This window comes from Lampetra fluviatilis, chromosome 44 (assembly GCF_964198595.1).
Source record: "Lampetra fluviatilis chromosome 44, kcLamFluv1.1, whole genome shotgun sequence".
Taxonomy (NCBI): domain Eukaryota; kingdom Metazoa; phylum Chordata; class Hyperoartia; order Petromyzontiformes; family Petromyzontidae; genus Lampetra; species Lampetra fluviatilis.
Genome location: NC_136318.1, coordinates 3,974,206 through 4,043,160, shown reverse-complemented (window position 1 = coordinate 4,043,160; position 68,955 = coordinate 3,974,206). Strand labels below are relative to the sequence as shown.

The 68,955-nt window shown below is 56.3% G+C and overlaps 5 protein-coding genes and 1 long non-coding RNA gene across 8 annotated transcripts in view; 2 read left to right on the top strand and 4 right to left on the bottom strand.

The window, feature by feature from the left end:
- Positions 1-2,955, top strand: part of LOC144947278 (solute carrier family 41 member 1-like) — an 8,213-nt gene extending 5,258 nt beyond the window's left edge. Inside the window, exons 6-10 of the mRNA XM_078876506.1 lie at positions 161-305; positions 472-551; positions 830-952; positions 2,027-2,172; positions 2,751-2,955. Of these exons, the coding sequence (XP_078732632.1) occupies positions 161-305; positions 472-551; positions 830-952; positions 2,027-2,172; positions 2,751-2,930 (674 nt within the window). The 3' untranslated portion in view covers positions 2,931-2,955. The remainder of the gene's footprint in view (positions 1-160; positions 306-471; positions 552-829; positions 953-2,026; positions 2,173-2,750) is intronic.
- Positions 2,956-5,580: 2,625 nt separating this feature from the next.
- Positions 5,581-7,137, bottom strand: LOC144947282 (uncharacterized). Its single transcript, XR_013640025.1, has 3 exons — positions 6,792-7,137; positions 5,855-6,022; positions 5,581-5,669 (listed from the first exon to the last, which is right to left on the bottom strand). It is a non-coding gene; the product is annotated as an uncharacterized LOC144947282 (long non-coding RNA).
- Positions 7,138-11,275: 4,138 nt separating this feature from the next.
- LOC144947277 (uncharacterized) lies at positions 11,276-27,500 on the bottom strand. Its single transcript, XM_078876505.1, has 4 exons — positions 26,749-27,500; positions 25,785-25,930; positions 21,096-22,337; positions 11,276-13,424 (listed from the first exon to the last, which is right to left on the bottom strand). The coding sequence occupies exons 1-4, from the start codon at positions 27,077-27,079 to the stop codon at positions 13,185-13,187; spliced, it is 1,959 nt and encodes a 652-aa protein (XP_078732631.1). The 5' UTR covers positions 27,080-27,500; the 3' UTR covers positions 11,276-13,184.
- A 699-nt stretch (positions 27,501-28,199) lies between these two features.
- Positions 28,200-39,690, bottom strand: NOL9 (nucleolar protein 9). Of its 2 annotated transcripts, none has more exons than XM_078876497.1 (13): positions 39,412-39,690; positions 38,024-38,696; positions 37,547-37,808; positions 36,934-37,112; positions 36,495-36,627; positions 35,968-36,061; positions 35,378-35,475; positions 34,479-34,646; positions 33,771-34,044; positions 33,248-33,359; positions 32,704-32,902; positions 31,554-31,687; positions 28,200-29,462 (listed from the first exon to the last, which is right to left on the bottom strand). In XM_078876497.1, exons 2-13 carry the CDS (start codon positions 38,624-38,626, stop codon positions 29,343-29,345), a joined length of 2,376 nt encoding a protein of 791 aa, XP_078732623.1. In that variant the 5' UTR covers positions 38,627-38,696; positions 39,412-39,690; the 3' UTR covers positions 28,200-29,342. The 2 variants fall into 2 exon arrangements, with proteins under 2 accessions (XP_078732623.1, XP_078732622.1); XM_078876496.1 differs by having other exon boundaries at positions 37,943-38,696; positions 39,412-39,688.
- Positions 39,691-42,904: 3,214 nt separating this feature from the next.
- MCM2 (minichromosome maintenance complex component 2) lies at positions 42,905-52,723 on the bottom strand. Its single transcript, XM_078876493.1, has 17 exons — positions 52,592-52,723; positions 51,226-51,428; positions 50,409-50,590; positions 49,971-50,053; positions 49,375-49,549; positions 48,880-49,099; positions 48,212-48,419; positions 47,449-47,583; positions 46,374-46,565; positions 46,189-46,282; positions 45,537-45,787; positions 45,172-45,298; positions 44,909-45,021; positions 44,374-44,625; positions 44,024-44,206; positions 43,514-43,687; positions 42,905-43,034 (listed from the first exon to the last, which is right to left on the bottom strand). The coding sequence occupies exons 1-17, from the start codon at positions 52,595-52,597 to the stop codon at positions 42,924-42,926; spliced, it is 2,709 nt and encodes a 902-aa protein (XP_078732619.1). The 5' UTR covers positions 52,598-52,723; the 3' UTR covers positions 42,905-42,923.
- A 210-nt stretch (positions 52,724-52,933) lies between these two features.
- On the top strand, positions 52,934-62,868 carry TPRA1 (transmembrane protein adipocyte associated 1). Of its 2 annotated transcripts, none has more exons than XM_078876494.1 (11): positions 52,934-52,973; positions 53,525-53,694; positions 54,879-55,011; positions 55,735-55,821; positions 56,322-56,394; positions 56,516-56,595; positions 57,291-57,407; positions 58,889-58,949; positions 59,872-59,974; positions 60,555-60,635; positions 61,312-62,868. In XM_078876494.1, exons 2-11 carry the CDS (start codon positions 53,549-53,551, stop codon positions 61,565-61,567), a joined length of 1,137 nt encoding a protein of 378 aa, XP_078732620.1. In that variant the 5' UTR covers positions 52,934-52,973; positions 53,525-53,548; the 3' UTR covers positions 61,568-62,868. The 2 variants fall into 2 exon arrangements, with proteins under 2 accessions (XP_078732620.1, XP_078732621.1); XM_078876495.1 differs by having other exon boundaries at positions 52,947-52,958.
- Positions 62,869-68,955: the final 6,087 nt, after the last annotated feature.

Below are 68,955 nucleotides of genomic sequence, written 5' to 3'. Positions count from 1 at the left end.
TATTGCGTGCAACTGCAGTTGTTTGAGCTCTGTGCCGAACCCCGAGAGCCATCTCACCGTTTACAGCTCCGATTTCCGGAGAACGTTGACACTGGCCTCCTCCTGCTCCCCACCCTCCTCTGCGTGTCTCTCCGGCTGTCCTCGTGGTGGTGGTGGCCAGACGCTGGGCTGCTGCCGGGCGCGGTGTGCCTGGCCGTGGTCCTGTTGACGCCGTTATGGGTGGCGCTGGCCTCGCGCTGTCCCACGACCCACGACGTCCTCTACCACGGCTGGACCCCCGTCGTGGCCGCAGTGGCCATCAGTAGGTACGGGGGGTGGGGGGGGAGGGGGCAGCCGGGCGTGGTGCTGGCCACTCGCCGCTTCGTGTGCCGTGCCGGCCTTCATTGGTGCTGCTCACTAAAAGTTCTCGCCCCAACTGTCTGTTAAGGCTATGGGGGGGGGGGGGGGGGGCTCTTTGTGTTTGTGCTGCAGTGTGGGAGGACTGATTTTAGACAAAACGGTGTCGAACCCGGGATACTCAGGGATGGCCGTCTTCACTCCCATCATCAACGGTGAGGACCCTCACTCCTCACCCCCTAGCCTTTCCATAGTGCGCTCACCCCACGCTCACCTCGACCACATGGCAATCACCTCCTGGGGGGCCCCTACATATCACTCGCTACAACCTCACCCACAATTCTCTCCACCACTGAACACTCACCCCAACCACCCCTGCCCACCCACTCAACACTCACCCACCCAGGATCTTGATATGACACTCACCACAACAATCTCCCCTTGTGGCACTCACCTTCCCCACCTACCCCCACGGCCCCCCCCTCCCCCCCAGGTGTGGGAGGGAACCTGGTGGCCGTGCAAGCGAGTCGCATCTCAACTCACCTGCACCTGGGGCACTCACCTGGACTCCCCGCGGGGACCTGGCCCAGCCTCCGAGCCACCTTCTGCGGCCCAGGTGGGACTCACCTGCTCGCTGCACTCTCATCTGTACGCAGGCGAGACTCACGTGTTCTCCAGTTTCACATCAACCGTGTGCAAGTGTAGCCCTGTCGATGGTATCTTAGGCACAGGAAATTCATGTGCCAAGTCCAGATGTGTGTGTGTATCAGAGGTCGCAATCGGGTACCCGAAACCCGTACCCTACCCGATACCCGGCTACCCGTACGGGTACAGGTACCCGTTTGCGACCCTGGTGCGGCCGGGTACGGGTACGGGTAGGCCGTGAGTCACTGGTGAGTAACCATTTGTCACTCATTTCCCAACGTCTTGTCTCTTCTCACAATTCAAGTTCCTAGAATCAACCCACCCGCGCCTGCAACATGGCTTCATCCCAGGGGTCGCAATCGGGTACCCGTACCCTACCCGATACCCGGCCGGGTACGGGTAGCCGGGTAGCCGGGTATCGGGTAGGGTACGAGTACCCGTTTGTGATCCTGGTGCGGCCGGGTAAGGGTACGGGTAAGGAATCAAAACCCGTTTGCAACCTCTGGTGTGCATATAGGTGTGTGTGTGCACGCGTGTGTGTGTGTGTCCTGGTCCTCCCCTAAGTCTACTCAGCCTGAAATGAGTACCTGGTGCGGTGTGTAAACATCACCCCTTGAGAGATAAAGGCGGTCGGGCGTGGTGCCACCCACCCCCTCGTGTGCCATGACGGCCTTCATAGGTGCTCACTAACAGCACTTGCCCCAACAGTCTGTTAGGCTATACAGGGTGTCTTTGTCTTGTGTGTGTAAGGAGCGGTGGCGTGGTGGTTAATTCAATTCCTGGACACAGCCAATATCGGTGACGATTATCTGAACAGGTCCTGGGCCTCACCAAGGTCGGCTCAGTGTTAAACGAGTACTCAACGCTGGTGCGATGTGTAAACATATCACCACCGGAGAGACAAAGGTGGCTGGGCATGGATTCGGCCACACCACCCCCTCTTGTGCCGCGCCGACCTTCGTAGATGGTGCTCGCCAACGGCACTTGCCCCAGCAGCCCGTGTGGGCTACACGGGGGATATGAGTGTTTTGTCTTTGTGTTGCAGGCGTGAGCTCTTGCTCGGCCCGCGTGCTGCTCTCCCTCGTGGTCCCGGGTCATGTGACCGTCATGGCCACCGTGCGGTTCCTGCAGGGGCCCGGCCCCACCCCCTTGGCCTTCATCCCCCTCTACCTGGGGGCAGCGTTGCTGCAGGTGAGATGCATACAGACCACGATCCCCTCCGTGTAGCTTTTAACAGACTATATTCTTAGGTTTTTTTCTGTAAAGTCACGTAGGTAAAAAAAAATTTCATGAAAGTAAAATAAAAATAAATAAAAAATCACGTTTCGGAGGCAACACAAGCTTCCGTCTACATGTGGAACCGTCACAGCACGCTTGCTGTATCAAGTGATAGAAATTCCAAGAACAGTATTTGTATATATACTGGTTGAGGGTGGGAGGAGCCAAGGTAGGCCCTGAATATTAACAGACTGTCGGGGCAAGTGCTTTGAGCGAGGACCTATGAAAGCGTCACCAAAGCTCTTGTGCCAGGCTCGGTGCACTTTCAGGTCACGGGACAGACCCAGGTGCCACAGGTTGGCTGATTTGAGATGACCGCCAGATGCACCACCTGTGAAGGCCCTTTATTGTTGTGAGCAAAGGGTCAAGGGACTCCGAAAGCACGAAGAATAACCCAGAGACCTGGCAGAGATGTATAAGTTATCGTGATATTCTCTACACCTCTGCTACAGCACCTGCACCCGCTCGCGTGTATGTGTGCACGTGCGCAGGTGTGTGTGCTGCTGTGCGTGGCCGCGTGGCTTGTACCCTGGCTCTGGGCGCGTGGCTCGGACCCCGACAGCTGCTCCATCCCATACTTGACCGCCCTGGGCGACCTCCTGGGCACGGCGCTTCTCGCCGCCACCTTCCACGCGCTCCACAACCTCGGCTGGGGGGCCCCCACGCTCTAGCAGGGCCCCCCCCCAGCCTGGACCCCCTGCTGACCCCTGTGTGACCCCCTCCCCACGCCCCGGGGTTCCGCTCCACGCCCCGCGATGTTGGTTACAACCGGCGGGGAACGTGTCCCGACTGCCGGTCCGCGTGACCACGCGACCGACCCAAAGCTGTCTCCGCGGTGCGTGGGGCAAGCCCACCAATCATCCGGCGCGTGCGGCATGATCTGCATCCGATGGATGTGACTCGTGTGTTCGGCTTTCGCGATTGATATGACAATTAGTAATCTATTTTTGGGTCAGGGAGAGCGGCACAACGGTGCGTTGCACTCCCAAAACACATCGCTGTGTTGCTGGAGCAGTCGTCAATCGGCCACGCTTAGCCGTGTCGGGTGGAGCAGGGTTTTACGACACACATTTTATCTCCGCGATCCGACCCCAAGAAACAGCAGGCATAAATCTTCCCCGTGGGAGGCGAGCGACGCTCGGCGGTGCGGGAGCGGTGGACGGCCGGGAAGCCACGCGCCGGGCGGTGGCGGCGTGTCCGGGTCGCCGCATCTCCCCGTCTCCACACGGAGATGCGGAGATGCGGAGATGGGGGCTCCCGCTTGTCGTTTACACGCTTGCTGAGCACAAGGCCCGTAGCGTCAAAGCGGCCAGTGACAAACAGCACTATTGTCAAAGGAGTGACGGATGACGGTTACCAGCACGCTGCGTGAATGGAGCGACGGTTATTAATTTTGAGAGCTTGGGAGGAAAAGAGACGATGACGATGATTGACCGGAGAGGGGATTTTACAGTGGAGCAGAGCGAGGGGGAAAAAGCGGAGTTGAAGGGAGGTGACCTGCAGTGGCACACCAGTGTGTCGCACTCCCAACACACCGGTGTGCCGGAGAGCGGCACACCGGTGTGTCGCGCTCCCAACAGAGAGAAGCAGAGGAGAGAAGCAGAGGAAAAAAGCGGAGTGAGAAGAGAGCTGATCTTCAGCGTGGTGAGTGGGTGGATGGGTGAGTGCGTTGTTGTGACCTGCAGTGTGGTGAGTGGGTGGATGGGTGTGTGCGTTGTTGTGACCCGCGGTGTGGTGAGTGGGTGGATGGGTGAGTGCGTTGTTGTGACCCGCGGCGTGGTGAGTGGGTGGATGGGTGAGTGCGTTGTTGTGACCTGCAGCCTGGTGAGTGGGTGGATGGGTGAGTGCGTTGTTGTGACCCGCGGCGTGGTGAGTGAGTGGGTGGATGGGTGAGTGCGTTGTTGTGACCCACGGTGTGGTAGGTTGAATGCTGGATGAGACGAAACAATATTTTTAATCCTTCGAGACAGAATTTGGCCCAAATCAAGTGAAACATTCGTTTTACGCGCGAGGTTTTCTGTGCAGCCGTCTGCGACCGGGCTGAGACCAGCAACTTGAGAACCCAGTTTCATCACATAGAAGTGTATTTTAGTTTCTGGGTCTCTGTGTAAGTCTCTGGGTCTCGATGGTATTCGCTGCTGACTGAGCTTAGAGTTAGACCGTCAATTCGTTGCTACACTTGAGACCACAGGCAGGAGCTGGAACCTGGATTCGAACCAGGATCTCGGCTGTCCTCTGGCCTCAGAGGCATTGGTGCTAGTCTCCTGTTTACAGCCGTGGGCCAATGGTGGAAATTCCGCATTACTCTGGCGGGGGTGAACGAGTTTATCTATCAACTGTTGAGTGGTACTCATGTACAAAGTGGTACTAATTTTATCGACCCCAGACGGAGGAATGATAGGGCCGAGTCAAGCCCCTCCTAACCGGGATTCAAACTCTCAACTCTCTGGTTGCGAGCCTGTAACGAAGACACACACACTGACACGTGTACGCACACACACACTGACACGTGTACACGCGCGCGTCACGCCCACAGCAGAGTGCGCTACGTGGCGGTGACGCGGGGGAGTTCTTTGTGACTCGTGTTTGGGCCGCCACGTGCTGTGGGAGTTGGGCGGCCGCGGAGGTCGCGATGGGCCCGGTGACCCCGAGCCCGTCGTGCTGCCGCGTGATTTGAATCCCCCCCCCCCCCCCCCGGGGTGTTTGAAATGGGGACTTTGTTCCGCAAGGCACGCGACAAAAAAACCCAAGCACGACAACAGCCGACGATCACCGCCTCCTGCTCGCGTCTCTGCCCGCGCAAATGCGTCGCCACGGATTCTTGACACATCTCAGCAGCCACACACCCGCGCTTCCTTTCTTGGGAGGGCGACAACCTCGGCGGCACCGAATGGTTCAAGGCGAGCACAATCCTGGAGCGGTTTTGACATTCAGTCTCATCAGGCTCGCTCGAAGCAATGCTGGCGAGCGGCCAGATGTGAGACGTGGGTCCCTGGTTCAAGGCAGAGGTCGCAAACGGGTTTTGATTCCTTACCCGTACCCGGCCGCACCAGGGTCGCAAACGGGTACCCGTACCTGGCCGTACACGTACCCTACCCGTACCCGGCTGGGTACGGGTAGGGTACGGGTATCGGGTACCCGGTTGCGACCTCTGGTTCAAGGCAAACCTCTGCATCACAACGCAGAGCGATCCCTGGCGACGCTGTGGACACAGGGACACGCTGCTGTCTAGGGGACTGGATCTCTCGCGCGTCAATGCCGGCGTCACTGATTTCAAGACCGCGTTCCGCGTTTGTCTTTGAGAGCAGGGGGGGGGGGACCCGAGTGGTGGTCCCTATCTTAGTGGGTTGGGGGGCGGGGGCCCTTGAGGGTGCGAGCCTCGCGTCCTCTGCCTTCCTGTAGAGGTCGCCCTGGGGAGAGGAGGGAAGGGAGGGCACAGGTCACGTGGCCCGTTAACGGGGAGGCGGTGTGTGGGGGGGGGTTATCGCGCCATTTCTTTGGCCAATTACGTGATCACCCCGTTAGCACCCACAGCGAGGGTTGGGGGGAGGGGGCAAACTAAGCCGTGGAGAGATGCGTGACCCCGTGACCTCACCTATCCCCCTGCCTTGGGGGGTGGCCGGGTGGCTCTTCGCCTGTGATTCTGCGCGGGGCGTTGGGGGGGGGGGGGCAGTGGGGGGCTCCTCGTAGAGCTCCCGGAGCCGGGCTGCGGATGCTGCGCGCAGGGCACTCCACACCTCGAGGGCCCCCACCCTGCCGGACCCTGCTGAGTTTTGGGGGGGGGGGGGGCAGAGCAACGCACCCACCATCACTCGCGTGGTGTCGCTGTCGGTCGATCGCAGGGCTCGGCAAACTCGGGGCTACGGTGCCGCGTGCGGCTCTTTAAGGATTGCTTCGTGACGTTTTAAAAAATAAACATATTTCCTGCGGAGGGAGCTGGTAGGAACGTTGGGTTGCTCGGTCAATGGCCTGCAGGGTCAACGGCGGCGTGGTGTATTCCGCAAATATGCCCGACTGTGAGGGCGGGCACAAGCCGGCGTGAGTAGGTGAAACGTTGAGTTTCATAAGGGCACCACGGGGTGACCAGCCCCTCCCCACCCAGCCCCACCCCTCCCACCCCCCACCCAGCCCCACCCTCCCCACCCAGCCCCACCCTCCCCACCCAGCCCCACCCTCCCCACCCAGCCCCTCCCCACCCAGCCCCACCCTCTCCACCCAGTCCCTCCCCACCCTGCCCACCCCACCCAGCCCCTCCCTCCTCACCAAGCCCCTCCCCACCCCTCCCATTTTGGATACACGACGGACGGACGGACACAATAATCCCCTGTGGGCTGGTGGAACCAGGAGGTTTCTACCAGTATAGAGACTACGGTCTCGTATTCACCACGCAGTGCATTGTGGCTCTTGAAATATTGAGGGCCTTTTTTACCGAATTGAAAAAAAATGCCTATTCTTGTTATTTTGGTTAACGACCCCTGGTCTAATTGGATGATTTGCCCCCCAGTGGTGTGGTGACCCCTCCGCTCACTCACGTGACGATGCCCGCGCCTCCTCCATCACTCGCGCCAGGGCGACCCCCCTCCCAGCAGCCCCCCACTCCTCCTCTTCCAGCGGGTTCAGGAACCGCCGCGCGGCAGCCGCCCCCAGAATCCTTTGCGCGCGGACAGCCGCACGGGTCCGTTGCGTGCGTGCAGGTGAGAACGGTCACGTGTGTGGATGCGTGGGGGATGGTGAGGGATGTCACGTGCTCGGGTGAGGGGGGTCTCACCAACGCCGGATTATCCCAGGAGCAAAAGTAGCGACATATGCTACGGGTCCCGCGCTAAATGCGTTCAAGCTATCGATTCCGGCTCAGTGATTTCTGCACTTGCTCTATTACTATAGTACTATACCGCCTTCAACTGTTATGAACGACTGGGTGTTTAAGGTTAGCGATTTGTCGTATTATCTGGCTGTAGGTAGCAAATGAAAAAATACAATTACTTTACTGTGCAAGTAAAACATTTCTGTTTTCATATTTACGTTTTTTATTTTTTTATTCAGGGCCCCTTTATAACATGTGCTACAGGCTCCGCACTCGCTTTAATCCGGCACGGGCTCTCACCTGTGGAGCTGTTGCACGTGCCAGGGCAGGGACGGGTCCGGGTTCGGCTCCGGTTCCTCGGCTCTGACGGCAGAAGAGAGCAGACGCGCCGTGTGTGTGTGAGTGTGAGTACTTGCTGGTGGTGTGTGAGTACTTGCTGGTGGTGTGTGAGTGAGTACTTGCTGGTGGTGTGTGTGTGTGTGAGTACTTGCTGGTGGTGTGTGAGTGTGAGTACTTGCTGGTGGTGTGTGAGTGAGTACTTGCTGGTGGTGTGTGAGTACTTGCTGGTGGTGTGTGAGTACTTGCTGGTGGTGTGTGAGTGAGTACTTGCTGGTGGTGTGTGAGTACTTGCTGGTGGTGTGTGAGTGAGTACTTGCTGGTGGTGTGTGAGTGAGTACTTGCTGGTGGTGTGTGAGTGTGAGTACTTGCTGGTGGTGTGTAAGTGAGTACTTGCTGGTGGTGTGTGAGTGAGTACTTGCTGGTGGTGTGAGTACTTGCTGGTGGTGTGAGTGAGTACTTGCTGGTGGTGTGAGTACTTGCTGGTGGTGTGAGTGAGTACTTGCTGGTGGTGTGTGAGTGAGTACTTGCTGGTGGTGTGTGAGTGAGTACTTGCTGGTGGTGTGTGAGTGAGTATGTGGTGGTGGGGGGGAGTGGTGGTGTCGCGGTTAGCGCTACGCTGCGCTACAAACCTGGCGACCCGGGTTCGATTCCTGCTCACGGCCAACACCAGTGACGATTATCTGAACCGGCCCTGGGCCTCCCCTAGGTCGACTCAGTCTCAAATGAGTACCTGGTGCGATGTGTAAACATCGCCACTAGGGAGACAAAGGTGGCCGGGCGTGGTGTTGGCCACCCACCTCGTGTGCCGTGCCGGCCTTAATAGGTGCTCGCTAACAGCACTTGCCCCTACAGTCTGTTAAGGCTACACGGGGGGATCTTTGTTTTGGTGGTGTGGGAAGGGGGGGTTTATGGTCGATGACAGCCGCTCAATTGCCCCGTCCAGCGATGTCCTCAGGCCTCGCTCTGAGGACATCGCTCCCAGCAGCCCGGCGAGGGTTGCGCCAGGCGGCTCGTTGCCCTAAGAAGTCCCAAACCCCCTGGGCCGCGTTGCTCCACCTTCGTCTTCTCGCCACCGAGTGTCGTGACTCGAGGAAGGTCTTTGTGGTCTCCTGCTTCTGATCGGCGGGCGAGGTCGTCGTCGTCGTCCTCGGCAAAGTTGTTCGCTTTCTGGAGATCAACAGCGGGTCGATTATTGTGAAAATTCGGTCACAGTTCCTATGACCACTGTTTCATTGCTTTTATGGCTTTATTTTGGTGATTTTCGATCAGTTTTTTGGTTTGGCCATGTTTGTTTGTTGTAGTACAGAGTTAGACTGATGGCCTTAGTCTAAGTTGTCTTGTGGTTGTTGTTGTTTGACTTGCATCCCACTGGAATTTTTGCACATTTTTGTGTACGGTGCTTTTTCTGCAATATTTTACTGTCTTTTCTTGGATTTTCTGTTTGCACTCAGTCACATAGTCACTTTAAGATGTTTTCTTGTTCATGTTTTTGCTTTTTGTTTGTTGCGGTTGCACCCGATTCAAGAGCCGAATGGCTCACAGGGCTATACCTAATAAATGAACTTAAACTTTAAGAAGCGGCGGCGGCGGGGGGGGGGGCTTTTTTCTGAAGCCTCTTGCGATGTTGGCCTTGGCAGCTGCCGTCTTGATGATGAGGCCCGAGCAAAAGCGACGGTCTTTGGCCGCGCGTGGGGTCATCGAGCCGACGGATCACTCCGCCGGCCGCGAGTGACCCGTGGCGCCGAGGGGATGCGAGAAGGCAACGCGTAAGGCTCTGTCGAGACCCCTCGACGATTCGCTTCGGTGACGACCCCACCCGCCGTGCCCTCGGTGAGGAGCGCGGCGAGGCGAACGAGATCCAGTTGGCACGCGCATCACGTGTGCGAGGTCTGTGCACACGTGTGTACGAGATGTGTACACCGTGTACACACGTGTGCGAGATCTGTGTACACGTGTGTACGAGATGTGTACACGTGTGTACGAGATGTGTACACCGTGTACACACGTGTGCGAGGTCTGTGTACACGTGTGTACGAGATGTGTACACCGTGTACACACGTGCGAAATCTGTGCACACGTGTGTACGAGATGTGTACACACGTGTGCGAGATCTGTGCACACGTGTGTACGAGATGTGTACACCATGTATACACGTGCGAGATCTGTGCACACGTGTGTACGATCTGTGTACACACGTGTGCGAGATGTGTACACGCGTGTACGATCTCTATTGGTGGGACGCTGTCGAAACGTGGTCCAGAGATGTATCGGATGAATCACTGCCGCTATCAGTCTGTGGGCTAACGTTCGCGACATTCTTCAAGAACTTTGCAGAAGATGCTTCCAGTTCCATCCGATTGTTCACATTTCTTCTGTAACTTAGTTGGCTATATTGCGTAAGGTGCGGTACGGTAGTCGTGGATCTGTCAGAGCAAGCGGCAGTCTCAGCGATCGTGAGGTTTAGAGTTCAAAGCCTGCTTGGGGAGGTGGGGGGGGGAAGGTTGACTCAGCCCATCATCCCTTTCTCGCAGTCCACAAAATAGCCACCACTTTGGAGGAGTCAAGAGCGGCTGTTCTATGTTTAAGACTCGCGCCGTCATAGGAATGTGGAATTTGCACTACTGGCTCTGCTGGATTGTAAACAGTAGATGGCTCATCTGAGCTGCAGACCACGATGATTGATTGTACGAATGATCGTGATATCGCGAGATTCTGAGCGTACACGTGTGAGTGTGTACGTGTGAGTGTGCACGCGTGTGAGTGTGCACGTGTGAGTGTGTACGTGTGAGTGTGTACGTGTGTGAGTGTGCACGTGTGAGTGTGTACGTGTGTGAGTGTGCACGTGTGAGTGTGCACGTGTGAGTGTGTACACACGTGCACGTGAGTGTGCACGTGTTAGTGTGTACGTGTGTGAGTGTGCACGTGTGAGTGTGCACGTGTGAGTGTGTACGTGTGTGAGTGTGCACGTGTGTGTGTGTGCCTCACTCACCGCTGCCCTGGTCTCTCCACACTCTCATCTGTCGCCATCGCTGTATACTTGACCCCCTCTGCACACCGGGGACCCCCTTCTGCACACCGGGACCCCCTTCTGCACACCGGGGACCCCCTTCTGCACACCGGGACCCCCTTCTGCACACCGGGACCCCCTTCTGCACACCGGGACCCCCTTCTGCACACCGGGACCCCCTTCTGCACACTGCCTCTTACACCACGGGGACCCACGCACACGCGGGTCTCCGCCTCTCCCGGGAAATCAATAACGAGGAGGAGGAGTAGGAGGAGGATGCGGTGACTGCCTCTCATCATTAAAAGCCAAGACGAAGATTCCCCGTATAGCCTTTAGCTGGATGTGGGGACAAGTGCTGTTAGGGACCGAGGAAGGTTGCCACGACACACCAGGGGATGGGTGGCGAGCACCACGCCCGGCCACCTACAGTGGCGATGTTTACAAATTGCATCAGGTGCTTATTTGAGGCTGAGTCGACCTAGGGGAGGCCCAAGACCGGTTCAGATAATCGTCACCGGTGTTGGCCGTGAGCGGGAATCGAACCTTGGTCACCGGGTTCGTAGCGCAGCGCGCTAACCAGAGGTGGGACAAAGTCATTGTTATGCAAGTCCAAGTCGAGTCGCAAGTCATCAAATTCATGACTCGAGTCTGACTCGAGTCCAAGTCACATGACTCTAGTCCACATCTCATAGGTGGGACAAAGTCATTGTTATGCAAGTCCAAGTCGAGTCGCAAGTCATCAAATTCATGACTCGAGTCTGACTCGAGTCCAAGTCACATGACTCGAGTCCACACCTCTGGCGCTAACCGCTGCACACACACACACATCCACACACAAAGATCCCAAATAGAGCCATCACAGACTGTTGGGGGCAAATGTTTTTTGTTTGTTATCGAGCACCTACTAAGAGCAGCACGGCGCACTTACACACACACACACGTCACGTCACGTCCACGCGCGTCTTGTCGCGAGCGTTATTCACATAGACATTTGTGTGTTTGCGAGGTTATATTCACTCGTGCGTTACTACGTCGCGTGTATTTCGTGCAAGTTCAAGTGGCGTTTGCGTGCAGCCATCGACGCAGCGTGGGGGACTCCACGAAAAACACAAACACACACACAGACACACACACACAGACCCCCCCCCCCCAAACAGACTAGAGCACGAATCGTCGGCGCGCCACGAAACGTCGACGCCGTCCTTCAACGCCACGAGGTGTCGACACGGAACGTCGGGCTAGAAAGGGAAGAAAAAAAGTTACCCGGTGGAACGAACGTGGACTCGACTGATCGCGCGTTTGCGAGCTCCTCTCCCAGCGAGAAGCCACTTCACACTGACCCCCCCCACCTCCTCGGGGGGCCACGGTGACCTTTGGGTGCCGGGGTCATCAGGGGGGGGGGGTCTGGGTTAGAGTCGGGGTTAGGGTTGGGGTTGGATGGAGGTTGGGAATTCGGGGTCGTGGATAGGGTTAGTAGGGTCAGATGGTATTCAGGTCTCTGGCTCGGCATGGAGCTCGAAATCATGATTTAGGCTCGGGGATAGGGGTGGAGTTGAGGAATGATGTAGGGTCAGAGTTGGGGTTTTGATTCGGATTCGCGTTGGAGTTAGAGACTCGCGTAGCTTTCGGATTAGGGCGAGGGTTTGGGATTAGGGTTCAGGTTAGGATTGGGGTTAGAGTAAGGCTAAGGGTTTGGGTTAAGGCTCAAGCTAGGGTTGGGGTTAAGGTTCGGATTAAGCCTAGGGTTTGGGTTGCGGTTAGGGTTATAACTGGGATTCGGGTTAGGGGTGGGTTGGCCTCAGTGATTATTCACGCTTGGGATGAGGATTTTGATTAGAGTTGGGGGGCAGGGCCAAGTTGGACAAACGCTGACGTCACCACCAGGACACGCGCTATCGATCCGGGCTCCTTCATCCGGGGTGAGACAAGGCGAGGAGGACGAATTGGAGGGGAAAGGGGAATCTGGTACTCGAGTGGCGCCTTTAATAGGCAATCGCAGACACAAGCACGTGACGGCACCACCCCTCCCCCACCACCTGCCTGCGGTCTCACGCGACCAGGTGGTGTGCAGGCGAGTAAACCTGTGTGCAGGTGAGAATGTGGACAGGTGGGATCGCGTGTCACAGTGAGGAAGGAAGCATGTCCAGGTGAGGCAGCATGTCCAGGTGAGGCTGTGTGTCCAGGTGAGGAAGCATGTACAGGTGAGGCAGCATGTCCAGGTTCAGCAGCGTGTCCAAGTGAGGCAGCGTGTCCAGGTGAGGCAGCGTGTCCAGGTGAGGCAGCATGTCCAGGTGAGGAAGCATGTCCAGGTGAGGTTACTTGTCCAGGTGAGGCATTGTGTCCAGGTGAGGCCGCGTGTCCAGGTGAGGCTGCGTGTCCAGGTGAGGCAGCGTGTCCAGGTGAGATCGCTTGTCCAGGTGAGGCAGCGTGTCCAGGTGAGATTGCTTGTCCAGGTGAGGCTGCGTGTCCAGGTGAGGCAGCGTGTCCAGGTGAGATCGCTTGTCCAGGTGAGGCAGCGTGTCCAGGTGAGGAAGCATGTCCGGGTGAGGAAGCATGTCCAGGTTCGGCAGCGTGTTCAGGTTCGGCAGCGTGTCCAGGTGAGGCCGCGTGCCCAGGTGAGGCTGCGTGTCCAGGTGAGGTCGCTTCTCTACAGGTGAGGCTGCGTGCCCAGGTGAGGCAGCGTGTCCAGGTGACGCTGCGTGTCCAGATGAGGTTACTTGTCCAGGTGAGGCAGCGTGTCCAGGTGATATCGCGTGTCCAGGTGAGGTCGCTTCTCTACAGGTGTGTGTCCTCCTCCTCGTGTTGCTCTCTCTTGCTGGGAGCCCCGGGGTGTGAGGTGTGCTGGGGGGCCCAAGGGGGTCTGGCCACCCCCGGAGGGACCCCTCGTGGAGGGGGCAGCCCCGGCCCGGGCCCCCCATTCCAGCTGTGGGGCCGCTCCTGCATCTCGGGACGGGGGTCCATCGCCGGGTTGTCGTGGCAACCAAAGCGCGGTCCCTGCATCTCCTCGGTGAGCCGCTGCCATGGAAACGTGGGGCAGAGACAAAAACCACAACAACCGCATTCACCGCTGAGTGGTGGCGATGTCTCCACAGTGCTTGTGCCAGGCTAGGTGCACTTTGAGCCGATCGCTCTTCGATGACATGTCAGCCAGCCACTCGACCTTTGAGGCTCCACAGCCCGGACAGAGTGAGGCCGCCCCCACCTCTCCCCGAGGGAATACAAGCAGTCCTCGCTTAGCGAGCAAGATGTGTTCCTGCAGAATCAGCGCTAAAGGGGGCCAGTACACGATTGTATATATGGGGATGCATTCCTGACAGCGTTATATATCTTTTTTGTATTCATATGAGCACTATATGAGGGCTTTGTCGGCAAAAGTGTGAATACTAATACAGATGGTAAACATTTCATGAATTAAAAAAAATAACGTGTGTTAAAAACGTCACTAAGTATGATGCACTGTATTGACACGTGCATTCTACTGTACTCCTACAAGGTAGTGGCGGGGGAGCTGCTACGCTGCCAATCCGGGATCCTTCTCAGAGTGGAGCTCCGTGATCTTCGTGATGCCCTCAGTCTACATTTCTGTGGCGAGGTTTCATTTTGCTTGATATTTCATCGCTCCATCTCCGCGATGGACGCCAGCTCTCCAGACGCGTCACGGTGGCGAGATGTTAACTACCTCGCGTGGTATACAGGAGGTCGTGGGTTCGATCTCATCCCTGACACCTGCTACTGTATATTTGGAGTTTGCGTGTCTCTCTCTCTCTCTATCATCATCACGGTGGCTAGGAGATGTTAACTACCTCGCCTGGTGTATAGGAGGTCGTAGGTTCGATCTCATCCCTGACGCCTGCTGCTGTATATTTGGAGTTTGCGTGTCTCTCTCTCTCTATCATCATCATCACGGTGGCTAGGAGATGTTAACTACCTCGCCTGGTGTATAGGAGGTCGTAGGTTCGATCTCATCCCTGACACCTGCTGCTGTATATTTGGAGTTTGCGTGTCTCTCTCCCCGTGGTCGCGTGGATTAGTTTTTCTCTGGGTCCTCCACATTTAGAAACTTGCGTTGAGATTATCTCGATGACGTTGCTGCTATGAATGGCGGGGCCACTTTGTAGAGTTATCGTTTGTAGCCAGGTCGCTCCTGAAAAATAAGCTAATACCTCAGTGGGCTTTTCCTGGAAGGATGGGGATGGCTTCGTGTTGTATTTGTTTGTGTTTTGATGATTTGATAATTGGTTCTTTACCCTTTTATCTGGCAACAAAACTGACACCTTTTAACAAGGAGTCATGTTTGCATAGACCGCAATACCTGCAGTCATAATACAAACAAAAGAACATAACTCTGATAATGTGCACTGTCCTTGAAGTTGATTGATCCACACCCGAGACAGCTTTCGCTAGAGCCTAGTCTCATATGGGTTGGACCAGATGACGCCAAAAGGCGCACAACTCAAAGACAATGCACCATCAGAGTATGTTGCCAGATAGAAGGGTAAAGAACCAATTATCATATTTTTACTGGCAAATGAGGTTCCCATAGTGTTTTGATGATTTGTTTACCTTTCTTGTACGTTGCACTACTATCGTGTTATTGTACCGTTTGTTGTTGTAGCGTCATCATCAGGTGTGAAACCCACAGCAAGAAAATTTGAAAAAAAAAATTATTGCTGTGGGTTTCACACCTGGTGATGATTGTTCGTGTTGCAGTCGAAACGTCGTGAGAATTTTATTGTTTGATATTTTTATTATTTTATTGTTTCCCTTCTACATGACTTTACTGAAAGAACCAAGAATATGAATCCCTGCAGTCACGAAAGCTTTAAATCAAAATAGAACCCACTCCTAAACGGCCACCCCTCCAAAGAGGCCAATTTGTTCACTTACCAACCGTTTCCCTGCGAACGACCAGCTGTTGTGGCTACGGTAAATATTAATTCATGCATTGATTAACCACGTTTTTATTTTAATGTTGTGTGCTTATAATGTTGTTAGTATCTTTATGTATTAATATCCATTGCTGAAATATGATAAGCTTACGTTTTTTGGGTGAAAAAAGGTGTAACTTTCGATGCTATTGGAACGAATGAAGCCTTTAACGTGCATTCCCTAAACTCGCTTACCGACCAAATCATCCCCTCTACTCGCTTAACGACCAAATCATCCGCTATACTCGCTTAACGACCAATCATCCCTTATACTCGCTTAACGACCAAATCATCCCCTCTACTCGCTTCACGACCAAATCATCCCCTCTACTCGCTTAACGACCAAATCATCCCCTCTACTCGCTTAACGACCAACTCATCCCCTATACTCGCTTCACGACCAAATCATCCCCTCTACTCGCTTAACGACCAAATCATCCCCTATACTCGCTTAACGACCAAATCATCCCCTATACTCGCTTCACGACCAACTCATCCCCTATACTCGCTTAACGACCAAATCATCCCCTATACTCGCTTCACGACCAACTCATCCCCTATACTCGCTTAACGACCAAATCATCCCCTATACTCGCTTAACGACCAAATCATCCCCTATACTCGCTTCACGACCAAATCATCCCCTATACTCGCTTAACGACCAAATCATCCCCTATACTCGCTTAACGACCAAATCATCCCCTCTACTCGCTTAACGACCAAATCATCCCCTATACTCGCTTAACGACCAAATCATCCCCTCTACTCGCTTCACGACCAAATCATCCCCTATACTCGCTTAACGACCAAATCATCCCCTATACTCGCTTAACGACCAACTCATCCCCTATACTCGCTTCACGACCAAATTATCCTCTCTACTCGCTTAACGACCAAATCATCCCCTATACTCGCTTAACGACCAAATCATCCCCTCTACTCGCTTAACGACCAACTCATCCCCTATACTCGCTTCACGACCAAATCATCCCCTCTACTCGCTTAACGACCAAATCATCCACTATACTCGCTTAACGACCAAATCATCCCCTATACTCGCTTCACGACCAACTCATCCCCTATACTCGCTTCACGACCAACTCATCCCCTATACTCGCTTAACGACCAAATCATCCCCTATACTCGCTTAACGACCAAATCATCCCCTATACTCGCTTCACGACCAACTCATCCCCTATACTCGCTTCACGACCAAATCATCCCCTATACTCGCTTAACGACCAAATCATCCCCTATACTCGCTTAACTACCAAATCATCCCCTCTACTCGCTTAACGACCAAATCATCCCCTATACTCGCTTAACGACCAAATCATCCCCTCTACTCGCTTCACGACCAAATCATCCCCTATACTCGCTTAACGACCAAATCATCCCCTATACTCGCTTAACGACCAACTCATCCCCTATACTCGCTTCACGACCAAATCATCCCCTCTACTCGCTTAACGACCAAATCATCCCCTATACTCGCTTAACGACCAAATCATCCCCTCTACTCGCTTAACGACCAACTCATCCCCTATACTCGCTTCACGACCAAATCATCCCCTCTACTCGCTTAACGACCAAATCATCCCCTATACTCGCTTAACGACCAAATCATCCCCTATACTCGCTTCACGACCAACTCATCCCCTATACTCGCTTCACGACCAAATCATCCCCTCTACTCGCTTAACGACCAAATCATCCCCTATACTCGCTTAACGACCAAATCATCCCCTCTACTCGCTTAACGACCAAATCATCCCCTCTACTCGCTTCACGACCAAATCATCCCCTCTACTCGCTTCACGACCAAATCATCCCCTATACTCGCTTCACGACCAAATAATCCCCTATACTCGCTTCACGACCAAATCATCCCCTATACTCGCTTAACGACCAAATCATCCCCTCTACTCGCTTCACGACCAAATCATCCCCTATACTCGCTTCACGACCAATCATCCCCTATACTCGCTTCACGACCAAATCATTCCCTATACTCGCTTAACGACCAACTCATCCCCTATACTCGCTTAACGACCAAATCATCCTCTCTACTCGCTTAACGACCAACTCATCCCCTATACTCGCTTCACGACCAATTCATCCCCTATACTCGCTTCACGACCAAATCATTCCCTCTACTCGCTTCACGACCAAATCATCCCCTCTACTCGCTTAACGACCAACTCATCCCCTATACTCGCTTCACGACCAAATCATCCCCTCTACTCGCTTCACGACCAAATCATTCCCTCTACTCGCTTCACGACCAAATCATCCCCTATACTCGCTTCACGACCAAATCATCCCCTATACTCGCTTCACGACCAAATCATTCCCTCTACTCGCTTCACGACCAAATCATCCCCTCTACTCGCTTAACGACCAACTCATCCCCTATACTCGCTTCACGACCAAATCATCCCCTATACTCGCTTAACGACCAAATCATCCCCTCTACTCGCTTCACGACCAAATCATCCCCTATACTCGCTTCACGACCAAATCATTCCCTATACTCGCTTAACGACCAACTCATCCCCTCTACTCGCTTAACGACCAAATCATCCCCTCTACTCGCTTAACGACCAACTCATCCCCTATACTCGCTTCACGACCAAATCATTCCCTCTACTCGCTTAACGACCAAATCATCCCCTCTACTCGCTTCACGACCAAATCATCCCCTATACTCGCTTCACGACCAAATCATCCCCTCTACTCGCTTAACGACCAAATCATCCCCTCTACTCGCTTAACGACCAACTCATCCCCTATACTCGCTTAACGACCAAATCATCCCCTCTACTCGCTTAACGACCAACTCATCCCCTATACTCGCTTCACGACCAAATCATTCCCTATACTCGCTTAACGACCAAATCATCCCCTCTACTCGCTTAACGACCAAATCATCCCCTCTACTCGCTTCACGACCAAATCATCCCCTATACTCGCTTCACGACCAAATCATCCCCTATACTCGCTTAACGACCAAATCATCCCCTCTACTCGCTTCACGACCAAATCATCCCCTCTACTCGCTTAACGACCAAATCATCCCCTCTACTCGCTTCACGACCAAATCATCCCCTCTACTCGCTTAGCGACCAAATCATCCCCTCTACTCGCTTAACGACCAAATCATCCCCTCTACTCGCTTAACGACCAAATCATCCCCTCTACTCGCTTAACGACCAAATCATCCCCTCTACTCGCTTAACGACCAAATCATCCCCTCTACTCGCTTAACGACCAAATCATCCCCTCTACTCGCTTCACGACCAAATCATCCCCTCTACTCGCTTAACGACCAAATCATCCCCTCTACTCGCTTCACGACCAAATCATCCCCTCTACTCGCTTCACGACCAAATCATCCCCTATACTCGCTTAACGACCAAATCATCCCCTCTACTCGCTTCACGACCAAATCATCCCCTCTACTCGCTTAACGACCAAATCATCCCCTCTACTCGCTTAACGACCAAATCATCCCCTCTACTCGCTTCACGACCAAATCATCCCCTCTACTCGCTTCACGACCAAATCATCCCCTCTACTCGCTTCACGACCAAATCATCCCCTCTACTCGCTTAACGACCAAATCATCCCCTCTACTCGCTTCACGACCAAATCATCCCCTCTACTCGCTTCACGACCAAATCATCCCCTCTACTCGCTTCACGACCAAATCATCCCCTCTACTCGCTTCACGACCAAATCATCCCCTATACTCGCTTCACGACCAAATCATCCCCTCTACTCGCTTCACGACCAAATCATCCCCTCTACTCGCTTCACGACCAAATCATCCCCTATACTCGCTTCACGACCAAATCATCCCCTCTACTCGCTTAACGACCAAATCATCCCCTATACTCGCTTAACGACCAAATCATCCCCTATACTCGCTTCACGACCCAATCGCTTAACGGCCGGTTTCGTGGAACCAATCGCCGTCGTTACGAGGAGGGGGATCCCCTGTACTGGCGTTAATGAGTGAATGACCGTGTGAATGAGTTCATTTGATTTGTTACAAGGACGGTCGCGTTTCACCAGTTTCGCGGCTCTTTTACTGTGTTGCTGCTGCTTGAGCACTGCAGCAGCAGCAGTAACAACAGAGAGAACACGAGACGGAGTCGAGTACGGGACAGTAGGGGGTACAGCTGGTGGGTGCATCTGACGGTCATCTCAGTCAGCCAACCCATGGCACCTGCTGGGTCTGCCTCGAGACCTCCTGCTGCCGGCAGCGAGCGTTCGGCAATTCACGTGATGGCCTCAAAGTGCACCTGGCCTGGCACAGGCGCCGTGGTGACGTTACCGTCACTTAGGGGTGAATGACGGCTGTGTTGGTGCAGCAGGGGGCCTTCAGGGATGTTGCACAACCAGCAGACGAAGGGACGAGGTTATTTACCGGTCGTAAACAAAACACCCGAATTACACCCCCCCTCCCCCTGAGTGCAAATACTAGTCGTAATTTAGATTTGAAGCTTTCGTGACTGCAAGGATTCATACTCTTAGGTTTTTTCGGTAAAATCACGTGGGTAAAAATAAATAATAGAAATAAAAGTGTCTTAATTAAATTATTTTCCCCTATTATTTCTATTATTATTACTTATTTTTACCTACGTGACTTTACCGAAAAAACCTAAGAGTACTAGTAGTAATTTACATTTATTTGTGAGGAGCATTCCACTAATGTCTCAAGGCGCTTTGTAAGAATCAGGATAGGCCAAGATAAAACAGAAACTAAAGAGAATAAACTGACTTAAGAAGACGTTTAACGCCGTATAGGCTTTCTCGACCAATGTTATCCGTAACAGAGTTTTTTTGGGTAATATCCAGAGATGATCTAAGCCACGAAAACCTCTATTGTGGTTAAGAAGATGTGGTATTAAGACGAGGCTTGATGAAAGCAGAGGTGTGGACTCGAGTCATGTGACTTGGACTCGAGTCAGACTCGAGTCATGAATTTGATGACTTGCGACTCGACTTGGACTTGCATAACAATGACTTTGTCCCACCTATGAGATGTGGACTCGAGTCATGTGACTTGGACTCGAGTCAGACTCGAGTCATGAATTTGATGACTTGCGACTCGACTTGGACTTGCATAACAATGACTTTGTCCCACCTCTGGATGAAAGTATCCGCACTATCGGATGATCGAATTTCCAAGGGTAGGAAATCCCGCGACCGTGACGCAGACGCAGCGAGTGACCGCTCACCCCCAAGAACGGAGCCGGGATCGAGGCACGCACGTGAGAATAAAAGTCGGTAACAGGCGCAAGTGATTTGTGTTTTAAGTCTTAATAGGGACAATGGGGAGAATCAAACTGGAGATGAGCGGGTAACGGTTTGTCATGAACTCGGAGCAGCAATGCGTCAATTTTTTTTTTTTTACCAAAACAAAAGTTTTAACAAATGGAATCTTTTAATACGAATAAGGAGGCACGTCTGAGACTACGGAACGGAGTTGGAGATATTAAGTGGTCCTTTCGGTAAATGGCGGATTTAAGCCCAATGATGGTCTCGCCACATATCCAGATTTGAGTTGACCTGCAGGTTGCAATGATGGGTTATAGAATTGGCCTCAAAGCCAAAACGGAGAGCGTAGTGGTTCAGTGTAACGAGATGTTTCAAGGCATGTTCTGCAGCAAGGCGGTAGATGGTGCCGCTCACATAAATGAGCGTGTGAGTTTGTGAAAATTGAGTGACCGCGAGTGAATGAGTCGCGTACCCCGCTCTTCGCTCTCCGCGCACTCCTCCTCCACGCGGCGCACGCGGCCGCCAGTGCCAGGAGCAGTGCACACGCCACACCCAGTGCCCCCAGCAGGGCGGGGAGGGGGGGCCCCCGGGGATCCTCTCCACCTGCAGGGGCCCCCGCCTCCTCATCCTCCGCAGGGTCCCTCGTGCCCCCAGTTTCCTTCCCCGCACGCCCCCCAGCCTCCTTCCTGCCAGGGCCCCCAATTCCGTCCTCCCTGTTGAGGCCCCCAGTCTGCACCTCTCCGTGAGGGCCGCTAGGGTCCCCGGTCTCTCTCACAGGCCCTCCAGTCTCTTCCTCCTCCACAGGGCTCCCAGTCTCCTCCCTCTCAGTCTCTTCTTCCTCCTCCACAGGCCCCCCAGCCCCGTCCTCCCTCCCAGGGCCCCCAGCCTCCTCCCTCTCAGTCTCCTCTTCCTCCCTCCCTGGAACCCCATTCTCCTCCCTCCCTGGGCCCTCGGTCTCCTCTCTCCCAGGGCCCCCAGCCTCCTCCCTCTCAGTCTCTTCTTCCTCCCTCCCAGGGCCTCCACTCTCTTCCCTTCCAGGGCTCTCGGTCTCTTCCCTCCCAGGGCCTCCAGCCTCTTCCTCCCTCCCAGAGTCCTCGGTCTCCTCCCTCCCTGGGCCCCCAGCATCCTCCCTCTCAGTCTCCTCCTCCCTCCCTGGGTCCACAGTCTCTCCCACTGGGCCCCCAGCCTCCTCCTCCCTCCCTGGGCCCTCGGTCTCCTCTCTCCCAGGGCCCCCAGCCTCCTCCCTCTCAGTCTCCTCCTCCCTCCCTGGGCCCCCAGTCTCTCCCGCTGGGTCCCCAGTTTCCTCCCTCCCAGGGCCCTCGGTCCCCTCCCCAGCCTCCTCCTCCCTTACGAGGCCCCCAGTCTCTTCCCTCCCTGGGCCGCCAGCCTCCTCCCTCCCTGGACCCCCAGTGTCTCTCACTGGGTCCAAATTCTCCTCCATCTCAGGGCTCTCGGTCCCGTCCCTCCCAGGGCCCTCAGCCTCTCCCACTGGGCCCCCAGTCTCCTCCATCTCACGGCTCTCGGTCCCCTCACTCCCTGGACCCCCAGCCTCCTCCCTCCCAGGGCTCCCAGCCTCATTCTCCCTCCCTGGACCCCCAGCCTCTCCCACTGGGCCCCCAGCCTCCTCCATCTCAGGGCTCTCGGTCCCCTCGCTCCCAGGAACCCCAGCCTCCTCCTCCCTCCCGATTTCTTCAACCCCACGTTCTCCAACCTCCTGAACACACAGAGGAGACAACAATATTGGCCACTAGGTGGCGGCGATGTCACCAGAGCGCTTGTGACAGACCAGGTGCTCTTTTGAGGTCAAGTAAAGTGTTGTAGGCTCGCTGATCGGAGGTCACGGCACAGACGCAGGCCATGAGCTGAATTAAATGACTGGCAGATGCACCACCTGTGCCCCCTTCTGTGCCAACTTATTGCGTTTTAGCCGCCCAACTCTCCGCTCGTTATTGTGAGCGTCGCTCCTGCGCCCTCCGTTGTTGGAGGGCGACTACCTCCACCTGCCCAGTAGCAGCGTCCTTCACGAGCCTCCTTCCTTCACGAGCCTCCTTCACTGAGGTCGATCTTGACACCGCTGGTACGAGCCTTCGGCAAGCCAACTCAGGTCCACATCCTCGCTTACCGCATCAGTCCATCTCTTCTCTAGCCCGTTGGCGTGTCCATTTAGCTTCCTCTATCTGGCCAAACAGAAACTGCATCGCCAGCTCTTTCAAGGACGTGTTTAACCAGTCCAGCCTGGTTAAACACGTCTTCTTTTGTACGGCTGATGTAGACAACTATCAGTGCCGGATTAAGCTAGTGCAGGGCCTGTAGTATATGTCATAAAGGGGCCCTAATTTTTTTTTAAATACGTAAATATTAAAACACACATTTGTAACTTGCACAGTAAAGGAATTGCATTTTTTATATGCTATACAGCTAGATAGAACGACAAATCGCTAACCTTAAACACTGAGTCGTTCATAAAAGTTTAAGGCAGTACTGTAGTAATAGAGCGAGTGCAGAATCACTGAACCGGAATTGACAGCTTGAAAGCATTTAGCGCGGCGCCCTTGAAAGTGCGGGGCCCGTAGAATATGTAGCTACTTTTGCTACGAGGATAATCCGGCACTGACGACAATTGCGCATTCAGGTGGTCAAGGCCAGATAACCGCGTCAGAAGCAGCGGCGTTGTATCGCCGTGATGTCTCCTTAGTATTTGTGGATCGGGCATTGCGTTGCTATACGTTGCATATGGTCTGTTCCGGATGACCACAGTCGTACACCGAAGAGTTTTTCATTTTTAATGTATGCATCAGGTATCCGAATCTGCCATGGTTTGTGGTTTAGGGTGGACTATGGGTTTCGTGGAAGATCAAACTCAGGGATGTTCCATGATGGATCGTGGGCAGGCCAGCCGGAATGTTTTGAACCGGTGCAGATGTTACATTCGATGGCTCGACGTTTCGCAAGCATAGAGAAGGGAGGGCATAACAGTGGCCGAAAAGACCAGGAGGTTTGTGTGGAGCGACAGACCAAATATCTCCCACGCAGCAGCGTTACGCATCAAATGAAAAAGAATGCCACTCCAGTGAGCCTGAAGTGAAACCACGGCTACCAAGACGGAGCTGGTCACGAGCACACTGAGCACACTGCCCATGGGGGGGGGGGGGGCACGGAAACTCCTTCATTCTCTCCACAACTGCCCCATCACGCACGGGGAGTCGAAAGGGCTGGGGCGTTCAACGACGCACACATACCGAGGCAGGTACCTCGACGTGAACACGGAGGTTGACGCATGCGTCGAGTTGTGGAGTCAGGCAAGTGGGTGAGGGCTACGGGAGAGGGGTTGGGGGGGGGGGTTTCAGGAGCAGCATGGGTCTGCCCCCTCCTCCCCTCCATCTGTCGAGGTAAATCCCCGCGTGTAATCTGCGCTAAAGCCGGTAACGGAGTTGGCCTCCCTCTACACGGGTCTCTTCCATTTCCTCCCTCGGTTCACCTCCCATCTCGCATACCACTATTATCTCCCCACTCTTCTCCATCCTACCCCCCCCCCCCGCTGACCCCCCCGCTGACCCCCCCGCCCCCCGCTGACCCCCCCCCCCGAATGAAATCGTCGTGGCTGAGACCAGACTCACAAATCCACGGCTCACAATGGCCGCTCGCCACCCCCCCTCTCCCCGTGTGGATCAAGAAGAGAAGAACAAAGGGCATTCATAGTCCAGCCCTGCCCCCAACCATCAACATCACCACCATCACCCACCATCATCGCCCACTCACCACCACTTCGCATTCCATCACCCACATCGCCACCACGATCACTACCACCGTCACCACAATCAGATACTACCATCATCACCAACTACCACCACTATTATCAACATTATCAGTACCACCACCATCAACAACAACAACCGCCGTTCACCACTAAGTGGCGGTGACGTCACCACGGCATTTGTGCCAAGTTAGGTGTACTTTCATCAACCCCACCGTCACTACCCCGATCATCATCATCACTACCCCACCATCACTACTCCACCATCACTACCCCACCATTACTATACCTATCATAATCATCACTTCCCGACCATCACTATACCGCTTTCATCATCATCACCATCACTACCCCTATCATCATCACCATCACTACCCCTATCACCATCACTACCCCACCATCATTACCCCACCATCACTATACCCCTATCATCACCATCACTATCCCTATCATCATCACTACCGCACCATTACTATACCCCGATCATCATCACTACCCCACCATCACTATACCCCTATCATCATCACCATCACTACCCCTATCATCATCACTACCCCACCATTACTATACCCCTATCATCATCACTACCCCACCATCACTATACCCCTATCATCATCATCACCATCACTACCCCACATCACTACCCCACCATCACTATACCCCTATCATCATCATCATCACTACCCCACCATTACTATACCCCGATCATCATCACTACCCCACCATCACTACCCCACCATCACTATACCCCTATCATCATCACTACCCCACCGTCACTACCCCGATCATCATCATCACTACCCCACCATCACTATACCCCTATCATCATCACCATCACTACCCCTATCATCATCACTACCCCACCATCACTACCCCACCATAACTATACCCCTATCAACATCATCACTACCCCACCATCACTACCCCTATCATCATCACTACCCCACCATCACTATACCCCTATCATCATCACTACCCCACCATCACTACCCCACCATTACTATACCCCTATCATCATCATGACTACCCCACCATCACTACCCCTATCATCATCATCACTACCCCACCATCACTATACCCCTATCATGACTACCCCACCATCACTACCCCACCATCACTAACCCACCATTACTATACCCCTATCATCATCATCATCACTACCCCACCATCACTACCCCTATCATCATCACTACCCCACCATCACTACCCCACCATCACTATACCCCTATCATCATCATCACTACCCCACCATCACTATACCCCTATCATCATCATCACTACCCCTATCACCATCACTATACCCCTATCATCATCACCATCACTACCCCTATCACCATCACTACCCCTATCATCACCATCATTGCCGCTATCAGCACCACGATCACCACCACCCCTCCCCGCCCACACCTGCCGGGACGGGGTCCCCCCGGAGTCACGTGGGGTCACAGGTGCGCTAGTGGGCGTGGTCTGTGCAGGCCCTGCCGCCTCCTGATTGGTCGGAGCCTGGGCGCCGGGCGTGACGTCACTCGGTTCAAAATCCACCGCCTCATCACCTGCACACATCACCATGTCCATCGTTACCATCACCATCGTTACCATCACCACCGTTACCATCGTTACCATCACCACCACCATCGTCACCATCACCATCGTTACCATCACCACCACCATCGTTACCATCACCATCGTTACCATCACCACCACCATCGTTACCATCACCATCGTTACTATCACTACCATCATCGTTACCATCACTACCATCACCATCGTTACCATCACTACCATCACCATCGTTACCACCACCACCATCGTTACCATCACCACCACCATTACCACCATCATTACCACCATCACCAACATCATCACCATCATTGCTATCACCAACATCATTAAGCCCCACCACCACCACCAATATCAATACCACCAATATCACCACCACCACCACCAATATCAATACCACCAATATCACCACCACCACCACCACCACCACGAACATCATCACCATTGTTACTGTCACCAACATCATTACCACCATCACCAACATCATTACCACCATCACCAACATCATTACCACCAACATCACCAAGAATACCACCATCATTACCACCAACATCACCACAAACATCACCAACAATACTGTACCACCATTAGCACCGACATCAATAAATCCCCATTACAATGACCACTAACCGCCACGAACCCCATTGCCCACAACAACCACCACCACCACCACTAACCCCCACACACCACAACTACCACCACCGCCACTAACCCCCACACACCACCACCACCGCCACTAACCCCCACACACCACAACCACCACCACCACTAACCCACACACACCACACTGCGTGGCCGAGTTCCCCCTCACCTGTTGGCTGCGGAGTCTGAAAGTTCGTGGCGGCCGACAGAGGGGGGGTCCCAGCGGTGGCCCCGGTGAGAGGCCCTAGAGGGGGGGGTCCCGTGGGGGTGCCGGGCTCAGGGGTCCACGTTGGGACCCCGGGCGTCGGGGTCCTGGCTTCGCGACCCCCTGGCTCGTCTGCTCCAGTGCTCGGCTGCCCTCCATCACCACCAACATCGCCACCAACATCACCACCAACATCACCACCATCACCAACAGCGGCTCGAGCAGCGAGCAGCAGCAGAAGCAGAGTCGCGTACGGTGCAGTGGAGCGTAGAGACATCACCATCATCACCATCATCACCGCGAGGTAGTGATGGCGGCTGACATCGCTCCTGACAACAATTCACAACTTGGAGCCCTTTGGGGGGGGGGGGTGAGCGATGGAGGTGGGGGGGGGATGGTGGATGGATGGTGGAGGATGAGGGGTGATGTTGGATGGAACGTGAGGGGCCTGGGTGAGGGAAGGTGGATGGTGATGGTGGATGAGGGGATGATGGTGGATGGAGGGCGAGGGATGGTGGTGATGGGTCCCGTGTAAACCTCCCGAGCGTTGCCCCGTCCCGTTAGAAATAAGAACTCCCGTGAGGGGGGAGAGGCGGGGAGAGCGGGGAGAGCGATAAAAGAGAGTGGGAGAGAGAGGCAAGAGTGGGGGCGGGGGGGTTCATCCATCCTCAGTGCGCGCCCAGTGGTTACCATGGAGACGGGATGAGTGAGGAGAGTGGGAGAGATGGGAGGAGGGGAGAGATGGGAGGAGGGGAGAGATGGGAGGAGGGGAGAGTGGGAGAGATGGGAGGAGGGGAGAGATGAGAGGAGGGGAGAGATGGGAGAGTGGGAGAGATGGGAGGAGGGGAGATGGGAGGAGGGGAGAGATGGGAGGGGAGAGCGGGGGAGATGGGAGGAGGGGAGAGTGGGAGAGATGGGAGGGGAGACATGGGAGGAGAGGAGAGCGGGGGAGATGGGAGGAGGGGAGAGTGGGAGTGGCGGGGAGGGAGTGAGGGGACTGGAGTTGAGATGGAGGGAAGTGCAGAGGTGGGAGAAGGGAGACTTCGGGGGGGAGAGCGAGGAGACGGGAGTTGAACGACTGACGCGGGATGAGAGAGTGAGCGAGAGAGTGAGCGAGAGAGTGAGCGAGAGGTGGGGGTTTACATAAAGCAAAGTTATAAAAAAAAAATACGAAATGATGAACGAAGCAAAGTGCCGACTACACCGAGCATCTTCTTGTTTCCACTGATCGTAAAAAAAAGAGAGTGGGGTGGATACGAGAGGGAGATGGGGAGACGGAGGAGCGCTTAGAGGGCGGGGGTGAAGAGTGGGAGACGGAGCTGGGGATGGAGGGAGAAGAGACTTGGGGGGAGGATTGGGGGGGCGGGGGATGGGGGGGATTGGGGTTGGATGGGGGGGGGAATTGAAGTGGGCGGGGGATTTTGTGGAGGGTTTGGGGGGGCGGGGCTGCCCCCACCTCCCGTCACTCAGGTCGCCAACAGCAGCTGCAAAATCAAGAGAACTTTATTGATATTGACTTTTAAAAAACTTTACACGAGCACAGACGCCACGTGATGTGTGATGTGATGGCGATGTTGATCAAGCAATAAGCTGTGTAATGTGCCAGTCCTCATTTGCCGGTGTGACCCAGTGTGTTGTTGTGATGCTGGTGTGATGCTGTGAGATGTGCTGTGATGCTGTGAGATGTGGTGTGATGTTGCGTGATGCTGGCGTGATGCTGGTGTGATGCTGTGACATGTTGTGAGATGTTGTGATATGTGGTGTGCTGCTATGAGATGTGGTGTGATGCTGTGAGATGTGGTGTGATGCTGCTGTGATGTTGTGAGATGTGGTGTGATGCTGTGTGATGTTGTGTGATGTGGTGTGCTGCTGTGAGATGTGGTGTGCTGCTGTGAGATGTGGTGTGCTGCTGTGAGATGTGGTGTGCTGCTGTGAGATGTGGTGTTCTGCTGTGAGATGTGGTGTGCTGCTGTGAGATGTGGTGTGCTGCTGTGAGATGTGGTGTGCTGCTGTGAGATGTTGCGTGATGCTGTGAGATGTGGTGTGCTGCTATGAGATGTGGTGTGATGTGGTGTGATGCTGTGAGATGTGGTGTGGTGTGGTGTGATGCTGTGAGATGTGGTGTGGTGTGGTGTGATGCTGTGAGATGTGGTGTGCTGCTGTGAGATGTGGTGTGCTGCTGTGAGATGTGGTGTGCTGCTGTGAGATGTTGCGTGATGCTGTGAGATGTGGTGTTCTGCTGTGAGATGTGGTGTGCTGCTGTGAGATGTGGTGTGCTGCTGTGAGATGTGGTGTGCTGCTGTGAGATGTTGCGTGATGCTGTGAGATGTGGTGTGCTGCTATGAGATGTGGTGTGATGCTGTGAGATGTGGTGTGGTGTGGTGTGATGCTGTGAGATGTGGTGTGGTGTGGTGTGATGCTGTGAGATGTGGTGTGCTGCTGTGAGATGTGGTGTGCTGCTGTGAGATGTGGTGTGCTGCTGTGAGATGTGGTGTGCTGCTGTGAGATGTGGTGTGCTGCTGTGAGCCGTGGTGTGCTGCTGGCGTGAAGTGCCGGCGTCACGACTGCGCTTGCTGCCCCGGTCTCTTGCGGTTGCGAGCGATGCGGAGTTGCCTGGAGCCGGCGAGACGCACGGAGTAGAGGTCCGAGACGTAGGGCAACTCGCCCGGCACGCCGTGCTGGACGACGGGGACACGACGGGGACACGACGGAGACACGACAGAGGGAGACACAGCGGGGACACGACACAGGGACAAGTTTACCCACTGTTAATCACATGAACAGCTGTGACGTCACGCGCGACACAGAGACGCAACAAACAGAAGCGGCAGCCACAGCAGCAGCGACAGCAGCAGCCACAATGGCCCGAGTCACTCTTTTAATCTGTAATGAGGGCACGCATTCCTCAACAATCACATGCTCACCGCTCACACACACACACAAAGATCTCCCCGTGGAGCCTCAATAGAATCGTGCGGCGAGTGTTGCCGGCGAGTAGCACCTATGAGAGCCGTCAAACGGCACGCGAGGGGGGGTGGGTGGCCAGCACCACGCCCGGCCGCCTTTGTCTCCCCGGCGGCGATGTTTACACACCGCAGAAGTTATCCATTTAAGACCGAGTGGACCTAAGGGAGGCCTTCAGCACCGGTTCACACATTCGTCACCGCGCTTCCAAAACAGGGGCGGTGTGCGGTGGAGGCTCGGGTGATGGGGGAGCTGGGTGAGGGGGAGGAGGGAGCTGAGGAGTGGGGGATCGTGCCCCCCCCCTCCCCCCGTGAGAGTTATTGTCTCGGCCGTTATCTTCACGAGCCAGCCACGTGTGGGGGGAGGGGACGCAGTGTGCCCCCCCCACTCCTTTCCCCCTACGCACGGCATGGCCACCCATGTTAACAACAACATCATTACCACTGCCTCCACCTTCATCCCCACCACACCACCATCAACAACAACCACCACCACCACAGTTGCCCACTGAGTGGCGGTGACATTACTATGGCACTTGTGCCAGACTAGGTGCACTTCGCTCCCTACTGTGCCACATTTCTTCATTTTAGCCACCCGGCGTTTCACTAGTTGTTGTGAGCGTCGCTCCTCTACCCTCCACCCTTGTTGGAGGGCAACTGCATCCAAATTCCCAGTAGCATTCTTCGCGAGCCTTCTCCACATAGGCCAATATTGACACCGCTGGTACCAGTCATGGGTAAGTCCACTCAGCTCCACATCCTTCTGTTCCACATCAGCTCCATCTCTTCTCTAACCTGTGCCGCGCCCGTTTAGCCCCCTCTATCCGGCCAAACAGAAGCTGCCTGGGCATGCGGTGGCTGGGCATGCGGTGGCTGGGCATGCGGTGGCTGGGCATGCGGTGGCTGGGCATGCGGTGGCTGGGCATGCGGTGGGGCTGGGCATGCGGTGGCTGGGCATGCGGGCTACTCAGCCCACACAGCCTCACCTGCCAGAGCCAACTGATGACTGTGTCTAGATTTTTCAAGGATCTGTGAACTCACACAATGCAGTCTGGTTAAACCCAGGATGGATTGTAGGCAGGCCAGCCTGAATGTTTCTAACTGGTGGAGATGTTCCTTCAGGGGGGGGGGTCTACGTTTTCCTCGCGTAGAGAAGGAAGGGCATAACTGTGGACATGAAGACCCGAAGCTTCATGTGGAGCGAAAGGCCAAGTAGCTTCCAAAAAGCTGATGAAAATATAATCCGTTTAACAAGTAGGCTTTCGCGACCAATATCATCAATAATACAGGTTTTTTTGGGTTAGATTGCATAAATAAACCTGCCACCACTCGACAGGGCCAATTAGTAAGGGTTGTCACGTAAACAAAACGTGCCAATTCGTCACTAGTACAGCACACCGGTGCGTTGGAAAACCAAGCCACAACATTTACAATTTGAGTACGACGTTTCGCCAGTAATTACAACCAGCTTCATCAGGCGACAGCCAGATTTGTGGAGAAGTCCTACTGTTTCGTTCCTTAATCACCATCAACACCACCACTGCCACCACTATCCTCATGACCACAATCCCCAACAAGACCACCGCTATTCCCACAATCACCACCACCACCATTGCCAAATGTATCATCAGTATCACCACCACGAACATCACCATCACCACCACCAACATCACCATCACCACCACCACGCACATCACCACTAAAACTACCCTCTAGACAACCATCACCGCAACCAACACAATGCGTAGGAGTCCCAGTGAACCAACCCCGACCCCCGAATGACTCCCCGGATGACGCCCGGGTCACCTGCTTCTTGAGGAGGAGCGGAGGGAGCGGCACGTTGCCGAGCACGAGGAGGTTGACGAGGCGGAGGCGCGCGGGGGCGAGCGGAGTGAGGACGAGCAGCGTGCCGCGGGGAGCGTCCACCCCGCGCACCACACCTGGGAGCCACCGCCACCACCACCACATTGCACCGCGAGAACAATCACCAGAAGGCAACCACCACAGCAACTGCATTACGCTACAGCCACTACACCCAACCACGAAAACCAAATTACATTCATCAACCCCTCCACACACTCCGGGGTCCCCCCGTGTCCCTCCCCGGATCCCCGTGTCCCTCCCCGGATCCCCGTGTCCCTCCCCGGATCCCCGTGTCCCTCCCCGGATCCCCGTGTCCCTCCCCGGATCCCCGTGTCCCTCCCCGGGTCCCCGTGTCCCTCCCCGGGTCCCCGTGTCCCTCCCCGGATCCCCGTGTCCCTGCCCGGATCTCCGTGTCCCTCCCCGGATCCCCGTGTCCCTCCCCGGATCCCCGTGTCCCTCCCCGGATCCCCGTGTCCCTCCCCGGATCCCCGTGTCCCTCCCCGGATGCCCGTGTCCCTCCCCGGATCCCCGTGTCCCTCCCCGGATCCCCGTGTCCCTCCCCGGATCCCCGTGTCCCTGCCCGGATCCCCGTGTCCCTCCCCGGATCCCCGTGTCCCTCCCCGGATCCCCGTGTCCCTCCCCGGATCCCCGTGTCCCTCCCCGGATCCCCGTGTCCCTCCCCGGATCCCCGTGTCCCTGCCCGGATCCCCGTGTCCCTCCCCGGATCCCCGTGTCCCTCCCCGGATCCCCGTGTCCCTGCCCGGATCCCCGTGTCCCTGCCCGGATCCCCGTGTCCCTCCCCGGATCCCCGTGTCCCTCCCCGGATCCCCGTGTCCCTCCCCGGATCCCCGTGTCCCTGCCCGGATCCCCGTGTCCCTCCCCGGATCCCCGTGTCCCTCCCTGGGTCCCCGTGTCCCTCCCTGGGTCCCCGTGTCCCTCCCCGGATCCCCGTGTCCCTCCCCGGATCCCCGTGTCCCTCCCTGGGTCCCCGTGTCCCTCCCCGTGTCCCTCCCCATGTCCCCTGCGTCCATCCCCGGATCCCCGCGTCCCTCCCCAGGTCCCCCCCCCCCCGCGTCCCCCGCATCCCTCTCACCGAGGCCGTAGCAGCGGCAGGGGGGGAGGTCCCCGTGCACGATGAGGGGGGAGTTCGGGGGGACCGTGGGGGAGGGGCGCAGCGGGAGGCCCGGGGGGGCCCGGCAGAGGCCCACGACGCGGGCGTTGAGGGCGTAGAGGATGTGGGCGGGGGCCACGGCACCCGGCGCGCAGTGCAGCGCCACGGCGGAGAGCGGCACCTGCGCGGAGGGGGACACGCGGAGAAGCGCACAGATAAAGGTCCCCCGTGCAGCCTTCGGGGAAAGTGCTGTTGACGAGCACCGAACTCTAACCCGCGACCACGCCCGACCGCATCCGCCTCCCTCGGGGCGATGTTTAAACATCGCACCAGGTACTCTCATTTGAGTCGACCCAGGCGAGGCCCAGGACCAGGTAAGACAATCGTCACTGGTGTTTGTGGCGATGAGCGTCAATCGGAACGCGGGCCGCCGTGTTCGTAGCGCAACGCACTAACCGCTGCACGAGACAAACACACACACACACTACACGCGCAAGCGCACACGCGTGTTCGTGTGTGCGGGCACCTCGTAGGGAGGCAGCCGGTGAAGGGGCCACAGGGCCCTGGCTCCGGGCGGCTGCAGCTGACTCAGGTAGGCCAACAGGGACAGCTCCCGCAGCACATTGCTGGGCACCGGCCTGCACTCAACACACACACGCGCACAGCTACAGACAAACATTCCCTGTGTAGCCCAATCGCAATGTCGGGGCAAGTGCTGTATAGAGAGCGCCTGTTAACGGCGGCACTGCGCACCTCGGAGAGTTGGTGGGGTGGCGAGCACCGCACCCGGCCGCCTCTGTCTCCCCGGCCCCAATATCATCGCGCACCGTGCCAGCTGCTGCTCATTTAAGGCCGAGTCGGCTTGGGGGAGGGAGCCCAGCACCGTTTCACTGATGTTGGCCGTGCAGGCCTGTGCCGTACCCCCACCCCCCACCTCCCACCCCCCCCCCCCCTCTCGCTTTGTGCACCTCGATAGCTTCAGAGTTGGCTACGTAAGGTGCAAAAGAAGTCCAACAGACATACATAAAGGTCAAAGGGTCAGCACTCACATGGCCCTGTATCCCTTGATGGAAGCAAAATTGTTGACGACTTCCAGCAGCTTGTGATCCCTCTCCTCCTCCTCATCCCCCTCCTCCTCGTCCTCCTCGTCGTCATCATCGTCGCGATCGTGGCCGTCCTCCTCAGGCGCCGTCTCCCAGCCGTGCAGGGCGCGCAGGGTGGCGGCCGTCAAGGGCTGGGCCTCCACACCTTTGGGGCTCATCTGCACCACGTGGCTTGGGCGCAGCATCCGGCACAGGTCCACGAGCAGTGCCAGCCCGTTACCTAGGAGACGGGGGGGTGGAGGGGGGGGTTACCGTGTGGGGGTCGCGACAGAGTTGGGAGAGACTTGTGAATGAGTGGGGCAGCAATAGTGTGCGAGTGTGTGAGAGTGATGGCGAGTGTGTGAAAGAGTGAAAATGAGTGTGTGGTGTGTAAGCTTCAGGAGTGGGAAGACAAAGGCGGCCGGGCGTGGTGCTGGCCACCCACCCCCACGTGCCCCACTCTGGCCTTAATAGGCGCTCGCTAACATAAATCTTGCTACAACAGCCTGGTAAGGCTATACGAGGGATCTTTGTCTTTGTGAGTGTGTGTGGACATCCGTGTCCGGAGAAGAATCTGTGTGTTTATGCACCACCCCTCCTCCCGCACTCCCCATACCCACCTCATCCAATCCCCCCTTACCCCCCCACTACCACCGCCCCCCCCTCCTCCCGCACCTTGCACCCATCCCATGGTGTTGACGATGAGCGGCGCGAGGCGTCGGGTGCCGCTGGCGAGGACGACGCTCCGGACCGACGTGACGTAGCGGCTAGGGTCCCGCTCGGGGCTCACGTCGCCGTAGAACACGCAGCTCGCCGCCTCGCGGGGGTGCCCAAACGGGGGGCCTTGGGGGGGGCACAAGCGGTTGGGGGGGAGGGGGCACGACGAGGGGGGGACGGCCGCAGAAGTTGAGAAATTATTCCTGGAGTCTCAGTTCCTTGGCTTCACCATGGTGAGAGAAGTACAGCGTGAGGGTGAGTGTGTGTGTACACGTGTGTGCGCGCGTGTGTGCACACGTGTGTGTACACGTGTGTGTACACGTGTGTGTACACGTGTGTGCGCGTGTGTGTGTACACGTGTGTGTACACGTGTGTGCACGCGTGTGTGCACACGTGTGTGTACACATGTGTGTGCGCGTGTGTATGTACACGTGTGTGTACACGTGTGTGTACACGTGTGTGCGCGCGTGTGTTTGTGGGGAGCGGTAGTGTAGTGGTTAGCGCGCTGCGCTACGAAACCGGCAACCCGAGTTCGATTCCCGCTCACGGTTCAACATCAGTGACGAATATCCATACCGGTCCTTGGTCTCCCCTAGGTCAACTCAACCTCAAATGAGTCCTGGTGCGATGTGTAAACATTGCCACTGGGGAGACAAAGGCGGCCGGGCGTGGTGCTGGCCACCCATTCCCTCGGGGGCCGTGTCGGCCTTCATAGGTGCTGCTCGCTAACAGCACTTGCCCCAGCAGTCTGTTAAGGCTACACGGGGGATCTTTAGTCTTTTTTTTATGCGCGTGAAAGTGACATTCTGTGAGTGTGTATCAGCAGGTGAGCACCTCACCGGGTGAGCGAGACTCACCGAAGAGCGGCTGCGTGACGTCGTGGAGAGATATGCAGCCGGGCGGAGTGAACTCCGTCTGCCCCACGTCGCACTCCAGGTACTGTACTCGTGACATACTGTACGCACACAGAGACAAAGATCCCCCGTGTAGCCTTCTAACAGACTGTCGGGACCAGTGACAGCCAGCGCGGCACACCACTCCCGGCTGCCTTTGTCTCCCCGGTGCTGAATGTTTTACACACCATGCCAATTACACATTTTTTAAGGCCGAGTCGACCTACGGGGAGGCTCAGGACCGGTCATATATTCGCCACTCGTTGGTCGTGAGCGGGATTCGAACTTTGTCGGCAGCAAAATCTGATAACCGCTGCGCCACCGCTCCCCCAAACAGACACACGTGTAAACATAAAGTTCCCCCATGTAGCCCACATAGGCTGATGGGCAAGTGCTGTCACATTGATCCCCCCTCCACTCCACATTGAACCCCCCCACCCCCCTTAATCCCCCCCCCCCCCACTCTCTACCTTGATCGCCCCCTCCCCCCTGTACCCCCCCCCCACCCCCGACTCCCTCCCCGATCCCCCTTGATCCCCCGCCGTGGCTCTCACTGATTGAGGAGGGAGTTGAGGAGGAAGCGGTTGAACGTGGATTTCCCAGAGTTCCTCTTGCCGCACACGAGCACCACGGGGTAGTGCACCCCCTCTACTCACACACGCACACAAAGACAAAGAAACCCCGTATAGCCTTAACCGACTGTTGGGGCAAGCGCTGTTAGCGAGTAGCACCTATGAAGGCTGGCGGCACGGCACATGAGAGGGGGTGGGTGGCCAGCACCACGCCCGACCGCCTTTGTCTCCCTAATGGCGATGTTTACACACCGCACTAGGGACTCATTAGAGGCCGAGTCGACCTAGGGGAGGCCTAGGACCGGCTCAGAAAATCTTAACTAGCGTTGGCCAGGTTCGTCGTACACACACACACACACACGTTGTGATGGTGATGTTGTGATGGTGATGATATGGTGATGTACCCTCTCTGCAGCACGCCGTGACGATGGTGTCGATGGCGTGACCGTGATGTCGTGATGGCGACGGCGTCATGGTGATGTGGTGATGGTAAAGATATGGTGATGTACCCTCTCTGCGGCACGCAGTGACGATGGTGTCGATGGCGTGTCTGTAGCTCTCGGACACTGCGATCCCCTCTGTCTCCCCCACCTCCTCCACCCCAGCCGCGTGTAGGGGTCCCCGGCTCCTGTGGGGGTCCCCCTGTGCCCCACAAACAACCAGCACCGGCGTCATACAGGGGTGTGTACACGGCAAGGACACTGTACCGGCCTTAATAGATGCTCGCTAACAGCACCGTGCATTATCTCCGCGTGATCCCATGCACGACCCCACGTGACCCTGTGTCTGACCCCAAGCATGACCTTGCATGACCCCATGTAACCCCATGTGGCCCCCTGTACAAACCCCGTGTAACAACGACGTGACCCCACGTATGTCCGCGTGTAACCCCGCGTGACCCCGTGCATGACCCCGTGCGACCCCACGTGTGACCCCACGTGACCCCACCGAGCTGGGGGAGAGGAGGCGCGGGGTGGGAGAGAACTCGGAGAGGAAGCGGACGAGCGGCGAGTGTAGCCGGCGCAGGACCAGCACCGCTGACCCTGCGGTGACCCCGCTACCGCCACCGCCACCACCATCGCCACCATCGCCACCGCGCCGCCACCGCAATAACCGCTCCACCGCGCCTGCATGGGTTCACGGAGCACAGATGGGGTTAAGAGAGACGCATGGGGTAGCGGAGGAGCTTGAGTCAAGTGTTAGGGGCTAAATTCAGCCAGGCCTCGGTGAGTGACCTGGAACAAGAGTGACACTCTGGTCAGGGATACACATGGCCTAGGGTGAGGGCTTGGGTGAGGGGCTACATCATGTTAGGGTTGGAGAGAGGGTGAGGGACAGGGTGAGGGTTACGGTGAGGGCTCGGGTGAGGGGCTACATCATGTTAGGGTAGAGAGAGGGTGAGGGACAGGGTGAGAGTTACGGTGAGGGCTCGGGTGAGTGCTGCCCTGCTTTGAGAAATCAAGGCAAAAAGAGCGAGGGCACGGCAGGAAGTGAGTGGAGGTGGCAGCAGGAAGTGACACGTTGTGGGAACCAGGTCAGAGGACCGAGGCCTGGGCCGCACCGGCACTGAAGGAGGCGGCGGTGAGCGACTGGCGCAGCCGAGACGTTCCATCCCCTTGCCCGTGGGGGTCCCCGTGGGGGTCCCCGTGGGGGTCCCCGTGGGGGTCCCCGTGGGGGTCCGGCAGGGCGCGCAGGGAGAGCGCGCGGTGCGTCCGCGGCGACAGGAGCTCCGTGGGCGCGTGGGATGGCGCCAGCTGGAATCCCAGCAGCTCCAGCCGGCCCCGAAGGCAGCGCAGCTCGCAGCAGCCATGCAACGTCAGGGTCTGCAGTGACGGGAGGGGGAGGGGCAGAGGGGAACTCCCCCGGGAACCCGAAGAGGGACACAGGAGGGTTAGGGGGTGGGCGTGGAGCAGGAAGTTTCCGATGATCTTTTTGCGTGATTCGCCAACCCTCTCACCTGACCGGGGTCCATCACCACGGCAACGCGGTCTCCCTCTGAGAGGCGATACCCGCCGCTTTCCGGCTCCTCCTCCTTCACCTCGTCCACCTCGTCTTCCTCCTCTTCCACGTCTTCGTCATCCTCCTCCACGTCTTCAGTGTCCCCCACCTTGCCCAATTCTTCACGACCATCTGCCCTGTCCATCTCGTCATCCTCTTCCATTTCCTCCATCTCATCTACCTTTTCATGCCCCTCGTTCACCTCTTCATCTTCGCTGCCAATGCCGAATTTTTCGGCATCAGTCGATGTCCATTCCTCCGGCCCCGTTCCAGAGCCCGATTGCGGTTCCATCTCCTCTGCGGTGGTTCCCTCGCCTCCCGACTGTGGCTCCGAATTCACGGGGTCATCACCAACATCATCACCAACATCATCACCAACATCATCATCATCACTGCTGACCCTTCTCCTGACCCACGTGCCGACCCCACGCGTCACCAATCTTCGTCGCGCCAGGGTGACCCGGCGTCGGTGCCGGGGGTCCTCTCGCAGGAGTCCCAGGGGTCGCAGCAGGGGTCGCAGCAGAGGTCGCAGCAGGGGTCGCAGCAGGGGTCGCAGCAGGGGTCGCAGCAGGGGTCGTCGCAGGCGGAAGGACCCCGACACCGCAAGCAGGCGCGGAGGTCGTCGCTGACCTCCCTGCGCCATCGTGGGGATCGTGTCCAGGGGGTCACTCGGGGTCAGGGGTGATGGACGGGGTCAGGGTGGTGATCCTTTCCTGTCATTACAAGGGTATGGCAAGGGGGAAGAGTTAGGATGAGGGCTAGGGGTTAGGACGAGTGTTAGGGCGAGGGTTAGGAAGAGGGTTAGGACGAGGGTAAGGGCTGGGGGTTATAGGGCTGGGGGTTAGGGCTGGGGGTTAGGACGAGGGTTAGGACGAGAGTTAGGACGAGGGTTAGGACAAGGGTTAGGGCTGGGGGTTAGGGCTGGGAGTTAGGACGACGGTTAGGATGAGGGTTTGGGCTGGGGCTTAGGACGAGGGTTAGGGCTGGGGGTTAGGGCTGGGGGTTAGGGCTGGGGGTTAGGGCTGGGGGTTAGGGCTGGGAGTTAGGACGAGGGTAAGGGCTGGGGGTTAGGACGAGGGTAAGGGCTGGGGGTTAGGGCTGGGGGTTAGGGCTGGGGGTTAGGACGAGGGTTAGGAAGAGGGTTAGGACGAGGGTAAGGGGTGGGGGTTAGGACGAGGGCTAGGGCTGGGGGTTATGAGGGTAAGGGCTGGGGGTTAGGGCGAGGGTTAGAGTCAATGATAGTATTAGTTGAAGAGGTTAGGGTTCGTGTAAGCGCTGGTGTTGGTGCTGGTGATTGGGTTTGGCGATAGAGCTCGCGTCAGTGTTAGAGACAGCGGTTAGTACCGGGGCGAGTGTGGGCGCTCGTGCCAAGCCGCCAGTGTTAGCTGCAGTCGTGTTCGTGGTGGCGTTCATTCAACTCGTTCTCACCTCCGCTGCTGTTTCCCGCGCCTGATATCGCCTCGCTCTTCCAGCCCTGTCCTTAGCCTTGCCCGCCCCCCACCCCACACACTGCCCCGTGCCCCCCACACACTCAAAGCTGCCCCGTGCCCCCCACACACTCACAACTGCCCCGTAACCCAAATTCCGCGGTGCTGTGCAGATGCTGCCCCAAACACGTGGAGCCGTGGGGTCCCGCGTCCTCAGTCGCGGATTCGCGGTCTTTGATTCGCGCCTCCGGGACTCCGCGCCGAGTTCGCGCTCCGCTGATTCGCGCGGCCGTGGCGATTCAATCGATTCGCTGCACCGATTACTCGCTCTTCAAAGAGCGCACGAATAATCAATGGACGCAGATTTAATTCCGCTGTTGCAATAATCGATTCGTGTTTCGCGACAGTCGAAACATTTAACAGAGAGACGCGGCCGTGTGACGAATCACGCGCGCGACACGCGACCCAGAGGCCGCCGATTAGATTCGATCTCCAGGAGGGGCATGCGGAACGATGCGATTCTTAACACCCCCGTTCACCTCGTCCATAAATGACGTCACACAATTTTTTACCCCCCCCTCGTCACACGGCGTCACAAAAAGTCAGACCCCCCCCCTCAAATATGACGTCACAAAACTCTGCCCCCCCCCAAAAGAAATACTGCTACGTGTTAAACTCTCTCGCCACAGCCGAACGCAGCGATTCGACGTTTCGCAGGAAACCGCGCCGGCCATCACAAGGACAGCATCAATTCGAGCTACAAAGCGGTCTTAACTCTGCAGGTGAGCGAGAGAGCTTGCTCTGTTACGACCACTCAACGCCGTAGCCATGGGGTCAACATTGGGGGGGGGGACAAAATCTTCCAGGGGGTCTGGGGGTGTCCCCCCCCAGAAAAAAAAATAAAAATTTGAAAACTAATTTCCTGCGTAAAATATAAAAAAACGCATAGGATGGACTTTTTTTTTACAATAATGTCTAATAGGGTATTGTATTACATTTCTGTTTTTTCATTTTTACCTTTTCTTGTTTCGTTGTATGTAATGGCAGAGATTAGGGATTAATAAAGTACAACCATAACCACAATCATATAAACAGAAATCTATTTTATAGAAATATATTGGGGGGGACATTTTGAGCATATTTGAATATTGGGGGGGGATGTGTGTCCCCCCCCCAATGTATAATTACGGCCTTGCGACCACTGCTCAGAATTGGATGCGCCGGGTGTTGAACTTCTTTCACACCGTACGTAGCCAGCCGTGCTAATCGGAAGTGCGTGGGGGGGGGACGCAACGAACGAAACACAAAAAGTCGGTTCTAAAGAAGTGCATTTTAAACGTAGAGTTGTGAGTTGACAATCGCTCACCCACCCACCACTCACCACCGCCGCCGCCGCCAAGCGAAGCTCATTTATAATTATAATCCGCGCGCCGTGAAACGCTCGCACGCCACGTGACGATTTAATTCGCTTGGCTGTGCCTGGTGGTGGCGGCTCGCTCGTGAGGACCGCTACGCCCCGAGGGGGGTGACTGGTAGCGAGCGGAGGGGTGCTCACGACAAAAACATTTCAGATTGCGTCATCCTCAGCCAAGAAAAAATTAACCCGTAAAAACAAAGTTTTTCACTATAAATCCTTTATATGCGTGGCGGCTAGAGTCCTCTCGTCCTCTGGCTTGAGATGGCTGCCACCTTTTGGGTCAGATGATTGCCTGCCACCATTAAGCAATTGGTAATTAAATATAAAAAATTCCTAAAAAGTGTGAAGTTATGGAAAAAAATTTTCACGAAAATAAATTGTCACGCACAACGAGTATGTGTGCAAAATGTCAGCTCGATAGGATCACGGGAAGTGGGTTAAAAAACGACCGAAAGATTTGCACGGTCGTAAGCGCGCAAGCAAGCAAGTGAACTTAATATAAAGGATTTTTTTAAAATGTATCACGAGTTGGCCCGTGGCCCCATCTCGGGCACGACGCTACTGGGACTCTTAGCATGAATGACGCTATAAAAATGTTTACGTATTATTGTGCCTTCATCTCATCTTACATAGACTATTGTCATGTCTTAACTCCCTGGCGTGGCCAATAAGGTGCTGATCAATTCGCAGCATGTTCAGAATGTGGCTGATAAGTGTTAGCCAGAACACCGCATATTAAACCAGTTTTGGCCTCCCTGCACTGGCTTCCAGTTTCACATACCAGTTTAAAATCCTGTGAACTTACAAAGCAGCGAACCATCTTGCCGCAGCCTACATCATTGACATGCTGCACCCATGTCCCCTCAAAGTCTCTAAGATGTGGGGATGCAGCTCTTCTCTGCATTCCCGGGTCGAGGTTTCGGTCTCTGGGTGACCGAGATTTTTCCCGTGGAGCTCCCAGGCTATGGAACGCTCTTCCACGAGATAGATTTTTAAAATGCGCCTTAAAACCTATTTATACGTTTCCGCTTATTACAATTTTAGTTAATTTCGTAAACTATTCTTAAAATGTAATTCTATTTTCATGCCGTGTCTGCTCCTGCTCTGTACAGTCATTTGAGATCTTTGATGAAAAGCTCCTACAAAAATGTAATTATTGACTAGTCACACGGCTGTAAGTCGATTACCCCTGTAAGACCCGCCCCTCTCCATGCCCCGCCCATTTACTCTCCCAAGTCCCGCCCCTGCGTTCAGACACGGGAGGGGTGCGTGGCAGAGGTCGCAAACGGGTTTTGATTCCTTACCCGTACCCGGCCGCACCAGGGTCGCAAACGGGTACCCGTACCAGTACCCGGCCGGGTACGGGTACCCGTTCCCTACCCAAAATGAGTGACAAACGGTTACTCACCAGTGACTCAGGGCCTACCCGTACCCAGCCGCACCAGGGTCGGGTACGGGTATCGGGTACCCGGTTGCGACCTCTGGTGCATGGTGAGCGGGGCAGTAGCGGGTGGGCGGACGCAGCTGGGATAGTGGGCGTGGTCATTAGTGGTGGGCGTGGAGCAACTGAACTACCACCACCAGAACTGTCCCTCACCCTCGCGCCTCTGGGAGCAGCTTGCAGCAAGGGTTGGAGGTGAACCTTGACATCTGCTGCACGTGCAGAGCCGACAAAATCCACTCTCAACTCGGACATTGAGAAAACACAACTTTATCTCAACCTCGCGACGTCGACACACGACTCCAGCGCCGCAGCAGCCGCCACACACAAATACACGCGTCCCGTGCCCTCTTAACCCCATAGTAACACTGCGCCCATTCGCCAAGGGGGCGTTGATTGGAGTTTCACAAACTCTACTGTGCTGAGAATTTTCGCAAACGTAGTTTTCCAGAGGGGACTCGTGCTCCAGGACATTTATTTAACATCCACTTATGATTGTGCAGTTGGTCAATTTAAAATACGACATCCACACAGCAAACGCAGTGATCCCCGTGTCTGGCCCGTGTCCCTCGTCCGCAGGACACCATGGCCCCCCTCTGTTCCCCGTGTCCCCCCCCCCACCCCCAGTGTCCCCTCCGTGTCCCGTCCGTGTCACTCAGAGTGGCTGGATGATGAGCTTGCGCCTCGGGTCAACAGAGAAGAGGTTGTTCTTGAAGACGTCGCTGTCATAGAACGCAGAGAGGCTGTGGATGCTGATTTGCCTCGCCTGTGGGGGGGGGGGGGGGGGGCAGAAAGGGGGAGGGGGCGGAAAGGGGGGGCTCACAGGTTAGGTACTGCCACTTGGTAACCACGGTGACGCCGCTCATCCTCGCCACGGTAACATCGACATTGTTACACAGCTCATACAAATGTTACCCACATTGTAGTGGCATCATCATAGTCGGTACTACGAAATAGTCCTGCTGAACATTACCAATGCGGAAATCATTCTCAACCAAAGCTGACGTTTCTGTCACCTGAACTTTATGATCAATGGATTTTGAAAGCAATTCGTCCGAGCTGACCTCCTTTACAGGAAAAGCGCTTAAATAAATGTTGATCAGGCCTGTTGCTTTCAGGCTGTCTCTGATTTGTATTCCATTTAATTTTGGCTCATAATATTTTTTTCTTTCTCCCATTAACAATCTGCAATGTCTGACCCCGTGAACCCCATTAACTGGTGACCCGATGACCTCGCGAGCTCACCCGGTCGGCGAGGTCCTTCTCGGGCACCTCGACGCGGTCGTGCCGGACCCCGGCGACCCCGGTGGAGCCGTAGCGGCTGCGCTGGTAGCTCAGCTGCTCGGACACGAGCTGCTTCAGGATGAAGAGCAGCAGCTCATTGTTGTCCCGACGGAACGACAGATACCGTGAGAATGTCTGTGACGGACGCGCGGGGGACACACGCACGGGATACATAGAAAGCATGTAAACACACATGGGCACAGGTGAGGTAGAAAAGGGGAACATGCAGGGGGACATGGGAGGGGATACACAGGAACACGCGGGGGACACATACGTGGAGACACACGGCGGTTACAACAGGTGGACAACACAAGGAGAGGTGGTCAGAGACAGGCGACCGGTCACAGCACTGCTCCCATTCATCCCACCCGGACCCTGCCCCTACCTGGACACTGCCCCTACCTGGACTCTGCTCTCACCCTTACCCTGTTCCCACCGGACCCTACCCCAAGCGGTGGCCCCTCCTCCCACCTTGCGCATGCTGCGCATGATGCTGAACTTCTGCGTGTCGATGAAGCTGTCGAGCACGACGCGGATCGCCATGTTCACGTCCTCCTCCAGCACGAAGTCGCGCAGGTGCAGGCGCGCATGCGCCTCTGCCAGGCGGATCATCGACTCGATGTGCCGCACCGTGATGGGAATGCTACCCGTCGCCTGTAGACAGGGTGGGAAGGGGGTTCGAGGGGGCAGGGGGTTGTTTATTGGTGAATGCTGGAGTGTCGGGTGCAGAAGCAGTTGAAGAAATCAACGCGTGGGTCGCTGGACGGATCATCTGGTGTCTCGTCGATTTCTCTCCCCCCCCCCCCCCCCACCAGTCTCACCATGGACTCCTTGCGCAGTTCGCTGTACATGCGCGCCACCTTGTCCTGGTCCATCTGGTTGAGCTTGGGCCGCACCTTCTCCTTGCTGTAGGTCACGTACTTGCGCAGCAGCTCCTGCGGGATGGGCTCCACACCGTACGAGTTGGGCATCGGCGCTGGCCCGGCACCGGTGACCTCCTCGCCGCGGCGCTCGGGCCCGCCGGGGTGGTGCCGCACGTGGCTGGAAACCACGAAGCGCGCCAGCATCTCGTCCTGCATCCCCGCACACACGCGCGTGCGGACCCCGCTGTGAGTCAGGAGGTGAACGCGGCGCACGAGGGGCAGTGGTGTGGCCACATTCATCGCCCCGGTGCCAAGCTTTCAAAGCCGCACTCACCTAAAGGCCGAGTCCACCTAGAGGCGGCCCAGGATCGGGTGCAGATATTCGCGATCACCGATGTCGGTGGCCGTGAGTGGGAATCGAACTTGGGTGACCGACTTTGTAGTGCCGTGCTAACCACTGCACCACTCTTCCACCCCCCACCCCACCACTCACCTGCACGGGGTCAACGGTGTCGCGCACCACACACAGGATGTCGAAGCGAGACAGGATGGGCTCCGTGAGGTCAACGTTCTCCGAAAAGGTCAGCGAGGGGTCGTAGCGCCCTCCTGCACTCGCACCGCACACATAAGGAGGGGGACAGTGCGACACGGGTGACACGGGTGTCATGCGACCCTAAAAGTCATAGGATGACAGTTGACGAGGACGGGCTGAGGAGGTGGAGAAGGAAAGAAGGAGGGGAGGGGCAGGCGCTGTACCGATGGGATTGGCAGCGGCGATGATGGTGCAGCGCGCCTGCAGCGAGGTGACGATGCCGGCCTTGCTGATTGAGATGCTCTGCTGCTCCATGGCCTCGTGGATACTTGTGCGGTCCTGATCTGTCATCTGCAAAGACAAAGATCACCCGCGTAGCCTTTAACAGACCGTCACATCCACTGTGATTGAAGCAGACGGCACCACCACTGGAGTATTAACCAGGGCACCCTGCTGGATTCAAACCGCTAAGCGACAAGCGGTTAAGCATGCCACTGCCGGATCGCATCAACCTCCCGTGCTTGTCACTGCCCTACTCTCCTCTCTCCCCTCCCTCTCCACCTCTCCCTCCCCCTCCGACGTCACTCACCTTATCGAACTCGTCAATGAGACACACTCCCCGGTCAGCCAGCACAAGGGCGCCCGCCTCCAGCGTCCACTCGCGGCTCACGGGGTTGCGCTGCACGTAGGCCGTGAGGCCCACGGCGGAGGCACCCTGGCCCGTGGTGAACACCACGCGGCTCGCGGCCTTCTCCACGAACTTGAGGAACTGGGACTTGGCGGTGCCTGGGTCCCCGCACAGCAGCACGTTGATGTCCCCGCGCACCTTGTGCTTGCCGCCTGTCGGTAAGGGGTGGGGGGCGGTAGTCCGTGTTTTTGCGCCGATTGCTATTTGCCGCTTCGTCACTGTAACGTTGTTTGACGTTGATCGTTTCAGTGACGCGAAGCTCACTCGCTCGTGCAAATGAGACTCCTCCATCCTGGTCTCTGGAATTCTCACCTGGTTACACAATTGCACTCGACTTCTCTATCTGCTACTTCCCTTGCGCTGCTCCGCTTTGTAATTCCATTAATCATGGTCTTTTTCCCCAGGCTCTTATGAGAATAATGATGTTGATCTAGCTCAATTCAAGAGACGTGTTTACGCTCAAGTCGAACTTTGACGGTGCCAACCATGATTTAAGAGGTCGGCGAGAAGGGGCTATGACGGGGGGGGGCGGGGGTCATGGGGGAGGGGTCACCTGGGTTCTTGGGTACGCCCCCGAACATGGCGAGGGCGATGGCGCGCTTGATGTCCTCATGCCCGTAGATGGACGGCCCCACGCTGGCAAATACCTGCGCCGTGCACACACACACTCGATGCCTTACACGCTTGTCCACGTGTACATCTCCCCCCCCCCGTGTCTCTCCCCGCCGCGCGGCTCACCCTCTCCGCGATCCTCTCGTCGCGGCTCAGCGCAACGATGGCCCGCACGTCCTCGTCCGTGAGCATCTCGGTGGCCACCTTGTCGTCGCGGCACGTGATGTGATTGGCGAGGATGACGGTGGCGAACACGGGGAAGCCATTTGACATGTTGAGCGCACCGTCGTAGTTGTTGTGGTAGATTCCAGTCAGCTCCTGCGGTCGTGGCGACACAGGGTGAGGGGGGGGGGGTCACCATCACCGACCACAGGAAAAGGAGTTGGGGGGGGGGGGTGCAATGTTGCCGAGCCATGTGGTGGTGTTGCTTTGAAGACATCGCGTTGACATTATGTTGCCGTTGGGGCACTGTAATACTCCAATATTGCGGTGGTGATGACACGATGCTGCGGTGTTGCTATGGAGACATCTCAATAACATTGCACCGTTGCTAGGGTGACGGAAGACCCGACTTTCGGAAATGCAACCTTACAGAAATGCTGTCACAAATAATGTAAAATAAAATTTAACATGAAGTAATGTTTGTGTTAGTTACGTAAGCGCAAACCGTGCAGTGCGTCGAGGTTACAGATGAATATCACCAAAACGCCCGAGCTTCACTAGGGTTAAGGTAAATAGATGATTTTGTAGCATCACGTAACGATTTGTTTTCTATGCTTCGAACTCTTTTTTTACCCCATGTTTATATTGCTAGTTTTCATTTTAAGCTTCTGAGTTATTTCTTTTAACAACTTTATTTAACACAATTACACTTCGATCGCTTATGATCTCAGCCAACAGTGATCGGAGAATTCTCGGCCTAGCCTAATGCACGGTAAAAAAACATTTTGAAGTGACCACTTTCTGTTTAAAATTCATATTTAAATGTTTCGTGGTATTCATAAACAATTTGATGCAGTATATGTTCCATTAGTTTAATTATGAGTATTTTCAGGGTAGATATTCGATAAAATGAAAGAATTATAGGAAGTGCAGAGCGTATGTGCAGCGATACAATATAGATGACAGCGCGATGCGGTAGTGAGAAAAAACGAACTAGGACTGTAACCAGGTAAGGCAGGCACAACGGCGCGGTACTCACGATATCGTCTCCCGGCTTGCAGCTGTCGACGAGGTCGGCAAGGAGGATGGCGTCCTTGGAGCGCGGGAGCCGCCCCGCGGCCACGCGGCCCGGGGACTCCTGCAGCGTGATTCGCTGGTAGTTCTGGTACACAGTCTACACAAAGACAAAGTTGGTTGCCCTTTGTAGCCTTAACACACACGAGAGGTGCGTGTGCGTCTACACACGCGCAGGCACACACGCAAACGTCCACATGCGCAGAGACGAAGGCACACACGATACATGCATGCATACACACAGACAAAAAACGAAGACCCCCCGGATAGATGGTATGGGCTGTTGGGACGGGTGCTTTTAGTGAAGAGCACCTGTGAAGGCCAGCACCACGCCTCCCATGGCTGCATTTGTCTCCGCAGTGCCGATGCTTTATATACACTGCACCAGGCATTCATTTAAGTCCAGTCAATGTAGGGAAAGTCCAGGACCAGTTCAAATTTTTGCCACTGTTATTGGTCATGCGTGCGAATTTAACTCGGGTCGCCGGATTAATATGGCAGTGCACTAACCGCAGCGCCACAGCTCACAGCTCTTCAACAGTCTACCGACACACGAGACAGAGATTCCCAATATTGCCTTAACAGACTGCTGGGGCAAGTGCTCTTAGTGAGCACCCATGAAGGCTGGGACGGCCTTCATAACCAGCCTTCATAACCAACTGTAGGGGCAAGTGTTGTCACAGTACCACACAGCACCACACAAACTATGGCTGGGGTGGTCGACGTACCTGTTCCATGTTGATTTCGAAGGGCCCCAGGCTCTGACACTCAGGGCAGGAGCCTGGGCGCACCTCCTGGCTCTGGCTCTGGAGGAAGGGCCCCAGCACGAAGCTGCACTTGTTGCAGTTGTACTTGACCATGGAGAGCTGGGGCAGCACGGCCGTGCAGGCCGTCACCACGCCGCTTGTGCGGATCAGCTGGTTCAGGTGCAGCTGCCTGCGCCGGGCCCAAGGGCGCATGCACGTGTCAGGCGTACGCAGATTTCGTACGCGATGCTAAATAGCCACCAGTGTCATAGTCACCGAGAAAATAAACGAGGCTGACAAAAATAACCACAACTACTTACCCACCGAGCTACATTTAGTTTCCAAAAAAGACAAAGAACCCCTGTATAGCCTTAACAGACTGTTGGCACACAAAGGGGTGGCCAACACCACGCCTGGCCGCCTTTGTCTCCCTCGTGGTGATATTTACACACCACACCAGGTATTCTTTTGAGACCAATTCAACCTAGGGGAGACCGAGCACCGGTTGGGATAATCGTCACCGATGTTGGCCATGAGCGGGAATCGAACACGGGTCACCGGGTTGGTAGCGCAGCACACTAACCGCTACCCTACCGCCCGGCCGCCTTACGCACACGGACGCACGCGCACGCACGCGAGATCCCACTCACCGCAGGGAGCGCAGCTCCTCGACGAGTGGCAGCGAGGAGATGCGCACGTGGATCGCGGGAGCGATGCGGTCGTACTTGGGGAACATGGCGAGTACCACCTCCTTGGCCGCCTCGTCCATCACCCCGAGCATCTCGGCCGGTGCCTCGGGCAGGAAGTAGGCGAGCACGTGCTCGCGTGCCGCCAGGTCCTCATAGTTCACCACCAGGGACTCGCGATTCTCTGCGTGAGGGAGACGCACGGGGAGCATGAAGGAGACACGGTCAGGAGGATGATACCGGGAGGACACGGTGAGAGACATAGGGAGATACAAAAACTCAAAGAGACTCAAGCAGACATGGGGAGACACCTGGAGACTAGAACACAAGCCTTGCACTCCTGTGGCCACCGTGCTTGTGGTGGCCATGGCATGCGTGGCGTGCGGTGGTAGTGTGGTGGTCGTGTGCGTGTAGTGTTGTGGTGTGGTGTGTGTTGTGTGCACAGCATGCCGCCCTCACCCTTGCACATGTCGGCGATGCGCTCCTTGAACACGTTGTGCCCATGTGCGTCCACGTGCGTGCGCAGGAAGTTCTTGAAGCGGTTGTGAATCTCGAGGCGCGGTGCCGCCATGGAGACCCACTCTCGCACTGACAGGCCCTTCATGTCCTCCAGGTTCTCGATACTCTCAATCATCTGCAAAGACACATATCCCCCGTATAACCTATTATGGCCAGGACGGCACATGAGGGTGTGGGTGGCCAGCACTACGCCCAGCCACCTTTGTCTCCCCAGTGCTGATGTTTTACACAATGCGAGAATTAATTTGAAGCTGAGTCGACTAAGGGAAAGCCCAGGACTGGTTCGAATATCCGCCACGGTTATTGGTCGTGAAAGGGATTTGCACTCAGGTCGCTAGGTTTGTAGCGCAGCGCGCTAACCACTGCACCACCGCTCTCCACACACAACTGCCATTCGCCACTAAGTGGCAGTCACTACGGTGCTTGTGTCAGGCCGCATGAAATGTCCAACTCTCGCTAGTAGGAGGTCACGGGACAGACCCAGGTGCCATGGGTTGATTGATTGAGAAGACCAGCAGAGGCACCACCCCACACACCTCCTCATCATCATCCGCTCCCTCGGCTGCGAGCTCGCCCAAGCGCCGCTTGCGTGCTGGCTGCCCGTCCTCCTCGTCCATGTCTGTAGGGAGAGAGGGAGGAGGCAGCTCGTCACGACAGAGGGAGGGGTCGGCGTGCGTGTTTTGTTGCATCGGAGTAGCACGTATGACACTGGCATGCCACACAAGGGGGTGGGCGGGTGCCCAGCACCACGCTTTGCCGCCGACGTGTTCCGAATGGTGGTGTTTATGTACCACACCAAGTACTCATTTGAGGTTTAGTCGGACCTAGAGGAGTCGCAGGACCGGTTTAAATAATCGTCACTGGTGTTGGCCTTAAGCGGGAAGTGAACTTGGATTGCGGGGTTCATAGCGTAGCATGCCAACCACTGTGCTACCCACTCCCCCAACACGTGCCCTCACGGTCGCCCCTCTCACCGTAGAGCAGGCCCAGCCGTGTGCGTCCCGGCGCCGCCCGCCCCATCTGCTGGTCGCGGCGCTCCATTTCCTCCTCAGCCCGTGCTCGCGCACCGGGTGACAGCTCCGTTTCGGACGGCATTTCGTCGTCGTCGATGCCCTCGCGCTCGTACACATCCAGCTCCGGGATGGCACGGTAGTCTCTGTGAACGCACGCGGTTTGATTTGCTTACAGTGCCGCTCCACGCGAAGGCCTCATCGGGGCCAATACCACACCTTCTCCTACATCGCCCACAAGCAAACGCTTCCTACCCCCTCCACCAGATCCCGCAGATGTCCCGCGGACGACGATACGCCTGGACCTGCACGATCTCCCTTGCCTGTCTCCCACCAGCCTCAGCTCTCTAGGATGTCTTCCGAAGTGTTTGGCAAGGGAATCTGGCTCCAGTAGCCTGTGAAGGAACACCGGGACGTATCCTGTGCCTGTGTGATGCAGGCCGTTGGGAGTTGACAAACTAAGGCCATCGCCCATCGCCTTGAGATGCCAGTTCCAATTGCCAGCGCAACGGCGCACCTAATTGTCGACGGCTGTGGGTTTGGCTGTTCAGCCACCCACCAGAGCTGATGCCGTAAGAATCGGCGAGTTTGTTCATCACGTGACTTCTCATTATTTGGCTGTGCTGGGTGGAGGAGGGAGTACGACACATTGGCATCAACCCAAAAAAGCAATCATGGACCCTAACATCAGCCGCGAAGCCGACGTATTAAAGACAAAAACACTGTCACTCATTCCACATTCCCACACCGGGTCTGTGTCCGGCCATGGCGCCACACTCACGCTATCATGTTGTCTCCGATGAGCTCCTCTGCATCATCATCCTCCTCCTCCTCATCCGGGCGGTCGCCCTCTGTGCCCAGCAGCCCATCAGACTCGTCCTCGAAGGGCGGGAGGTCGCGACCAGGGCTCGAGGTCAGGGCGTCCTGACCAGTCCTTCGCGCACCCCCACGACCTTCACCCTCCGATATTGGCTCCGAAGAATCCTGCAAGAGCAACGATTAATTATTTCAAGCCACTCGCCCTCCAGTGATCGGGGGCGGAGATATGGCCCCAATACACCGGTGGTGACCGACCAGCGTGGGGAGGTATGGACAAACAACAAGTCCCACGACGCACACACAGCATGGTGAAAGCGGCTCGCTGCAATCAGAAGGTCGCGAGTTCACATCCTGATTTGAGGGGGGAGGCTGACTCAGCCCATCATCCCTCGCTCCGTCCGGGGTGTGGGATAAACAGTGGTTGTCCTGTTGGCGAGAGTTGCCAACTTGGTTGTTGATACTGCGAGCCACTCTACTCTACAGGGATTTCAAATACCTTCTGTGGGCACCCGCTGTTCACCACTAAGTGGTGGTGACGTCACCACAGCGTTTGTGCCATGCTAGGTGCACTTTAACACGTAGGCTCTCGCGGCCAATATCCATAATACAGGCTGTATGGGTTAGATCGCGTGAATGTGTCGTAAATGTTGTGGCTTGGCTCTCCAACGCACCGGTGTGCTGTACTAGTAACACATTGGCACGTTCTGTTTACGTGACAAACCTTACTAATTGGCTGTGTCGGGTGGTGGCGGGTTTAACGACACAACATTTATATATTTACCCAACCTAACCCCAAAACAACCTGTATTGTAGGTGCACTTTGTGGACAACTGCAACACATTGACACACACCTGCGTGTGTCAGTATCACGCCTGTCCCTGTCAGGAGGCCCTTGCGGTGACAGAGAGGCGACTCGGTGTTGCCATGTTAGAAACAAAACAACATTCTAACTCCAGTGCCCGATTGTGTGGTCACTGCGGAGGAGGGCCTGGCAATTGTCGACCTCGCCTGCCTTACACAACAACGGCGAGGCAGGGTTGGTGGTTCACCCAGTGACCGGGCAGTCGGGCGTCGGTCACCTCACTTGTAGCCAAGTACAGCTTAGCAGGCTGCTGATCAATCCGTACGTGCGCGATTGTACCAAACGCAACACGAGACACTTCGCTGTTAAAAAAAGTTATCAGTCCCGTCCGGCATGGACGGAAAAACCCTCCCACTGTCTAGCGTACAGCTTAGACCGCTCCTCAGGAAGGGGGTATCGGGACTTATCGACCACCCGTACAATAATAATCATCATCATCATCGCAGCAAGGAGCACGAGAACTCACCGCCATTGCGATAGGAGACGCAGCAGTTCAGAGTCGGCAGGTGAAGCTAAAGGATCTCCCCGTCACCTCGACCCGTGAGCACGATTTCCCGCCAAATTCGCACCACGTGACGACTAAAAAAGCGCGGGAAACCTCATGAATATTAACTAAGGTGAAGAGCACGTGACGGCGAGGGCGCGCTGCCCCATTGGTTGACGAGTCCGCGAGGACCCGGAGTACTTGACGCGGCCGACGGTCGTCACCTCCCCCCGCCCCCATGGCCCCCCCCCCCGGCACGTGCTCCCCCCCCTGCCCCGCCCCCAGCCAAACCGGAAACGGAAACGGGGACTTTCGCCCCTCCCATCGAAACGGAAGTTTACAGCGAGAAGTGAGCGCGAGAGAGGTATCCGAACACGGGGCTGCCCCGGGCCCTGCCCTTCTATCTCTACCCACTGCCCTTCTCTCTACCCATTGCCTGTCTCTCTACACCACTGCCCTTCTCTCTGCCCATTGCCCTTCTCTCTACACCCCTGCCCCTCTCTCTACCCACTGCCTGTCTCTACCCCCCTGCCCCTCTCTGTACCCCCTGCCCTTCTCTATCCCTTGCCCTTCTCTCAACATCTGCCCTTCTCTCTACCCCTGCCCTTCTCTCTACCCCCTTGCCCTTCTCTCTACCCCTGCCCTTCTCTCTACCCACTGCCTGTCTCACTACCCACTGTCCCTCTCTCTACCCCCTACCCCTCTCTGTACCCCCTGCCCTTCTCTACCCCCCTGCCCTTCTCTCTACCCCTTGCCCTTCTCTCAACATCTGCCCTTCTCTCAACATCTGCCCTTCTCTCCATCCACTGCCCTTCTCTCTACCCCCTGCCCCTCTCTCTACCCCCTGCCCTTCTCTCTATCAGCCCCCTACGAGCCCTGATCCCCGCTCGCCCCCCCCCTTCAAACTCCCCTCAGGTGCCCTCGGCCCCCCCCCACTCCATGGCGGGGTTTCTGGATAACGCGACGACCCCGGGCCCCCCGGGGACTCTGACCCCTGTGATCCCCACGGTCCCCACGACCCCCGGCAACATCTCCGAGCCGCACTCGTGTCTCTACATCCTGTACGAGGACATCGGGGAGTCCAGGTGAGGGGGGGGCAGGGGGGGTCAAGGTGAGGGGGGCAGGGGGGGTCAAGGTGAGAGGGGACAGTGGGGGGTCAAGGTGAGGGGGCAGGGGGAGGGTCAAGGTGAGGGGGAGCAGGGGGGAGTTCAAGTGAGGGGGGCAGGGGGGGGTCAAGGTGAGGGGGGGCAGAGGGGGAGTCAAGGTGAGGGGGGGCAGGGGGGAGTTCAGGTGAGGGGGGGCAGGGGGGAGTCCAGGTGAGGGGGAGTCAAGGTGAGGGGGGGCAGGGGGGGTCAAGGTGAGGGGGGGCAGGGGGGGAGTCCAGGTAACGGGGAGCGGGGGGGGGGCACGGTGATGGAGGTGCCGATGTTGTTGATGGAGTTGATGGTGCTGAAAGTGTTGTAGTCGTGGCATAACAACACACACATCAACATCACGGGGAGAGAGCGACACGTCGGGGAGAGCTACCACAGAGACCAACAATATGACCACCTCTACGGTTCACATCGTATTCTTGTACAGGCAAATCGATTTTTAAGGTCCATACGGCGTACAGCCGTTTCAATACAGGCAAAAAAAATTTGTTTTGCTCTTTGTCCGCGTTTCTCCCCTTGTGATGGGACTTTGTAGAAAGAACGTTGAGATTTGTACGGGGCACGGGGTGACCAACAAGGTCTGAATTGACCTGTAATAAGGTAGGCAGCACTGATAAGGGGTTGACAGGTATGTGAGGTTGCATGTTTACCCAATACCCAGAGGGCCTCGCTTAGAAGTCCCACGACTTCGTCACGAGGGTCATGCCAAGGTTTCGCAGTCGGGGCCAATAACCGCTGGGGCTACTGTGTGTGTTTGACCCTAATTGAGTAATTTGTGGTTTAAATTAACACATTTCGTCAATTTGGACCATGACGCTAGCACATAATGGTCTACGCTTGCAAATTACGTCACGGGATTTTTGATGTTCACTGTGCGTGAAACAGACGGTACTAGTATTTTTATGACTAATACGCACACCGCAGTATTAACCAGGGAGGCCGCTAGATACAAACCGTGAGCCTCTGCAACTAGCGGCGAGCGCGCTATTGTCGCTCCGCGTCACCGCCCCAATGATGTTGCTGACGATGATGTTGCTGCTGCTGATGATTTTGCTGACGTTGGTGTTGCTGATGTTGCTAATGATGACGACGTTGCTGCGTGTGTGTGTGCTCAGGGTGCGAGTTTGGGATGTCATCCTTCTCATCCCCAACGCTCTCTTCTTCCTCTTCCTCACATGGAAGTTCCGCAGCGTGCAGCTCAAGCTCCGCGCCAGCGCCAGCCCCATCTTCACCACCTTCTACCTGCTGGTGCGCAGCCACACGAGGCCGCTATCGCCACGTGGCGCCGCTTGCAGGGCGAGCGTTGCAGTGTTTTGCGATGACATCGGGATACCGAACTCGATTTCTGGCGCCGCGTGGTCAAGAGACGCAAAATCCATTTGGAAATCTCGCACAGATCGGCCTGCGGCGGAAGCGGATATTACAGAGCTACCTCTGAGATTCCTTCTGCAAGTCACCGCTGGTCCACACTCGGCAGAGGGAGACACTTCTCCTCACACACTGCCAGTTGAGATGAATGCTTGCCGCGTGATGGTCAAACCGATATTTTTAATTCTCATAGCTGGAATTTGGCCAAATTCATAGCAGAACCAAATTGAATGTGATCAGTGTTATTGTTTGCAGTCATTGGAGACCATTCACTCAGTGCACTTGAGAACTGGGTTTAATCACAAGTTAGTGTATGTAAGTCTCTGGGTCTCTCTATGTAAGTCTATGAGTCTCTGTGTCAGTCTACCCCATGTGTCGCTCTTGCCCCATGTTTCTCCCCATGTCTCCGTGTCGCTCTCTTCCTGTGTCTTTCACCATGCGTCTCTCCCCATGTGTTTCTTTCTCCATGTGTCTCTATCCCCATCTGTCTCTATCTCCGTGTGTTTTTTTCGCCAGTGTTTCTCTCCCCATGTGTTTCTCTCCCCGTGTGTGTCTCTCCCCATGTCTCTCTCCCCATGTGTCTCTCTCCCCGTGTCTCCCCAGGTGCTGCTCGTTGCTGTGGTTGGCATCGTCCGGGCGATCGTCTCAATGACCGTGAGCACCTCAACCAGCGCCACCGTGGCCGACAAGGTTGGTGCAGCCACAACCACCACACAACAATCACAGACACCACAACACCTACCACGACCAACAACAATGCAACCACAATCTACACAACGACCACAATCTTAGAATCAGAATATTTATATTGGAGGAATCCGATGAGCTATAAAGCTCTTTTCACAGATGTTAACAAAAAAACACAACTACCACAACAACAATCTCAATCACAACAATCTCCATGTACACGAACGCAACAAAAACCACAATAAACATGACCACAACGACCCCCGCCTCCCCGCCCTGGGGTTGCTAGTGGTGGTGATAATAATGGTAATGGATATGGTGGTTTTAATGGTGGTGGTGATGGTGCCACGGTGGTTGGGGGTAGTGATGTCGTGGTTGTGATGCTGATGGTGGTAGTGGTCATGGTGGTGGTAATGATTGTGATGGTGTAATGGTTGATGGTGATAGCTGTGGTGGTTGTTGTGGTAGTGATCGTTGTGGTGGTGGTGGTGGTTGTACTGCAGATCCTGTGGGAGATCTCACGATTCTTCCTCCTCGCTACGGAGCTCAGCGTCGTCATCTTTGGCCTTGCGTTTGGTGGGGCCCAATGCACAGCACAGCACTACTACCACCAAACAGCACGGGCACTGTCCATGACTGATTATGATGCTGCTGATGTGGTGCTAATGCTGCTGATGATGATGCTGTGTGTGCTCAGGCCACCTGGACAGCAGGGCCAGCGTGAAGCGAGTTCTCGCCACAACCACCGTACTCGCCCTTGTGTACTCACTCACACAGGTACACTCACACTCTCACACAGGTACACTCACTCTCTCACTCCCACACAGGTACACTCACACAGGTACACTCACACAGGTACACTCACACAGGTACACTCTCTCACTCTCACACAGGTACTCACACTCTCACACAGGTACACTCACTTTCACACAGGTACACTCACACAGGTACACTAACTCTCACACAGGTACACTCACACAGGTACACTCTCTCACTCTCACACAGGTACTCACACTCACTCCCACACAGGTACACCCACTCTCATACTCTCACACGGGTACACTCACTTTGGCACAGATACTCAATCTCACACTCTCACACAGGTACACTCACTCGGACACAGGTTCACACTCTCCTCTCACACAGGTGTATTCACACTCTCACACAGGTACTCACTAAGACAGAGGTACACACTCTTGCGCTCACGCTCATAAGCGCATAGGTACACTTACACTCGCTATCACACTTGCTCATACACCCACTTACTGACATCCACACTCACCCACATTCTCACCCTCGCCCACTCACTCACACATTCTCGCTCGCATGCTCACTCACACTCTCACCACAATGAAGTGATGCTCCACTCTGATGGACATTACTACTGTTTAGCCGATGAGGTTGTGACGATTACGATGAGGTTGTGATGACGAGGTTGTGACTGATGATGATAGGGTTTGCGCCTCTCCCAGGGTGCCCTCGAGATCCTCTACCCGGACGGACATTACTACCTCTCGGCCGAGGACTTCAACATCTACGGACACGGGGGTCGGCACTTCTGGCTCGCCAGCTCCTGCTTCTTCTTCCTGGTAACGCCATGGGGTGTGGAGGGCCAGAGAGGCGTGCGCAGCGGGGGAGGGGGGGCGGTTGGCGAACCATAGACCTTGAACGGCGTTCCGTGTTCTGCAAGTAACAGGGTTTCGACATTCAGTGTCCCTCAGCCGAGTCGGGCTCGCTTGAACCAGTGCTGGAGACGTGCTGGATGTTTATGGGCAAGGACCCCTCTCTCCGTTCGATGCGGGTCCCGGTTCGATGTTCGACGCAGATCACTGTGGAGAACTTAGGCAGATGATTCACCGCATTCCCTTATCTGTCCTTCTACAAGTAAAACATATTTTTTGTTCACATCCCATCAGCCACATGGCCTCCTGGGAATGCATCATCCCAGCAGCATTGGTCCAACACAAGCAACACTGTGCGCCTGCTGTGGATGAGATGCTGCACAGATCGATTAATCTGCTAATGATGAGACACTGAATTTCTATCAAACCTGTCCAGTAGGCCCGTGACGAGCCACTGCCGCTAGAGGGCGCGATCGCACCACTCCACAAAGTGCAGCCCCCCCCCCCCCCCCCCATATTCCCATATTCCACATTTCTATGGCGGGGACGAGTCCCTTCATAGAACAAAACCACTGATGACCTCCCCCCTCCCCTGCCACAAACTGATACTCATTGTATCGACCCGGGGGGGGGGAGGTAAGGAGGGATGATGGGGCTGAGTCAACACACACCGCCCCCCCCACCCGTCCAACCAGGATGTGAACTTGCGAGCATCCGATCGCTGCGAGCCGCCCACTCCGCCGCGGGGCCACCACCAAAGTGGCCCTCTCGCAATCCATTGCTGGAATATCGCGGGCCCCTGTCACGTGCACATTGCGGGAGATGTTGCTTCGCCATGCTGGTCAGCGCGGAATGACGGCGCAGGATGGGGAGTTGGCCCGGGACTGGTTGCCGAAGTCACACGCCGCGGATGTTGGTCGTGTCCGGGAATAGAACTCGCGTGCATATACGCTCACACAATGACAAAGGTTCCCTGTGTAGCCCAGGTGGCCTGTCAGGGCAAGTGCTGTTAGCAAGTGCCTCTGATGTCTGGCACAGTACACAAGGGAGGTGGGATCAGTCGACCTAGGGGATGCCCAGGAACTTTTAAGATGCTGCCTGCCAACTGATGTTAGTCGTGCTGTGTACACGTGTGTGTGTGTGTGTTTCGTAGTGGGGAACGGTGGCGCAGCGGTTATCGCACTGCGCTACAGACACGGTGCCCCGAGTTCGATTCCTCCTCACGGCCAACACCAGTGACGGATGCCTGAACTGGCTTTGGGCCTCCACTCGATCGTGAATGAGTACCCAGTGTGCGGTGTGTGAACATCAGCGCTGGGGAGACAAATGCAGCCGGGGCGTGGTGTCGGCCGTGCCCGCCTTCATGGATGATATCCGCGAACCGCACTTGGCCCCGAAATTCTATGACAGGCTATACGGGGGATCTTTGTCTTTGCTGTGTCTTGTAGATCTACTCGGTCATCGTGATTTTGCCGAGGACTCCCGTCCGACACAAGATCTCTCTCCCATGTGAGTCTCCGCGCCCTTTCGTGCTGAGCGCTATACATCACAGCAGCTGCAGCAGCAGCTCTGTGGTTCTCCATATATTAAAAAGTTTTCGGCCTAATATTTATGGGCGAAATGTTCACTTTATCCCATACAGGTGGAATAGATGGGGATTTGTCCACGTTTTTTTTCTGTACGACCTTTAACCGGCATACCAGAGCGTGTGTGTATATGTCGTGTGTGCGCCCACGTGTGCGTGTGCGTCCATGTGTGCGTGCGTGCATGTGTGCATGCGTATATTGGTTTGTGTGCCTTGGGCTCTGCGTTTTCCGCGTGTGCATGCGTGCGGATGTCTGTCCGTGTACGCGTGTGTACTTGTGACACTGTCTGCCTGCGTGTATCTGTGCCTACGTACGCTTGCGCGCGTGTTCACTCTGCACGTGTGTGCGTGCGTGTAGATTGCACACGTGTGTTTACATTGGGTCTAAAGAAACCGGGTCAGGGGCCGTCACGGGATTGGAGAGAGGGGGGGAGCACAGTGACTGATTGACAAATGCAACAGGGTCTCGCTTCTCGGTGCTGTGTCGGGGCAGTCAGCTGTTAGCGGTTGGCGTGGATGGGGGAGGCGCAGTTAGAGCGCCCAGTCTGGGTGTCGGGGTCAAAGGTCCAGATGGCAGCATTCTTCCTGAAAAGGTCAGGTGTGTATACCATGCCTGTATACCGCGGGCACCGCGTGTGTGTGAGCACTGGGTGTGCGTACTGTATATGTGTACTGCGTATGTGCGTACCGTGTGTGTGTACTGTATGTGCGTACTGCGTATGCGCGTACCGTGTGTGTGCTCCGTGTGTGTACCTTATGTGTGTATCATGTGGGTGCCCGCGTGTGCGCATACCGCGTGTGCATACCGCGTGTGCATACCATGTGTCCGTACCGCCTTGTGCGTAGCGAGGCAGAGCTTCTACTGGTACTCGGCGTTCCTGTCGGTGCTCAACCTCGTGCAGGGGGTGGGGAGCGCCCTGCTGGTGGCCAACGTCACTGCGGGGCTGTGGTAACCGCACCGCCCCCCCTCACCGCACCACCAACCACGCCGGCCGCTATACCACACCGCTAACCACGCCACCAACCACACCGCCAACCATGCCACCAACCATGTGACCAACCACACAACCAACCACACAGCCAACCATGCCACCAACCATGTGACCAACCACACCACCAGCCACACCGCCAACCATGCCACCAACCATGTGACCAACCACACAACCAACCACATAGCCAACCACGCCACAAGCCACTAATAGCCGTGGTGTGTGCGTGCGCGCGGTGGGGAGCGGCAATGCAGCAGTTAGAGCTGCACTCTGCTACGAACCCGGCGATCCGAGTTGGATTCCCGCTCGCAGCCAACATCGGTGACGATTATCTTAACCGGTACTCGGCCTTCATTAAGTACCCGGTGCGATGGGTAAACATCAGCACTGGGGAGACAAAGGCGGCCGGGCGTGGTGCTGGCCACCTAATCTGTCATATGCTGTGCCGGCCTTCATAGATGCTCGCTAACAGCACTTGCTCCAACAGTCTGTTAAAGGCTATAGTGGGGATCTGTGTCTTTGTGTGTGTTTTTGTCCCAGCCTCGTGGACGTCACCACCTTCATCTACTTCACCGCGTTTGCGCCGCTGCTGTACCTCACCTTCCTGCGTGGGGTTTTTGGGTCAGTGCTGCCCCCAGCCCCCGTATTCCTCCCCGAGACTCCTTCCACCCCCACAATGTCTCCCTTTCCCCATGTGTCTCCTTCCCTGTGTCTCCCCCCCACGCCCCCCCCCCCCCCCCCCCCGTGTGTCGTGTGTCTCCTTCCCTGTGTCTCCCTCCCATCTCACTCCCCTGTGGTTCCACCCCTCCTCAATTTTCCCGTCTCCTTTCCCGGTCTCCCCTCCCCCCACCTCTCCGTCCATGGAGAGCCTGCTGCTGTTGCTGCTCATGCTGTTGATGCTGTTGGTGCTGCTGCTCTTGTCGTTGCTGCTCCTATTGTAGGTGATGCTGTTGCTGCTCCTGCTGTTGCTACGCCTGCTGTTGCTGCTCCTGCTGTTACTACTGCTGTTGGTGCTGCTGTTGGTGCTGCTGTTACTGCTCCTGCTGCTGCTGCTGCTTTTGCTGCTCCTGCTGTCTCTGCTGCTGCTTTTGCTGCTCCTGCTGTTTCTGCTGCTGCTGTTGGTGCTGCTGTTTCAGCTGCTGCTGTTGCTGCTCCTGCTACATCGTAGCTCACTCGGCGTTCACAGCGCATGCGTGCCCGCAAACAGCACTTGTCCCAGCAGCCCCGCGTGGGGCATGCGGGGGCGCCTCCGGCTCGTGCGTGCACGTGAGCGCTGTCCCTCCGCTCCCTCCCGCAGCGCGGAGCCCAAGATCCTCTTCTCCTACAAGTCCCAGGTGGACGACGGGGACGAGGCCGACCTCACGCTCCCGCAGACCGTTGTCCGCGGCGACCAGGGCGGCGCCCGTAACTACGACAACACCGCGCTAGACGGCGGTGCGGGGGGCGGAGGTGGGGAGTCCGTGATCCTGGACGACGCGTTGGGGGTGGTCGGCCTGCCTCCTACTGGCAGCATCAACAGCGGGGAGCAGTGGCGCGTGCAGTTTGACTCCTAGGGGCGCACGCGTGCTCTCCTGTGTGCAGTCGCGCGTGTACACGTGCGTAGACACGCGTGCGTAGACACGCGTGTGTGTGTATGTATGTGGGGAGCGGTAGCGCAGCGGGTAGCGCGCTTCGCTAGAAACCCGGCAAAGACCCGAGTCCGATTTCCACTCACCGCCTACACTGGTGACGAATATCTGAACCAATCCCGGGCCTCCCCGAGGTCGACTCAGCCTTAAATGAGTACCCAATGTGATGTGTAATTAACATCAGCACTGGGGAGACAAAGGCAAGCCGGGCGTGGTGCTGGCCACCCACCCCTTTGTGTGCCGTGCTGACCTTCAGTGGTGCTCGCGAACAGCACTTGCCCCTACAGCCTCTTAAGGCTACATGAGAGACGTTTGTCTTGGTGTACATGGACAAGCCCTTGACATGTGGCAGACAGCTGCAGACACACCCTGCCTAATGCTGCCCAGACTACAAGCGGATTTGACAGCTCCTGTTTGGGTGGCGGAGCAGGAAGAGGAAGAGGAGGACACGATCCTTGTTGACGACGCAGAGAGTTGGCGTCAAGTCTGGGAGAGGAGGAGGTGGCTTGACCCCACGCGGTCAGAGGTTCGAGATGACCGCAAGTGTCTCCCGTGCCCCCCTCACTCGCCCCCACCTCCCCCACCTCCCCTTACCCGCCCAGCACAAACATTCCTACTTACATTCCCGGCGTGCCCCCCTCCTCGCGTTCACCAGGCTCCTGCTTCTCCCACGAGGTCGGCGCACCCCTACCCTAGTCTCCCACTCCTCCATGCCTCGCCCACCCAACTCCCCCGTGTCTCCTGCCACAGCTGTTGTGTCACCCCCCCCCCACCTTTACGCCCCACTACCTCCCGTCCCCCCCCCTGTCCCCCCATGCCCCATGGCTGTAATCACAGCCCATGTGGATTTCTTATTCAATTGAATGTTATTGCGATCGCGCGTGCGACCAACGTGTGTGCGATGCGTGACGCGTGTGGAGGAGTGTGTGCAGTGGCGGCTGGGGGTGGGGGGCGTGAGCCACGTGCGGCCCTCTCCACGGCCGGACAGTGGTGGTGGCGGCGGCGGTGGCAGCGGCGGTGGCGGCGGCAGCGGCGTTATCACCGCGGTTTTATATTTTAACGGAGCATTTGGCGGCGCGACACGGCGTGACGGGGCCCCGTGTCGGTGCCACCGCGGATGTCGCCGCCGCGTTGCCCGCTCGACCCCGAGCCGCGACCCGGAGTCGAACTTTCAAATTGAGTTGCACTTTTAAAGACGAATTCTGTATTAAACTGAAAACTGCAAATGCCAATAACAGCACACCGCGCCTGTTTGTGTGTGTGTGTGCGCATGTATGTCTCGTGTAGGGAGTATTGGCGCAGTGGTTAGCGCACTGCGCTATGAACCCGGCGACCCCGAGTTCGATTCCCGCTCACGGCCAACGTCAGCGACAGCAAATATCTGAACAGATCCTGGGCCTCCCCTAGGTCGACTCAGTCTCAAATACGTTTACCTGGTGCAATATGTAAAACATCAGGACTGGGGAGACAAAGGTGGCCAGGTGTTGTTCTGGCCACACCACACCCTCTCGTGCGACGTGCCGGCTTTTCATAGGCGCTCGCTAACAGCACTTGCCCCTGCGTGCTGCCTAGGCTACTCGGAAGCCTTTGGCTTTGCGTGTATTCATCTTAAACGTTCACCAGCTAAATCCCTTGAGATGTAGCACGCGGTTTGCACGTCTGACCAGGTGTCAACCGGCACAGGTGACCCGGCACATGTGACGCCTGCCGGAAGTGACGTATAAAGGACACCGCGCCACGGTTAAATGCATGCGCCGTGGGGCTCGTGATGGGGCACCGGTACCCCCCCCCCCCGTGTGCCCCCGGGCACGCCCCGTGTCGCTCCTGCCGCAGTGGCGTAGTCTCCGCAGACGATCCGCCCGCTCCTCCTCTACACTTCTGCGCCTCCATGTGGTGGACAACCCAACCACACGTTCCCTTGACTCATCCCATCGCGTGAGTGCATAGTTTCGGCGGCGCTGTGTTCGGGGTGGGTGAACAGTCGGGCGCGGTGCTGGCCACCCACCCACCCACCTCGTGTACCCTGCCGGCCTTCATAGGTGCTCGCGAACAGCACTTTCCCCAAAAGTATGTGAAGGCCATCCAGGGGTGATGGATCTTCGACATTTGCTATCGACGGCGGTGGTGATGCGGTGGGGGCGAGTCGGCCATTTCGAGCCCCCACAAGAGGGCGATATCCCCCTTCCCAATTGTCATCGCGGGCCCCCTGCCAAACCCCCTGGGCACCGGGGTCTCGCCCATTGCGCGGATGATTCAGGGGGAGGGGGTAGTGGTCGTGATGGTAGCGATGTGATAATGGTGAGGTTGGTGTGATTATATAATGGTGGGAATGGCAGTTGAGGTTTGTGTGATTATATGATGACGGTGGTGACGATGTGACGTTAGTGTATAATATGATGGTGGTTGTAATAGGTTGGTGGTGGTGGTGATGTTGGTGTGATTATATGATGATGATAATGTGGAGACGGTGGTCATGGTCACGGGTAGGGAGGGGAGGGCCCCCCAATCTGCAGGACCCAAATTAAGCCCCCACCCCCGCTCCTCCCTCTCCTCACTCGGACTGTGTCATGGAATTCTCGGTCCGGTGACCCCCCCCCCCCCCCACATTCTCAATAGGGACCCCCAAATTAAACACCCGATGCGGCCCCATCAATCTCCCCCCCACTCCACTATTGACCCTCGGGCACTTATAACTGTCTCCCCATTTATCTCCGCCAGGTTGCCGGGCCAATTAACGCGTAATTATCGGGGCGTGAGAGTGCGAATGGAGCCCATTAGGCTGGTGGCGCAGCGGTTTGCGCGGAACTGCCACTCAGAACCCGGCCGCCCGAGTTTGATTCCCGCTCACGGCCATCTGAATCATGTGGCCTCAACGTGCACCTAGCCTGGCACAAGCGTTGTGGTGACGTCACCGCCACTTTGTAGCGAATGGCGTTTGTTGTAGGTGTACATGAATGTGCATGAACTGGATCTTGGCCTCTCCTAGGTCGACTCGGCCTCAAATAATTAGTCGCCTGATGCGGTGTGTAAACATCTGACCACGCACTGCTCTCGTGAGCCGTGCTACTCACTAACAGCACTTGCAATAGCATTCTATTAAAGGCCACTCGCCACCTCGCTGCTCCGACACTCACAACACTCACACCACCGAACACACTCCACTCACCACCTCGAACCACAACCGCTCACTCAGCCAGCGTTTTCTGAGCAAGGCCCATGGAGTTGAGGAGCTCCTTCTCAATGGTGGTAGGCAAGTTGCAGGGTAAATGGAGGGTTGACAGGGACTACGTATGTAGTAGTGTGTTGAACTTCTTTCGCACCGTACGTAGCCAACTGTCCACAGTGCCGGACTATCCGAGTAGCAGAAGCATCTACATGTGTAGTAGCTACGGGCCCCGCACTTTCAAGAGCCCCGCGCTAAATGCCTTCAATGGTATAAATTCCGGTTCAGTGATTCTGCACTTGCTCTATTACTGTAGTACTATACCGCCTTGAACTTTTATGAACGAATGGGTGTTTTGGATTAGCGATTTGTCATTATCTGGCTGTATGCCAAATGAAAAAATAAAATTACTTTACTATGCAAGTTAAAAATGTGTTTTCATATTTGTGTTTTTTTTTAAGTAGGGCCCCTTTATAACATGCTACAGTCCCCGCAACTAGCTTAATCCGGCACTGACCGTGCCTAGAGCCCCATGCCCGCAGCCACTCATTCACCCCACCCACCCACCCACGCATTCACAGGTGTTTAGGGACAAGAGGCTGGTGCTGACGTCCAGGTGTCTCGTCGCCCGAGTCAGGCCTGGCTTCGACACATGCTGGTGGTGGGCCAGACACGGGAACGCCGCGTACGGCGTTAGACTGCGGTGTTCGCCTCCACCCCAGGTAATGAGGGAGGTGATGGAGGTGTAGGGGAGGGGGGGCAGTGGGGCAGTTGGCCGTGTGTGTGTGGGGGGGAGTGCGGGTGGTGGTGGTGGTGGTGGTAATGGGGTCACGCTGTCATTTACCATCACTCACGACCGGCGAGTCTCATTGTGAGGCTCACGCGGCCCATTAGCGGCCACGGGAAGGGATCTCGCACTCACACGTGTATTGTACACACACACACATCCATATACACGTACATCCAAAGACAAGGTTCCTCCTTGTAGCCTTAACAGGCTGTTGGGGCAAGTGCTGTGAGCGAGCTCCTATGAAGACCGGCACGGCACACGAGGGGGTGGGTGGCCAGCATCACGCCTGGCCGCCTGGTGCTCATTTGAAGCTGAGTCGACCTAGGGGATGCCCAGGACCAGCTGATACACATTCATATACACCTACATACATACAACAAAGGCCATTCGCTACGAAGTGGCGGTGACGTCACCATAGCGCTTGTGCCAGGCTAGGTGCACTTTAAGGCCACATGACGCGTTGGCGTGACCACGGAACAGACCCAGGTGCCATGGGTTGACTGATCGAGATGACTGGCAGATGCACGATCTATGTACCCCACACACATACAAAGACCCCCCATATAGCCTTGAACAAACTGTTGGGGCAAGTGCTGTTGGAGAGCATCTCTGAAGCCCGGCACGGAGCATGAAGGGGGTGAGTGAGACAAAGGCGGCCGGGCATGGTGAGGCCACGGACCGGTTCAAACATTCGTCACTGTAATCGATCGTGAGCGGGAATCGAACTCGGGTCACCGGGTTTCGCAGCGAAGTGCGCCAACCACTGTGCCACCGCTCCCCATAGGCTACTGTGCTGCGGCGCCCGCACGCGCACGTCCATTGCCATCAGCCGCGGCGTGAGAGGCTGTCGGAGGGCGGCTGACGAGACGGTGGAGGGGGGGAGGGAGCGGGTGGGAGAGGGGAGACGTGGAAGCGGGGAGACGGAACGGGGGAAATGAGGGAGGCGAGAGGGGAAAGAGGAGAGTGTGATGTGTAGGGAGACGAGAGGGGGGAGATCGTGCATGGGAGAGAGACGGGGGGTTGAAGGAGGCTCGAGGGGGAGATCGTGGGAGAGAGAGAGAGGGTAGATGTAGGGAGACGGGGGAGATCGTGCATGAGAGAATTTATGTTTTACGAAATGATGAACGAAGCAAAGTGCCGACTACACGGAGCATCTTCTTGTTTCCACTGATCGTAAAAAAAAAGAGAGAGGGAGATGTAGGGAGACGGGGGAGATCGTGCATGGGAGAGAGAAGGGAGCTGTAGGGAGACGGGGGAGATCGTGCATGGGAGAGAGAAGGGAGCTGTAGGGAGACGGGGGAGATCGTGCATGGGAGAGAGAAGGGAGCTGTAGGGAGACGGGGGAGATCGTGCATGGGAGAGAGAAGGGAGCTGTAGGGAGACGGGGGAGATCGTGCATGGGAGAGAGAGAGAGAAGGGAGCTGTAGGGAGACGGGAGGGAGTGGACGAGTGAATGAGAGGGGGTGGGCAGAGGGGGACGGGAGAGTGAATAGGCTGCTGGAGGGCGGTGATGAGAGACGGGGAGACAAGGGGGGAGAGGGGAGGGTGACGTGGAGCCCGGAGACGTAATGGGGGAAATGAGGGAGACGAAGGGGGAGAAGGGTGGAGGGAGGGGGGTGTGGATGTGAGGCGAGAGAGTTGAGGAGACGCAAGGGGGGGGGGGGTTGCTGGAGAGGGAGTGAGGGGGGGGGGAGATGTGGAGCTGGGAAGCATGGAGTGGGAGATGACGGAGGGTGTAAGTGGCAGGGAGACGGGGGAGAGGCAAGGAGAGAGGGAGACGGGAGGTCGGGAGACAGGGAGAGAGGGGAGAGAGACGGGGAGGAAATGCGCGGTGAGGGCCACGCGTGGCTATGAGTGTCACTGTGAGTGTGACCGTGAGGGTGACGGTGTGTGTCAGCACGTGTGTGTAAGTACGCGTGTGTGTAAGTATGTGTGTGTAAGTACGTGTGTGTGTATGTGTGTGTAAGTGCGTGTGTGTAAGTGCGCGTGTTTAAGTACGTGCGTGTGTGTATGTACGTGTGTGTGTGTAAGTGCGCGTGTGTGTGTGTAAGTACGTGTGTGTGTATGTATGTGCGTGTGTGTAAGTGCGTGTGTGTCTGTAAGTACGTGTGTGTGTATGTACGTGTGTGAAAGTACGTATGTGTATGTACGTGTGTGTGTAAGTACGTGTGTGTATGTACGTGTGTGTAAGTAGGTGTGTGTGTGTATGTACGTGTGTATGTACGTGTGTGTGTGTAAGTGCGTCTCTGCCCACGCTCGGTCGAAACGCCAATTAGCGCCATCTGTGCGGAGGCATGAGCACAGCTTCTGCGCGGCAGCCCGGGAGTGTGCGTGGGCGAGTGTGCACGAGTGTTTACGTGTGTGCACGAGTATTCATGTGTGTGCACGTGTGTGCACGTGTGTTCATGTGTGTGCATGTGTGTTCACGTGTGTGCACGAGTATTCATGTGTGTGCATGTGTGTGCACGTGTGTGCACGTGTGTTCATGTGTGTGCATGTGTGTTCATGTGTGTGCATGTGTGTTCACGTGTGTGCACGAGTATTCACGTGTGTGCACGAGAATTCATGTGTGTGCACGTGTGTTCATGTGTGTGCACGAGTGTGCACTTCGTGCACGTGTGTGCACGAGTGTGCACTTCGTGCACGTGTGTGCACGAGTGTGCACTTCGTGCACGTGTGTGCACGAGTATTCACGTGTGTGAGCACGTGTGTTCATGTGTGTACACGTGTGTTCATGTGTGTTCATGTGTGCGCACGAGTGTTCATGTGTGCGCACGTGTGTGCACGTGTATTCGTGTGTGTGCACGCGTGTTCATGTGCGTACACGTGTGTTCACGTGTGCGTGTGCTTGTCCACACACCCCTCCCCCCGGCGACCCGGGTTCGATTCCCGCTCACGGCAAACACACGAGTGACGATTGTCTGAACCGGTCCTGGGTCTCTCCTAGGTTGACTCAGCCTCAAACGAGTACCTGGTGCGGTGTGTAAACATCACCACTGAGGAGACAAAGGCGGCGAGGCGCGGCGTTAGCCACCGGCCGAGTCTGTTCAGGCTACACGGGTGATCTTTGTGTTCGTGCGTGCTCCCAGTCAGTCAACCCATGGCACCTGGGTCTGCCCCGTGACCTGAACAGCGAGCCTGTCGAAACTTCACGTGGCCTCAAGGTGCACCTAGCCTGGCACACGCGCCAATTAGCGCCACATTGTGCGGAGATGTGAGCGCGGCGTCTTCACGGCAGCCCCTGCGGGAGTGTGCGTGGGCGAGTGCGCGCGTGTCGTCAACGCACGTGGCGTCAACGCCACGTTGTGGCGAGCGGCGGTGGTTGGCAGTGTGTGCCATTGAGTGCCGGATTATCCCAGT

Excerpts from the sequence above, each read along its gene's own strand:
- TPRA1 (XM_078876494.1), top strand. The coding sequence starts at position 53,549 with ATGGCGGGGTTTCTGGATAACGCGACGACCCCGGGCCCCCCGGGGACT. Across the intron at positions 55,012-55,734 it reads TCACCACCTTCTACCTGCTG|GTGCTGCTCGTTGCTGTGGT; the intron begins GTGCGCAGCCAC and ends GTGTCTCCCCAG. Across the intron at positions 56,596-57,290 it reads TTGTGTACTCACTCACACAG|GGTGCCCTCGAGATCCTCTA; the intron begins GTACACTCACAC and ends CGCCTCTCCCAG.
- NOL9 (XM_078876496.1), bottom strand. The coding sequence starts at position 38,626 with ATGGCGCAGGGAGGTCAGCGACGACCTCCGCGCCTGCTTGCGGTGTCG. Across the intron at positions 37,809-37,942 it reads TGGTGATGGACCCCGGTCAG|ACCCTGACGTTGCATGGCTG; the intron begins GTGAGAGGGTTG and ends CCGTCACTGCAG. Across the intron at positions 37,113-37,546 it reads CGCCGCCTCCTTCAGTGCCG|GCGCGGTGGAGCGGTTATTG; the intron begins GTGCGGCCCAGG and ends GAACCCATGCAG.
- MCM2 (XM_078876493.1), bottom strand. Across the intron at positions 48,420-48,879 it reads GAGGAGCTGCGCTCCCTGCG|GCAGCTGCACCTGAACCAGC; the intron begins GTGAGTGGGATC and ends GGCCCGGCGCAG. Across the intron at positions 44,626-44,908 it reads ACACCGTTGACCCCGTGCAG|GACGAGATGCTGGCGCGCTT; the intron begins GTGAGTGGTGGG and ends GCGGGGATGCAG.
- LOC144947277 (XM_078876505.1), bottom strand. The coding sequence starts at position 27,079 with ATGATGGTGATGATGGTGATGTCTCTACGCTCCACTGCACCGTACGCG. Across the intron at positions 22,338-25,784 it reads GGGGGACCCCGTCCCGGCAG|GAGGTTGGAGAACGTGGGGT; the intron begins GTGTGGGCGGGG and ends CTGTGTGTTCAG. Across the intron at positions 13,425-21,095 it reads CGCGGAGAGCGAAGAGCGGG|CGGCTCACCGAGGAGATGCA; the intron begins GTACGCGACTCA and ends TTTCCATGGCAG.